The sequence below is a fragment of the Bufo gargarizans genome, chromosome 1 (genome assembly GCF_014858855.1).
Source record: "Bufo gargarizans isolate SCDJY-AF-19 chromosome 1, ASM1485885v1, whole genome shotgun sequence".
Taxonomy (NCBI): domain Eukaryota; kingdom Metazoa; phylum Chordata; class Amphibia; order Anura; family Bufonidae; genus Bufo; species Bufo gargarizans.
This window is the reverse complement of record NC_058080.1, coordinates 16,140,439-16,212,527: the sequence shown is the minus strand read 5'-3', so window position 1 is coordinate 16,212,527 and position 72,089 is coordinate 16,140,439. Positions and strand designations below refer to the sequence as shown.

At 45.5% G+C, this 72,089-nt stretch overlaps 1 protein-coding gene across 1 annotated transcript; it reads left to right on the top strand.

Annotated features, from left to right (window-relative positions):
* Positions 1-23,222: 23,222 nt before the first annotated feature.
* DDRGK1 (DDRGK domain containing 1) lies at positions 23,223-60,334 on the top strand. Its single transcript, XM_044294723.1, has 9 exons — positions 23,223-23,351; positions 26,278-26,430; positions 31,624-31,751; positions 33,048-33,149; positions 44,660-44,782; positions 53,584-53,622; positions 59,109-59,165; positions 59,859-59,907; positions 60,064-60,334. The coding sequence occupies exons 1-9, from the start codon at positions 23,264-23,266 to the stop codon at positions 60,234-60,236; spliced, it is 912 nt and encodes a 303-aa protein (XP_044150658.1). The 5' UTR covers positions 23,223-23,263; the 3' UTR covers positions 60,237-60,334.
* The last annotated feature ends 11,755 nt before the right edge of the window (positions 60,335-72,089 follow it).

Genomic DNA, 72,089 nt, shown 5'->3' with positions numbered 1-72,089 from the left:
ATCATCCTGGCTATATACAGGTGCCCTGACTATCACTGCCATCATCCTGCCTATATACAGGTGCCCTGACTATCACTGCCATCATCCTGCCTATATACAGGTGCCCTGACTATCACTACCATCATCCTGCCTATATACAGGTGCCCTGACTATCACTGCCATCATCCTGCCTATATACAGGTGCCCTGACTATCACTGCCATCATCCTGCCTATATACAGGTGCCCTATCGCTGTGTCCATCACCCTGCCATGTACATGTGCCCGATCGCTGTCCATCACCCTGCTATGTACATGTGCCCGATCGCTGTCCATCACCCTGCTATGTACATGTGCCCGATCGCTGTCCATCACCCTGCTATGTACATGTGCCCTGACTATCACTGCCATCATCCTGCCTATATACAGGTGCCCTGACTATCACTGCCATTATCCTGCCTATATACAGGTGCCCTGACTATCACTGCCATCATCCTCCTGCCTATATACAGGTGCCCTGACTATCACTGCCATCATCCTGCCTATATACAGGTGCCCTGATTATCACTGCCATCATCCTGCCTAAATACAGGTGCCCTGACTATCACTGCCATCATCCTGCCTATATACAGGTGCCCTGACTATCACTGCCATCATCCTGCCTATATACAGGTGCCCTGACTATCACTGCCCTCACCCTGCTATGTACATGTGCCCGATCGCTGTCCATCACCCTGCTATGTACATGTGCCCGATCGCTGTCCATCACCCTGCTATGTACATGTGCCCTGACTATCACTGCCATCATCCTGGCTATATACAGGTGCCCTGACTATCACTGCCATCGTCCTGCCTATCTGCCTCGTTACACACAGTCTTCAGCACTCAGTGGAACTGACGACTGAAGACAGACTCTCCTGAGTAACGCTAAGTGACAGCTCTGATAGAAGACGCTTTACACCGACAAGACAGTTACACTTTAAAATGAACAAATACATTTACAACAATATATGCTCCAGAGCTGCATTCACAATTCTGCTAATTGTGATTGGAAACCGACAACAAGCTGGGTCAGACACATTCACAATTATGTTGACTGAAGTAATGTAATGTATGGAAACAGTGACTCCACTCGATGTAACTCAGGATCAGTACAGGATTTGTGGCCATAGGACACTGCAGTTTGTGTGATTGACTGCAGTGTCCTATGGCCACAAACGCGCGTCAAAACGCCCCAAAGAAGCTCAAGAACTTGATTATGCGTCGGGCGTTTTACAGCGCGATCGTACGCGCTGTAAAACGCCCAGGTGAGAACCATTCCCATAGGGAAGCATTGGTTTTCATGTGTTGAGCGTTTTACAGCGCGTTTGAACGCGCTGTAAAACGCTCAGGTGTGAACTTAGGGTGAGGCTAGGTTCACACCTGAGCGTTTTACAGCACGTTCCTACACGCTGTAAAACGCTCAACAGGCAAAAACCAATGTTTCTCTATGGGCATGGTTCTCACCTGAGCGTTTTACAGTGTGTACGATCGCGCTGTAAAACGCCCTACGCCTCAAGAAGTACAGGAGCTTCTTTGGGGCCTATTGTCGCGCGTAACACCTCTGTTTTTCATTGTGGTCAATAGCAAGTAACTCAGGATCAGTAATGTAATGTATGTACACAGTGACTCCATCAGCAGAATAGTGAGTGCAGCTCTGGAGTATAATACAGGATGTAACTCAGGATCAGTACAGGATAACAGTGTGTCATCCACAGGTCCCCCATAACAGTGCGTCATCCACAGATCCCCCATAACAGTGCGTCATCCACAGATCCCCCATAACAGTGTGTCATCCACAGATTCCCCCATAACAGTGCGTCATCCACAGATCCCCCATAACAGTGCGTCATCCACAGATCCCCATAACAGTGCATCATCCACAGATCCCCCATAACAGTGCGTCACCCACAGATCCCCCATAACAGTGCATCATCCACAGATCCCCCATAACAGTGCGTCATCCACAGGTCCCCCATAACAGTGCGTCATCCACAGATCCCCCATAACAGTGTCATCCACAGATCCCCCATAACAGTGTGTCATCCACAGATTCCCCCATAACAGTGCGTCATCCACAGATCCCCCATAACAGTGCGTCATCCACAGATCCCCATAACAGTGCATCATCCACAGATCCCCCATAACAGTGCGTCACCCACAGATCCCCCATAACAGTGCATCATCCACAGATCCCCCATAACAGTGCGTCATCCACAGGTCCCCCATAACAGTGCGTCATCCACAGATCCCCCATAACAGTGCGTCATCCACAGATCCCCATAACAGTGCATCATCCACAGATCCCCCATAACAGTGTGTCATCCACAGATCCCCCATAACAGTGCATCATCCACAGATCCCCCATAACAGTGCGTCATCCACAGGTCCCCCATAACAGTGCGTCATCCACAGATCCCCCATAACAATGTGTCATCCACAGGTCCCCCATAACAGTGTCATCCACAGATCCCCCATAACAGTGTGTCATCCACAGATCCCCCATAACAGTGCGTCATCCACAGATCTCCATAACAGTGCGTCATCCACAGATCTCCATAACAGTGCGTCATCCACAGATCTCCATAACAATGTGTCATCCACAGATCCCCCATAACAGTGTCATCCACAGATCTCCCATAACACTGTGTCATCCACAGATCCCCCATAACAGTGCGTCATCCACAGGTCCCCCATAACAGTGTGTCATCCACAGATCCCCCATAACAGTGCGTCATCCACAGGTCCCCCATAACAGTGCGCCATCCACAGATCCCCCATAACAGTGCGTCATCCACAGATCCCCCATAACAGTGTGTCATCCACAGATCTCCCATAACAGTGCATCATCCACAGATCCCCCATAACAGTGCGTCATCCACAGGTCCCCCATAACAGTGCGTCATCCACAGATCCCCCATAACAGTGTGTCATCCACAGATCCCCCATAACCGTGTGTCACCCACAGATCCCCCATAACCGTGTGTCACCCACAGATCCCCCATAACAATGTGTCATCCACAGATCCCCATAACAGTGTGTCATCCACAGATCCCCCCTAACATTGTGTCACCCACAGATCCCCCATAACTGTGTCATCCACAGATCCCCATAACAGTGTGTCATCCACAGGTCCCCCATAACAGTGCGTCATCCACAGATCCCCCATAACAATGCGTCATCCACAGATCCCCCATAACAGTGCGTCATCCACAGATCCCCCATAACAGTGCATCATCCACAGATCCCCCATAACAGTGCGTCATCCACAGGTCCCCCATAACAGTGCGTCATCCACAGATCCCCCATAACAATGTGTCATCCACAGATCCCCCATAACAGTGCGTCATCCACAGATCCCCCATAACAATGTGTCATCCACAGGTCCCCCATAACAGTGCATCATCCACAGATCTCCATAACAGTGCGTCATCCACAGATCCCCCATAACAATGTGTCATCCACAGATCCCCCCATAACAGTGCGTCATCCACAGATCCCCCATAACAGTGCGTCATCCACAGATCCCCCATAACAGTGTCATCCACAGATCTCCCATAACACTGTGTCATCCACAGATCCCCCATAACAGTGCGTCATCCACAGGTCCCCCATAACAGTGTGTCATCCACAGATCCCCCATAACAATGTGTCATCCACAGGTCCCCCATAACAGTGTGTCATCCACAGGTCCCCCATAACAGTGCGCCATCCACAGATCCCCATAACAGTGCGTCATCCACAGATCCCCCATAACAGTGTGTCTTCCACAGATCCCCCATAACAGTGTCACCCACAGATCCCCATAACAGTGCGTCATCCACAGATCCCCCATAACAGTGGACCTGTCTCTAACAGAAACTGAAAGGAGGGGAAGATCCGCGGAAGCAAGCAGACGACTGGACAGCTTCTTTTGTAAGTAAATTATTTTATTATAGTGCTGAAACTGCTTTAAACTCTAAAGAAAAGTTTTGGAGAGTGTTTCTCTCTTTCTTAGGTCTGAAGCAATACCGAGGAAGAAAGGAAAACTCTTTAAAGCTTGTCTTTTAAGTATTAGGATAGTACAGTTGTGGCCAAAAGTTTTGAGAATTACATAAATATTGAGAATTGGAAAAGTTGCTGCTTAAGTTTTTATAATAGCAATTTGCATATACTCCAGAATGTTATGAAGAGGGATCAGATGAATTGCATAGTCCTTCTTTGCCATGAAAATTAACTTAATCCCCAAAAAACCTTTCCACTACATTTCATTGCTGTCATTAAAGGACCTGCTGAGATCATTTCAGTAATCGTCTTGTTAACTCAGGTGAGAATGTTGACGAGCACAAGGCTGGAGATCATTATGTCAGGCTGATAGGGTAAAATGGCAGACTTTACCTGTTAAAAGGAGGGTGATGCTTGAAATCATTGTTCTTCCATTGTTAACCATGGTGACCTGCAAAGAAACGCGTGCAGCCATCATTGCGTTGCATAAAAATGGCTTCACAGGCAAGGATATTGTGGCTACTAAGATTGCACCTCAATCAACAATTTTCTAGGATCATCAAGAACTTCAAGGAAAGAGGTTAAATTCTTGTTAAGAAGGCTTCAGGGCGTCCAAGAAAGTCCAGCAAGCGCCAGGATCGTCTCCTAAGAGGATTCAGCTGCGGGATCGGAGTGCCACCAGTGCAGAGCTTGCTCAGGAATGGCAGCAGGCAGGTGTGAGCGCATCTGCACGCAGTGAGGCGAAGACTTTTGGAAGATGGCCTGGTGTCAAGAAGGGCAGCAAAGAAGCCACTTCTCTCCAAAAAACCATCAGGGACAGATTGATCTTCTGCAGAAAATATGGTGAATGGACTGCTGAGGACTGGGGCAAAGTCATATTCTCCGATTGTTTGGGGCATCAGGAAAAAGGCTTGTACGGAGAAGAAAAGGTGAGCGCTACCATCAGTCCTGTCATGCCAACAGTAAAGCATCCTGAGACCATTCATGTGTGGGGTTGCTTCTCATCCAAGGGAGTGGGCTCACTCACAATTTTGCCCAAAAACACAGCCATGAATAAAGAATGGTACCAAAACACCCTCCAACAGCAACTTCTTCCAACAATCCAACAACAGTTTGGTGAAGAACAATGCATTTTCCAGCACGATGGAGCACCGTGCCATAAGGCAAAAGTGATAACTAAGTGGCTCGGGACCAAAACGTTGACATTTTGGGTCCATGGCCTGGAAACTTCCCAGATCTTAATCCCATTGAGAACTTGTGGTCAATCCTCAAGAGGCGGGTGGACAAACAAAAACCCACTAATTCTGACAAACTCCAAGAAGTGATTATGAAAGAATGGGTTGCTATCAGTCAGGAATTGGCCCAGAAGGTGATTGAGAGCATGCCCAGTCGAATGGCAGAGGTCCTGAAAAAGAAGGGCCAACACTGCAAATACTGACTCTTTGCATAAATGTCATGTAATTGTCGATAAAAGCCTTTGAAACGTATGAAGTGCGTGTAATTATATTTCACTACATCACAGAAACAACTGAAACAAAGGTCTAAAAGCAGTTTAGCAGCAAACTCTGTGAAAACTAACATTTGTGTCATTCTCAAAACTTTTGGCCACGACTGTACAATAAAAAGGTATCCCTGCATACCACAGTATTTTGTAATCTTATTTATATATACTTATTTCGGGTTTTTTCAGTAGTATGATTAAGTGGGGAAAATTATTAGTGCCCCCCCCCCTAGTGACTGTGATATCTTATGTGCCCCCCCCCCCCCCATATATTGTTCCTAGAGTCACCACTGCGCAGAGGCGGACTTACGGCAACGCTAGGGTGAGGCCCGGCCTGTGTGTGTATGTATATAATATACGGGCGTGTGTGTTTGTACTTTAGGGTGCACACCCTAATGCAATGGGCTGCGCACGCCTATGTCCGTTTCATAAATTTCTTGTTGACTACTGTTTCTTCTGGCTCTGATGAATTCCCCTTTGGGTATATTTCGAACTGTATGAATAGGGTGACACGATTTAGCGTGTAATAATGTATTGCCTGACGTCGGCTTCCTGTAGGTACTTGTGTATATGGAGGCTGCGGAGGAGTCCCCCCTCAAGCGGAGATCCAGAAAAACACTATATTGGTGGTATCATAGTGAACAGTAAACTGGATACTGTTCACACATGTGTTTAGATAATTAGAGAAAGAGGGTTTGGCCGCCACATCGCCGGACCATATAAGGATCAGGTCATCGATGTAACGGCCATACAATCTAATATTCTCTGCAATGAGGTTGGTGTCGATGAGGAGAAAGTTTCTCTCCCACCATGCCATAAAAATATTGGAGAGAACTTAGCCCCCATCGACACCCCCGATGTCTGAAGAAAAAACATCTCATCAAACATGATGGTGATGGATCATGTGACGGACCATGTGATGAGCGCAGTGATGTCATCAAAGGTCCTTTACCCAGGTCCTGAAGAAAGTAGAGAAGCCGGGCTGCGCGAACAAGTGGATTAAGGTGAGTTAAAAATGTTTTTATTTATTTTTTAACCCCTCCAGCCCTATTGTACTATGCATTCTGTATTAAGAATGCTATTATTTTCCCTTATAACCATGTTATAAGGGAAAATAATAATGATCGGGTCCCCATCCCGATCGTCTCCTAGCAACCGTGCGTGAATATCGCACCGCATCCGCACTTGCTTGTGATTTTCACGCAGCTCCATTCACTTCTATGGGGCCTGCGTTGCGTGAAAAACACACAAAATAGAGCATGCTGCGATTTTCACGCAACGCACAAGTGATGCGTGAAAATCACCTCTCATGTGCACAGTCCCATAGAAATGAATGGGTCCGGATTCAGTGCGGGTGCAATACGTCCACCTCACGCATTGCACCCGTGCGGAAATCTCGCCCCGTGTGAAAGGGGCCTTAGACTGCGGATGTCCACCTTACAGAATTCCTTCCCATGGTGTTCTGTGCTGGAATCCCCCCCCCTGATCATCTGTCATCTGCATTGGAATCTTGAAGCAAGTGCCTAATTCCCCATCAGCGCCACCACGGGGGAAATAAAGTATTACATGGTGCCTGTATAAATCAAGGAGCTGTCCTGTAATACAGGGATCAGCAACCTCCGGCGCTCCGGCTCTCCTGAAACTACATCTCCCAGAATCCTCCGTTCACTTCTATGGGAGTTACAAGAACAGCAGAGTAAGTGTGCATGCTGGGAATTGTAGTTTCAGAAATAGCTCAGTCCCATTCAAGTGATTGGAGCCGAGCTGCAATACCAAGCACAGCCACTATACAATGGACGGCGCTGTGTCTGGTAAGATGCGAGGAGGGTCACCAGGAGTCGGACCCCGGTCAATCAGATACTGATGAGCTATCCTGAGATCAGGTCATCAATGTCAGAATCTCAGAAAAACCCTTTAAGGATAGCCCCCTTGGTTCCCACCCATCACTGCTGGATATTTGGCGCCCCCATGAGGACATCTCTGTCCTGTTTTGTTTATGGATCACTTCTCTTCCAGCTACGAATACGTTCATCCCGTAAGTGTAGAAGTTGCCGTTCTGCAGAATATGCCATTTCTGGCCGATGATTAATGGCGGGTGGTGCGTCTCCCCTATAAAGTCTTAATGGCGGTACGCGAGCATAAACTGTTTACTGATGTAATGGCCGCAGCATGATAGAGCAATCTGACTCCATTCACCGCCGCCGAGATGACAGCCGCTAATACCAAATTGATATCATCGCAAATAGAGAGAGATGGAAAATCCATGGGCTGAAAGTAATGTCCGGCTGTGGGAGATATGGCGCTATCAGTATGCTTCTAATAAGACGGGGGATGGGGGGTACAGCTGTGTAATCGCCAGACCGGACACTATGATCCATGACGTATTAAAGGGGTATTCCCATCACATACAAGGGGGGAATATCGCTAGGATATGCCCCCATTGTCTGATAGGTGCGGGTCCCACCTCTGGGACCTGCACCTACAACGAGAACGGAGTGGAGAAATGAATAGAGGGCGCACTGCGCATGTGCGGCCGCCCTCTGTTCATTTCAATGGGGCCGCCTAAAATAGCTCGGCTATTTCTACCTGCCCCATAGAAAAGAACGGGAGCAGGGGCCGCGCGTGCGTGGTGCGCTCCTATTCAGGGCCATTTGAAGGAATTTGGGGGCCCCAAGCAAAATAGACATGGAGGCCCCCCCCCTCCACACCTTACACACGCAAAGCCTACAGGAACCACAGTATAGCCATACAGTTTAAGTTCCCCCACACTTTATATAAATAAAAAAGGAGGTTTACAGTGCAAATACTGCTGTTGCAGTTAATGTGCATGAAATTTGAACAGTGCCATCCACAGATCCCCCTCCCCTAAACAGTGCCATCCACAGATACCCCTCCCCTAAACAGTGCCATCCACAGATCCCCCTCCCCTAAACAGTGCCATCCACAGATACCCCTCCCCTAAACAGTGCCATCCACAGATCCCCCTACCCTAAACAGTGCCATCCACAGATCCCCCTCCCCTAAACAGTGCCATCCACAGATCCCTCCTCCCCTAAACAGTGCCATCCACAGATCCCCCTAAACAGTGCCATCCACAGATCCCCCCTCCCCTAAACAGTGCCATCCACAGATCCCCCTAAACAGTGCCATCCACAGATCCCCTCCCTAAACAGTGCCATCCACAGATCCCTCCTCCCCTAAACAGTGCCATCCACAGATCCCCCTAAACAGTGCCATCCACAGATCCCTCCTCCCCTAAACAGTGCCATCCACAGATCCCCCCCTCCCCTAAACAGTGCCATCCACAGATCCCCCTCCCCTAAACAGTGCCATCCACAGATCCCCCCTCCCCTAAACAGTGCCATCCACAGATCCCCCCTCCCCTAAACAGTGCCATCCACAGATCCCCCCTCCCCTAAACAGTGCCATCCACAGATCCCCCTAAACAGTGCCATCCACAGATCCCCCCTCCCCTAAACAGTGCCATCCACAGATCCCCCCTCCCCTAAACAGTGCCATCCACAGATCCCCCCTCCCCTAAACAGTGCCATCCACAGATCCCTCCTCCCCTAAACAGTGCCATCCACAGATCCCCCTAAACAGTGCCATCCACAGATCCCCCTCCCATAACAGTGCCATCCACAGATCCCCCCTCCCCTAAACAGTGCCATCCACAGATCCCCCCTCTTCTAAACAGTGCCATCCACAGATCCCCCCTCCCCTAAACAGTGCCATCCACAGATCCCTCCTCCCCTAAACAGTGCCATCCACAGATCCCCCTAAACAGTGCCATCCACAGATCCCTCCTCCCCTAAACAGTGCCATCCACAGATCCCTCCTCCCCTAAACAGTGCCATCCACAGATCCCCCCTAAACAGTGCCATCCACAGATTCCTTCCACAAACAGTGCCATCCACAGATCCCCCCTAAACAGTGCCATCCACAGATCCCCCCTAAACAGTGCCATCCACAGATCCCCCCTAAACAGTGCCATCCACAGATCCCCCCTAAACAGTGCCATCCACAGATCCCCCCTAAACAGTGCCATCCTGGCCACTAGATGGCGCTGTCTGTCACATGACCTATTTCTCATAACCAGGGTGCTATAGGGCAACACTATACATCTCACCCTACAGATGATAGGAGGGCGGTGATGTTTTCATTTACTTATGTGGAATGTATGAAGATGAAATGTCAGAGATTGTAGGCACTGCGATTACAACAGGGGCCACTAATAGCTGTAAAACATACATGACGGTGCATGGCAGGTGACTGGTGGCATGATGGGTTCCAAGGGGTGCACCAGATCACTCTGCCCCGCGGGGATATTGTAGGGTTAATGCAGTGAACTAAATATTTGCCTATGCAGAGGGCTACAGTATAAAGGTATTCTGTGCAGATACATTTTCTTTACCATAGGAGCCAATGGTGGATGTGTGCACTGTACGCCTATAGTTCAGGGGGGAGGCCATGCCACCGAGAAATGAGGTCGGAACAGATCCTGAGTAGTGTTGGGCGAGCATGCTCGGCCGAATTCTTTGTTGCTCGAGTCTCCTCCCCGCACGTTTGTTGGCTGCTACGCACTGACTGTAATGCAGTATATAGCACCCGATGGCACGTGGTCGGCTCAGTCTTAGTCAGAGAGAGCGCCAGCAGAAGGGACAGACAGTGTAGGGACAGGAATTGTTATTTTTTCAGGCAGGGTTTAGTGTTGAAAGGTGTTAGAGACCCAACAGTCCTTTTAAAGCGAACCTTTCACCTCATTTTCACTTTATAAACTAGCAACAGTACCTTATAGATTATCTTGAGTGTGTTGTTATCCATGTTAGTGCCGCTTTCCTGCGCTGTTTATTCATAAAAATATCGTCTTATAAAGTTCAAATTTCGTGCTCCAACAGTCAAGCAACAAGTCAAGGGGGTAGCCCTTCCCTCTCCTCTGGCCGTACCTCCCCTGCCCTAACGCCGCCTCTATGCGCTGTAATTGACAGCCGGCACAGCGCTTGTGAATCCTGAGCATGCGCCGTCCTCCTCCTCCGCTTGATCCAGTCTTTCTTTCGGACACAAGCGCGATCCTGTAACAGAATCGCGCATGCGCCGTCCGCAATCCCTGCCTGTCTGCTCTCCTGTCTGCGCAGACAGGAGAGCAGACAGGCAGGGATTGCGGACGGCGCATGCGCGATTCTGTTACAGGATCGCGCTTGTGTCCGAAAGAAAGACTGGATCAAGCGGAGGAGGAGGACGGCGCATGCTCAGGATTCACAAGCGCTGTGCCGGCTGTCAATTACAGCGCATAGAGGCGGCGTTAGGGCAGGGGAGGTACGGCCAGAGGAGAGGGAAGGGCTACCCCCTTGACTTGTTGCTTGACTGTTGGAGCACGAAATTTGAACTTTATAAGACGATATTTTTATGAATAAACAGCGCAGGAAAGCGGCACTAACATGGATAACAACACACTCAAGATAATCTATAAGGTACTGTTGCTAGTTTATAAAGTGAAAATGAGGTGAAAGGTTCGCTTTAAGGACTATTGTTTTATCCGGCTGCAATATATATTATTAGCGCAACCTGCACTAAATTGCGTGCAATTCTTTGGCCGCTGCTGACAGTGACACAACCTCTGCTACATCTGTTGTGTTGCATTTGCCCTGTGAAATTCAGCGCAATTTTTTCGCCGCTGGTGACAGCGACATTACCTGCACTGCATCTCCTGTATAACGTTTGCGCATCCTAAATATCTGTCACATTCAGTGTAATTTATTTGCGGATACAAAACCTGCGCTACTGTACGTGTGACATACTTACAAGCATATATACCATTTAATATGCAGAAGGCGAGCAGTAGGGGACGGGGAAGTGGCCGTGCTGCTGATGGTGCACGCAGAGGCCGTGGCCCTGGGTGCGGTAAAACTGTGCCTGCTGCCAGAGCACAAGAAACACATCCACGATCCCTAGCTTCATGTTCCAGTTTGCAAGGCGGCGCAGGACACCACTCTCGAAGTCACACCAGTGAGACCAGATGGTCGGTTGGATTGCAGCAGATAATGCTTCCAGTCGGTTAAGCACCACCCTGTCTTCCACAAAGTCCAGTCTCAGTAGCCAAGAGTCTGGTCAACAGAATTCTCACCCTGATCCTCCTTCCTCCCACCATGGAGAGTCTTGGCAAACAAGTGATCCCACACTCGGATATTCCGAGAAGCTCTTTTCATCGCCATTCCTTGATTTGGGCCTCTCGCCAAGCCCGCTTGAAGAGGGACATAAGGAGATCTTGTGCACTGATTACCAAACTCTTGAGCATCCACAGTCAGAAGAAGATGACAGTGGGGAATGGCAATTACTGTTTCATGAGGTGGATGATGATGAGACACGGTTGCCAATAAGTCAACCGCAATTAGTGTCTCAAGAGGTTGATGATGAGGATGAGACACAGTTGTCAATAGGTGAGGTTCTTGTTAGGTCAACAAGTCAGGAAGATGACTAGAGTGAGGAAGTGGAAGAGGTGGTGGATGATGAAATCACTGACCCAACCTGGGAAGGTGGCAAGCCGAGCGAGGACAGCAGTACGGAGGAGGAGGCATCCTCAGCACCGCAACAGGCTGGAAGAGGAGAAGGTGGGACACACCAAGCAGGCCCGCAACTGTTCCCCGGAGCACGCACTTGCAGCAATCTCCTTTGTCAAGGGGTAGGTGTTCCGCAGTCCCGCGCTTTTTTGAGGAAAGATAAAAGAATTGTCATGTGCAGCCTGCGTCGTACCAAAATGAGCAGGGGCATGAACACTAGCAATCTCACCACCACCAGCATGATCCGCCACATGGCATCAAAGCACACTAATAGGTGGGCTGAACACCTGGGTCCATAATCAGTGTCTGCGGGTCACACCACTGCCTCCTCTTCCCCTGTGTTACGTGCTGTCCAAGACGCAGGCCTGGATGCCTCCCGCCCTGCACCAGGACCTTCACAAGCACCATCAGCAACAACATCCACTTCTGTGTCCCAGCGCAGCGTACAGATGTCCATACCTCAGGCCTTTAAACGAAAGCGCAAATACCCAGACACCCACCCACAGGCCATAGAACTAAATGCGCACCTTTCCAAATTGCTGGCCCTGGAAATGTTGCCATTTAGGCTTGTGAACACTGAGGATTGCCTGATGGCGGCGGCCGTCCCTCGTTACTTAGTCCCCAGCCGCCACTATTTTTCCTGGTGTGCCGCCCCCGCCTTACACCAGCATGTGTCCCGTAACATCAACCGTGCCCTGACCAACACAGTTATTGGGAAGGTCCACTTAACGACTGACACATGGACAAGTGCTTGTGGCCAGGGACGCTACATTTCCCTGATGGCACACTGGGTGAACGTTGTGGAGGCCGGGAACGAGTTGTACCCTGGGATGGCACAGGTGCTACCGACGCCCAGGATTGCGGGCCCTACTTCCATCAGGATTTCTGCCACTACCTACATTAGTGGCTGCAACCCCCACCTCTCCTCCACCTACTCCTCCACCTCAGATTTCTCATCTTGCAGCACCAGTCAGCCATCAGTCAGTAGCTGGAAGCAGTGTAGCACTGCAGTGGGGAAGCGGCCACAGGCCGTGCTGAAACTAATTTTCTTAGATGACAAACAGCACACCGCCGCAGAGCTGTGGCAGAGTATAGGAGACCAGACTGAGCTGTGGCTCTCACCGCTCAACCTACAACCAGGCATGGTTGTGTCTGATAATGGCAGTAACTTGTTCAACTTAGTGGTTCAGCGGTTTCTCAAAACTTACCCCAATTTGCCTGAGCTACTGGTGAAGGTGCGCCACGTGTGTGCCCATTTCCGAAACTCATCTACAACTGCCGCCGGTCTGGCAATTGCCAACTCACCGACTGTTGTGCGACAGGAGCACGCGCTGGAACTCCACGTTCCACATGTTGGCCAGGCTATGTGAGCAGCAGAGGGCAGTAGTGGAATACTAGCTGCAATATGGTCGTCGCCTTTCCAGTCAGCTTCCGCTCTTCACAAGTGAGGAGTGGGCATGGATGTCTGACCTCTGTGAGGTTTTACGCAACTTTAAGGAATCAACACAGATGGTGAGCGACAATCCCGCCATTATCAGCGTAATCATCCCACTTCTGTGTCTACTCAAATGCTCAGTGCTCACAATGAAGACGGACGCTTTACATGTGGATCAGGTGGAAATGGGGGAAGACAGTACACAGGGTGATAGCCGGACCACCCTCAGTTCGTCTTCTCAGCGGGAATTGGATGATGATGATGAGGAGGAGCAGGAGACGTTTGCCTCTGCTACAGAGGGTAGTACCCATAGCAGGTTTATTCCATCTGTTCAGTGTGGACACTGGTGGCAGAGTCCGTAGTTCCTTGGCTAACCGAGGAGGGGAGATGAGGGGAACACACAGCAGTTCCAACAGAGGCAGGGCAACACTCTCCAAGGCCTGGGACAGTTTCATGACACCCCGCCAGCACCCTCACCCTGATGCGCGGCCTAGGGTCACAAGAAGGGAAACGTTTTGGAAGATAGTGAAGGAGTACAAAGCAGACCGTGTCAGCGTCCTCAGTGATCCCTCAGTGCCTTACAACTACTGGGTGTCCAAGCAGGACACGTGGCACGAACTGGCGCTCTACGCCTTGGAGGTGCTGGCCTGCCCTGCCGCCAGCGTTTTGTCTGAGCGGGTATTTAGTGCTGCTGGTGGCATAATAACTGATAAGCGCATCCGACTGTCAACTGAAAATGCTGACCGGTTGACTCTTATATAAATGAACAAGGCCTGGATTGCCCCTGACTTCTCTACTCCACCAGAGGAAAGCGGACGAGCATGAAGGCTCTTTAAATATGGCTTTTATGGTGTATTGAATACACTGTATTCCCATGCACCCCTTCCACCCCAAAAAAGGTATATGGTTCAATCTTCCTTTTCTTGTCCTCCTCCTCCATCATATCCACATGCTGATTAGGCTGCCCTCGCCCCTAATGTTTTAGAGGGTCAGCCCTGTCACTTAGTGCATAGGATTTATGAGTGTAGGAGTCCCACTACCTGAACAATTGTACCACAATGTGAATGAGCCCCTCCTTTATGTGATATACAGGTTGTATCGGAGAGACTCTTTCTTATAATTTTTGGCAGCACTTGCACTTCATATACAAGTAAATAATATACAGGAAAGAATGTTTCCTCTAAAATCTATTTTATCTTCGGTTTTGTGCGTATTATTGTCAGTCTGTAATAGTGGTGTACTACTCGGACAACATCGTTCCCAGCAGCGACCTGGGAGGCCGAGAGGCATCCAGACGTCCTCCCCATGCTGTTCCCGATCCATTTCAGTGTTTCCATCAATTTCTGACCTTTTCCTGTGAACCAGACACCCTCCCCTCCCCTCTTCAGAGCAGCGGGTGCAGGGTTTAACGCTCTGGTTCTCCCATTTACTTCCATTGGTGCTCGATCAACACTACTCCTGAGATGTGCGCTATTTTCTGCCAAATGTATGTAGTGATAAAGAATAAATACCAGCTTGTCAGTATTGTGAGGGAACTATATGGCAGTATTACTTAGTAACTGTATGTCAGTACTTTGTGGCCACTATATGGCAGTGTTAGGGCTCTTTCACACCTGCGTTCTTGTCTTCCGGCATAGAGTTCTGTCGTCGGGGCTCTATGCCGGAAGAATCCTGATCAGTTTTATCCTAATGCATTCTGAATGGAGTGAAATCCGTTCAGGATGCATCAGGATGTCTTCAGTTCCGGACCGGAACGTTTTTTTGGCCGGAGAAAATACAGCAGCATGCTGCGCTTTTTGCTCCGGCCACAAATCCTGAAGACTTGCCGCAAGAACGGATCCGGAATTAATGCCCATTGAAAGGCATTGATCCGGATCCGGCCTTAAGCTAAACGTTGTTTCGGCGCATTGCCGGATCCGACATTTAGCTTTTTCTGAATGGTTACCATGGCTGCCGGGACGCTAAAGTCCTGGCAGCCATGGTAAAGTGTAGTGGGGAGCGGGGGAGCAGCATACTTACCGTCCGTGCGGCTCCCGGGGCGCTCCAGAGTGACGTCAGGGCGCCCCACATGCATGGAACACGTCATCCATGCGCATGGGGCGCTCTGACGTCACTCTGGAGCGCCCCGGGAGCCGCACGGACGGTAAGTATACTGCTCCCCCGCTCCCCACTACTACTATGGCAACCAGGACTTTAATAGCGTCCTGGGTGCCATAGTAACACTGAACGCATTATGAAGACGGATCCGTCTTCAAATGCTTTCAGTAACTTGCGTTTTTCCAGATCCGGCGTCTAATTCCGGCAAATGGAGTACACGCCGGATCCGGACAACGCAAGTGTGAAAGAGGCCTAAAGTTAGTTACTGTATGGCAGTTTTGTGGGGGAGGCATATGACAATATTATTAAGGCACTGTATGGCAGTGTTGTGTGGGCGCTGTATGGCAGTATTAGTCACTGTATGTCGCCATTGTGTAGGCACTGTATGTTATTATTCTGTGCGCACTACATAGTATGAGTATTTAGCCACTGTGGGGCAATATTATGTGGATGTTATATGCAGTATTATTTAGATACTGTACGGCAGTATTGTTTGGGCACTATATAGTAAAAAATACAGCTAATGTAAGTCAGTAATGTGTCTGACGGCATGATATGACAGTATTATTTGGTACTGTATTTCAGTATTGTATGGATGGTATATAGCAGTATTATTTAGGCACTGTAGTATTTTGTGGGGGAACCAAATGGCAGCATTATTTAAGTACAGTATATCAATATTGTGTGGGGTCCTATATGACATGATTATTTAGGACCTATATGGCAGTATTATATAGATATGTTATGTCATAATGTGTTCACGCTATATGGCATTATTATACAGACACTGTATGTCAGTACTCAGTGGCCACTATATGGTAGTATTATTGAGGCACTGTATTGCAGTATTATTTTGGTGCTATGTTGCAATATTATTTAAGCAGTGTATATCAGTAATTCGGGAATGCTATATGGCAGAATTATTTAGCCACTGTATAGCAGCATTATATCGACACTATATGACAGTTTTATATAGGCACTCTATGTCAGTATTGTGTGAAACTATGATAGTATTATGAAAGCTCGTGTTGACACAAAATGATAGCATTATTCAGGAACTGTATGGCGGTATTATTTAGGTGCTGTATGTCAATATTGTGTGAGTGCTATATGATTGTATTGTTCAATCACTGTAGGTCAGAATTATGAGAACACAATATAGCAGTATTAGTTTGGCAGGGCATGTCAGTATTCTGAGGGTGGTATATGGCAGTATTATTTAGGCATGGTACGGCAGTATTTCATGGGCTCTATATGGTAGTATTATCAAAGCATTGTATATCAGTATTGAGTGAGCACTATATGGCAGGAATACTTAGTCACTGTATGACAGTATTATATAGGCACTGTATATCAGTATTGTGTGAGCACTTTCTGGCAGGATTATTTATGCACTGTATGGCCATATTGTATTTGCACTGCATGGCAGTATTATTTAGGCATTGTATGGCAGTATTGTATGAGCACTGTATGGCGGTATTATTTAGGCACTGTATGGCAGTATTATTTAGGCACTGTATGGCAGTATTATTAAGGCACTGTATGGCACTATTGTATGAGCACTGTATGGCAGTATTGTATGAGCACTGTATGGGGGTATTATTTAGGCACTGTACGGCAGTATTGTATGAACACTGTATGGGAGTATTATTTAGGCACTGTATGGCAGTATTGTATGAACACTGTATGACAGTATTCTATGAGCACTGTATGGCGGTATTATTTAGGCACTGTATGGCAGTATTGTATGAGCACTGTATGGCAGTATTCTATGAGCACTGTATGGCGGTATTATTTAGGCACTGTATGGCAGTATTGTATGAGCACTGTATGGCGGTATTATTTTGGTACTGTATGGCAGTATTCTATGAGCATTGTATGGCAGTATTATTTAGGCACTGTATGGCGGTATTATTCAGGCACTGTATGGCAGTATTATTTAGGCATGTATGGCAGTATTGTATGAGCACTGTATGGCAGTATTGTATGAGCACTGTATGGGGGTATTATTTAGGCACTGTACGGCAGTATTGTATGAACACTGTATGGGAGTATTATTTAGGCACTGTATGGCAGTATTGTATGAACACTGTATGACAGTATTCTATGAGCACTGTATGGCGGTATTATTTAGGCACTGTATGGCAGTATTGTATGAGCACTGTATGGCAGTATTCTATGAGCACTGTATGGCGGTATTATTTAGGCACTGTATGGCAGTATTCTATGAGCACTGTATGGCGGTATTATTTAGGCACTGTATGGCAGTATTGTATGAGCACTGTATGGCGGTATTATTTTGGTACTGTATGGCAGTATTCTATGAGCATTGTATGGCAGTATTATTTAGGCACTGTATGGCGGTATTATTCAGGCACTGTATGGCAGTATTATTTAGGCATGTATGGCAGTATTGTATGAGCACTGTATGGCAGTATTGTATTTGCACTGCATGGCAGTATTATTATAGGCACTGTATGGCAGTATTTTTTAGGCACTGTATGGCAGTATTGTATGAACACTGTATGGCAGTATTATTTAGGCACTGTATGGCGATATTATTTAGGCACTCTATGGCAGTATTATTTAGAAACTGTATGGCGGTATTTTGGCACTGTATTTCAGTATTGTATTAGCACTGTATGGCAGTATTGTATGAGCACTCTATGGCGGTATTATTTAGGCACTGTATGGCAGTATTGTATTAGCACTGTATGGCAGTAATGTATGAGCACTGTATGGCGGTATTATTTAGGCACTGTATGGCAGTATTGTATGAGCACTGTATGGCAGTATTGTATGAGCACTGTATGGCAGTATTATTAAGGCACTGTATGGCAGTATTGTATGAACACTGTATGGCAGTGTTCTATGAGCACTGTATGGCGGTATTATTTAGGCACTGTATGGCAGTATTATTTAGGCACTGTATGGCAGTATTATTAAGGCACTGTATGGCAGTATTGTATGAGCACTGTAGGGGAATATTATTTAGGCACTGTACGGCAGTATTGTATGAACACTGTATGGGAGTATTATTTAGGCACTGTATGGCAGTATTGTATGAGCACTGTATGGCAGTATTCTATGAACACTGTATGGCGGTATTATTTAGGCACTGTATGGCAGTATTCTATGAGCACTGTATGGCGGTATTATTTAGGCACTGTATGGCAGTATTGTATGAGCACTGTATGGCAGTATTATTTTGGTACTGTATGGCAGTATTCTATGAGCACTGTATGGCAGTATTATTTAGGCACTGTATGGCGGTATTATTCAGGCACTGTATGGCAGTATTATTTAGGCATGTATGGCAGTATTGTATGAGCACTGTATGGCAGTATTGTATTTGCACTGCATGGCAGTATTAATTTAGGCACTGTATGGCAGTATTTTTTAGGCACTGTATGGCAGTATTGTATGAACACTGTATGGCAGTATTATTTAAGCACTGTATGGCGATATTATTTAGGCACTCTATGGCAGTATTATTTAGAAACTGCATGTCGGTATTTTGGCACTGTATTTCAGTATTGTATTAGCACTGTATGGCAGTATTGTATGAGCACTCTATGGCGGTATTATTTAGGCACTGTATGGCAGTATTGTATTAGCACTGTATGGCAGTAATGTATGAGCACTGTATGGCGGTATTATTTAGGCACTGTATGGCAGTATTGTATGAGCACTCTATGGCGGTATTATTTAGGCACTGTATGGCAGTATTGTATTAGCACTGTATGGCAGTATTGTATGAGCACTGTATGGCAGTATTATTAAGGCACTGTATGGCGGTATTGTATGAGCACTGTATGGCAGTATTATTAAGGCACTGTATGGCAGTATTGTATGAACACTGTATGGGAGTATTATTTAGGCACTGTATGGCGGTATTGTATGAACACTGTATGACAGTATTATTTAGGCACTGTATGGCAGTATTGTATGAGCACTGTATGGCAGTATTCTATGAGCACTGTATGGGAGTATTATTTAGGCACTGTATGGCGGTATTATTTAGGCACTGTTTGGAAGTATTGTATGAACACTGTATGACAGTATTATTTAGGCACTGTATGGCGGTATTATTTAGGCACTGTATGGCGGTATTGTATGAGCACTGTATGGCAGTATTATTAAGGCACTGTATGGCAGTATTGTATGAACACTGTATGGGAGTATTATTTAGGCACTGTATGGCAGTATTGTATGAACACTGTATGGCGGTATTATTTTGGCACTGTATGGCCATATTGTATTTGCACTGCATGGCGGTATTATTTTGCCACTGTATGGAAGTATTATTTAGGCACTGTATGGCGGTATTGTATGAGCACTGTATGGCAGTATTATTTAGGCACTGTATGGCAGTATTATTTTGGCACTGTATGGCAGTATTGTATGAGCACTGTATGGCAGTATTATTTAGGCATTGTATGGCAGTATTATTTTGGCACTGTATGGCAGTATTGTATGAGCACTGTATGGCAGTATTATTTTGGCATTGTATGGCAGTATTATTTTGGCACTGTATGGCAGTATTGTATGAGCACTGTATGGCAGTATTATTTAGGCACTGTATGGCAGTATTCTATGAGCACTGTATGGCAGTATTATTTTGGCACTGTATGGCAGTATTGTATGAGCACTGTGTGGCAGTATTATGATGGCCCTCTATGGCAGGGTTATGCAGCATACAGCAGTATTATGCTGGCACAGTATGGCGGTATTATGTAAGCACAGTATGGCAGTATTATGCTGGCACAGTATGGTGGTATTGTATGGCAGTATTATTTAAGCACTGTATGGCAGCAGTATTATGCTGGCACAGTATGGCGGTATTATGTAAGCACAGTATGGCAGTATTATGCTGGCACAGTATGGCGGTATTATTTATGCACTGTATGGCAGCAGTATTATGCTGGCACAGTATGGTGGTATTATTTAAGCACTGTATGGCAGCAGTATTATGCTGGCACAGTATGGCGGTATTATGTAAGCACAGTATGGCAGTATTATGCTGGCACAGTATGGCGGTATTATGTAAGCACAGTATGGCAGCAGTATTATGCTGGCACAGCATGGCAGTATTATGCTGGCACAGTATGGCAGCAGTATTATGCTGGCACAGTATGGCGGTATTATTTATGCACTGTATGGCAGCAGTATTATGCTGGCACAGTATAGCAGCAGTATTATGCTGGCACAGTATGGCGGTATTATTTATGCAGTGTATGGCAGCAGTATTATGCTGGCACAGTATGGCGGTATTATTTATGCACTGTATGGCAGCAGTATTATGCTGGCACAGTATGGCAGTAATGTATGAGCACTGTATGGCGGTATTATTTAGGCACTGTATGGCAGTATTGTATGAGCACTCTATGGCGGTATTATTTAGGCACTGTATGGCAGTATTGTATTAGCACTGTATGGCAGTATTGTATGAGCACTGTATGGCAGTATTATTAAGGCACTGTATGGCGGTATTGTATGAGCACTGTATGGCAGTATTATTAAGGCACTGTATGGCAGTATTGTATGAACACTGTATGGGAGTATTATTTAGGCACTGTATGGCGGTATTGTATGAACACTGTATGACAGTATTATTTAGGCACTGTATGGCAGTATTGTATGAGCACTGTATGGCAGTATTCTATGAGCACTGTATGGGAGTATTATTTAGGCACTGTATGGCGGTATTTTTTAGGCACTGTTTGGAAGTATTGTATGAACACTGTATGACAGTATTATTTAGGCACTGTATGGCGGTATTATTTAGGCACTGTATGGCGGTATTGTATGAGCACTGTATGGCAGTATTATTAAGGCACTGTATGGCAGTATTGTATGAACACTGTATGGCGGTATTATTTTGGCACTTTATGGCCATATTGTATTTGCACTGCATGGCGGTATTATTTTGCCACTGTATGGAAGTATTATTTAGGCACTGTATGGCGGTATTGTATGAGCACTGTATGGCAGTATTATTTAGGCACTGTATGGCAGTATTATTTTGGCACTGTATGGCAGTATTGTATGAGCACTGTATGGCAGTATTATTTAGGCATTGTATGGCAGTATTATTTTGGCACTGTATGGCAGTATTGTATGAGCACTGTATGGCAGTATTATTTTGGCATTGTATGGCAGTATTATTTTGGCACTGTATGGCAGTATTGTATGAGCACTGTATGGCAGTATTATTTAGGCACTGTATGGCAGTATTGTATTAGCACTGTATGGCAGTATTCTATAAGCACTGTATGGCAGTATTATTTTGGCACTGTATGGCAGTATTGTATGAGCACTGTGTGGCAGTATTATGATGGCCCTCTATGGCAGGGTTATGCAGCATACAGCAGTATTATGCTGGCACAGTATGGCGGTATTATGTAAGCACAGTATGGCAGTATTATGCTGGCACAGTATGGTGGTATTGTATGGCAGTATTATTTAAGCACTGTATGGCAGCAGTATTATGCTGGCACAGTATGGCGGTATTATGTAAGCACAGTATGGCAGTATTATGCTGGCACAGTATGGCGGTATTATTTATGCACTGTATGGCAGCAGTATTATGCTGGCACAGTATGGTGGTATTATTTAAGCACTGTATGGCAGCAGTATTATGCTGGCACAGTATGGCGGTATTATGTAAGCACAGTATGGCAGTATTATGCTGGCACAGTATGGCGGTATTATGTAAGCACAGTATGGCAGCAGTATTATGCTGGCACAGCATGGCAGTATTATGCTGGCACAGTATGGCAGCAGTATTATGCTGGCACAGTATGGCGGTATTATTTATGCACTGTATGGCAGCAGTATTATGCTGGCACAGTATAGCAGCAGTATTATGCTGGCACAGTATGGCGGTATTATTTATGCAGTGTATGGCAGCAGTATTATGCTGGCACAGTATGGCGGTATTATTTATGCACTGTATGGCAGCAGTATTATGCTGGCACAGTATGGCAGTATTATGCTGGCACAGTATGGCAGTATTATGCTGGCACAGTATGGCAGTATTATGCTGGCACAGTATGGCAGTATTATGCTGGCACAGTATGGCAGTATTATGCTGGCACAGTATGGCAGTATTATGCTGGCACAGTATGGCAGTATTATGCTGGCACAGTATGGCACGCTGTGTTAGTATTTTTGTGAACTGCTAGACTCCAGCTAGCGGCTGATAACAGGGGATAGTCCCCGCGCCGCTCCCAGCAGGGCTGGATATTAGTCACCACGTGCCGTCACTTCTGCAGGAATAGGAGAAGCTGTGAGGGCTAGAAAAGACGAGCGCGCGTCACCTCTAACCAGCCCGTCCTCTCTCGCCCCTTCCTATTGTACTACACTCCGCTCCGAGCACCAGAAGATTAATGCTGGGAGCGACCAAGCAGGCTGTGCTGAGGGGGGGATTCCACAAGTAACGTCTAATCTTATTACTATAGTCATACAACGAGCACCGCGAACTACACGTCCCTTTTATTTATGTCAATTCATTCAAATCGTGTGGAGGGAATGCAATGCTGCACGCACCACACGCGTTGTTACGGAATTGTCCACCCCCGTAAACTGTCGTTGGTTGCGTCCACGCCGAGCGGCTAGTGACGGCTCGCGGTGTGTGGGCGGGGCTTAGTACAGTGACGTGTACGGTAAGAATGGACCCCGTGCTGTACGTTGTCGCCGCCGCGCTGCTGGCTGTGCTGCTCTTCTTTATTACCCGGATCAGAGGGCAGGCGGAGCAAGGTGAGCGGGGTCCTAATGCCCCCCTGCTGTGGTTTTAGGTGGGAGCAGACTCTCCCTTTAAGCTGTGCCATGCAGCCGGTGGTCGTGCCCACCTGTCAACTCCCCTCCCACTATTACTCTGCACTGTGGGGGATGCAAGTGTAACAAAGCCTCAGCTGTGTGCATATGGCGGCTGATGTTTGGGCACTGGTTAACCCCTTACTATCCGTATGTTTTATTTTACAGTTCATAATTAAAGGGGTCCTCTCATAGGATAGAGCAGGGACCAGCAACCTCCGGCGCTCCCTCCAGCTGTTCGGAAACTACAACTCTCAGAATCCTCCATTCATAGCTATGGGAGTTACAAGAACAGCCTAGTAAGTTTGCATGCTGGGAGTTGTAGTTTCACAGCAGCCGGAGTGCCGAAGGTTGCTGATTCCTGGGATAAGGAATTGGTGGGGACTACCGATCCTGTGAGCCGGGCCCCCCGAGTCCCCTGTGTGAGCGTACCCCCCATTAACATAGGAGAATCGGGGACCTCCGCTGTCATGATTGCTGGAGGGGCGGGGGTAACCATTGGACCCCCATCAACCATACATTTCTCATCCTTCCTGTGGGCCGAATCATTTAAGGGGTCTCGTACTACAGTGCGGTATTTTTATGGAAGGAAGCTGGGGGTCTGGTCATGTGACCCGGCCGAATCTTGGCGTTTTTTCCCCTGTGTCACCGGCGCTGGGTCTGTCACAGGATGGATGCCACCTGGGTGCCCCTGACGGACCCCGCAGATCTGCAGGAGAAAATCTCTGAAATAATCCAGTTCTAAAAGAAAGACGTAATAAAAGAAAAATAAAATCCCCAAAAATTATTAAAATCTGAATATATAGCCCCCCCCCCCCCCCCCCGACAATCCTATGTGAAGTCCTGCCCCCGGTACAGTCACCTGAATGAATTCATGTTTTATTTAAAAAAAATTGTGATTAAAAATTGAACTGTAAAAAATATCATATATTCAATTTATATTTTTTTTCTCAGAATCTCTCGGATCCATTATTTTTATTATTATTATTACTATATTTTTTTAATCCGATCACATAGACGTATGAGGGCTTGTTTCTTTGCGGGACAAGTTGGACTTTCTAGTGGCGCCATTTACTATTTCATCCAATGTAGTGGGAAACTGGAAAAAAAAAAAACAACGCTTTTTTGCCACAGTTTTATGGCCTTTGTTTGTACAGCGGTAAAAAGGGACCTGTTCGTCCTTCTCCCCGTCAGTGCGATTACAGCGACAGATCATGTGTGTCGGTTTTCTTGTGTTTTATTCTTTAAAAGAAAACTTAAAGCTTTAGAAAAAAAATGATATTTTTTTCTGTGCATCGCCATATTCTGACCCCCGGAACAGTTTTTTTTTATAGTTACGTCTACGTTTTTTATTGATACAGTGTTGGTGTGTGTGACTTTGTGATCAATTCGTATAAAAAAATTTGGCCAGGTGTGCTAAAAAGGAGCAATTTTTAATTTTTTTTATTCACTTTACGAGATAAATATTTTAATAGTACATGACCTTAAGTTTTTACATTTATTTATCTTTTTTAAAATGGGGCAATAAGGAATGATTTGAATTTTTAGATCCCCCCCCCCCCCAGGGACTTTAACATGCGATCATCTGATCGCTCTTCTCCCATAGACATCAGTGATTTAACATTGCAGTCTATGGGACATTCGCTACGTTCCTATGGTCTCCATAGAAACATCTCTGTGGTAGGCCTCGGACACTTCAGAGGGCCCTGGTCTGTAACAACAATTGAATGGCTACCCTGATCTCGGCTCGGGCGAGTCGCTTGTGTCCTGGGAGCGCAGTTGACCACGGCATCCGAAGGGTTGAATGCTCATGATTTGCGTTATTGCCAATGGCTGTCTGCCATCTTTAAAGTCGTTGCCCCCCCTTATACATGAATGGCAAAGGTCTGGAAGAGGTTAATATTTTCATGCAACAAAAAGCTAATATTCTTAAAGCAAAATGGTAGAAAAGTAACCCCCTATTGTCCCTTTGTCCCTGCTGGGGAAGCGTACTTACCTGCTAGCTGTCCGGCAGGTAGGGGGAAGAATCTAAAAGCCTATAAAAAGCTGGACTGCCCCTTTAAGTTTATAGCCATGTGGAAAGGAATAGCTGCAGATATTCTGCATGTGGTTTTGCCACAGAAAATCTGCAGTGTATCCGCCACATGTGAACATACCCTAATAATAAGGCCTCATGCACACAAACGTATTTTCTTTCTGTGTCCGTACCGTTTTTTTTTTTTTGCGGACCGTATCCGGAACTCTTCATTTTAGTGGGTCTGCAAAAAAACCTGAAGTTACTCCGTGTGCATTCCGCTTCCGTATGTCCGTATTTCCGTTCTGCCAAAAAATAGAACGTGTCCTATTATTGTCTGCATTATGGACAAGGATAGGACTGTTCTATGGGGGGCCAGCTGATCCGTTCCGCTAAATACGGAATGCACACGGACGTCATCTGTACTTTTTGCGCACCGCAAAGGCCTAATGATAATGTGTTTCAGTGCACTTATACACAGGCCTAAGGCCTTGTCCTAGCCTAGGAGGAAAATGCCCCTGTTTCCCATAGCAACCAATCACAGCGCAGCTTTCATTGTGCCACAGCTGGTTAAGAAATGAAAGCTGCGCTCTGATTGGTTGCTATGGGCAACAAGGCCTGTTCTTTCCTCCATGCATTGATGCCATGTTTCATTATTTATTTGATGCCCTTATGTAGCTCTACTATATTTCGCAGCGCTCTGCAGACATCAGCATCTATCTGTCCCCAATGGGGCTCACAATCTATGTTTCTGACATTTTGTGTTAGTTTTGGAGAGACCTTTTCTTTGTATAATCGTCCGGCGGATGTTGTAATTGATATTTCCTAATTATATTGCTTCTTTCTTGCTTGCAGCCGACCATGAGCACCAGCAAAATGTGGCGGTGGCAGCAGCAGTCAGACCGCGGCCTCACCCGGAGCAGCGTGCGGACGGGATGCCGAGGAGAAGGATGAACCGGAACATGCTGGCCCAGAGACGAGCGCAGCGCCTGGAAGAGGAGAGAGAAGGTAGCTAGCACCTGCGCATAAAGCTCCTGTCAGTGAATGGAAACATAAGGGGCTGGCATTTCAGACGTTGTGAAAGGTCCGGTGACTTGTTGTGTCTTAGGGCTGAGCCCGCTCCATACATGGCGAGTGTAATACAGCAGGCACCTGGCCGCAATGACCGGGATTGCGGTCAATAGCGATCACGGCTTGGTGGCCGGTGGGATGTATGATGGGAGTAACTAGCAAGTGTGGGACTGAGGACAGTAACGAGAACTGTTAGTCACCAGACCTGATTGAGCGGCACCTGCCGTCCTGTGGGCGATGCCTCTATTTTTGGATTTTCTAAATGTTTTTGGTAATGATGAACAGATTCCTCCTTCTAATTTTAAAAGTGTGAATGTGTATTTATAATAGATATATCTATCGCCCCCCCTTCCCCACAGTAGAGCATATTTTTGTTAACCCCTTAATGACCAGCCTGTTCTGGGTCTTACTGACCAAGCGATTTTCGTCGTCGTATTCCAAGAGCTATGACTCTTTTATGTAGCAGTGTGAGGGCTTGTTTTATTTAAAGGACAAGTTGTAGTTTTTAATGGTGCCATTTTGAGGTACGATACATTTTTATTAAGGGCTCATGCGCACAACTATGTGCCGGCCGTGCCCGTATTGCGGCCTGCAAACTGCGGGTCTGCAATATATGGGCACCGGCCGTGCGAATGCCGTATAACGGATGCGGATCCATTAACTTGAACGGGTCAACAGTCCGGATGATATGGTGCAGTGTGGAACGGAGGCACGAATCGGAAGCACTACAGAGTGCGTCTGTGGGTTTTCCGTCCGTGGCTCCGCACCTAAAAAAGTAGTGCATGCACTCCTTTTTTTTGCGATGCGGACCCCATTCAAGTGAATGGGTCTGCGTCCTTAGACGGCATGGACATGGTCGGTTCCCGTGCATTGGAAACCGCAATTTGCAGTCCGCAGCACGGGCACAGACACCACACATTTGTGTGCATGAGGCCTTACTCTGGCATCCATTCTGGCCTTTATTTTGTTGTATTTTTTCTTTGGTGTTCACCGTAGGGGATAATATACATGGTATTTGTTTAGTGCAGGTCGTTACAGACACCGAGATACCAAATATGATGAGATTTTATTTTTGCAATTTTTTTTTTTCCATTGAAAAGTATTTTTTCTATGGGAATTTTTTTTTTTTTAAATAGTAATTTTTTTTATTTAATACATTTTATTTAACTTTTTTTTTACTACTTAATGGTCCCACAAGGTGGCTATAATAAGCAATATGTTAATTGCTTCTAAAACACAATACACTATTCCTGTGGTGCAATGTATTTTAATGTCAGTGCTATACTGACATTGACCAGCAGGTTGCGCCAGAGAGGGAACCGCTGGAAGCAGGCCTCGGGCCTCCACTAGGCCCTGGCCTGTCTGCACTGACATAAGCACCTCATGATCTCATTTGCGAGGTGCCGATAGGAGACAGAAGCAGTCTGCTCCCTCTGTAACCACATACATGCCGTGGACGCCATTGCCCACAGCATGTAAGGGGTTAAATGGCCCGGATCGGCGCTCCTGCCGGTCTGGGCCGTTATAGCAAGAGAGCGTCTCTCATAGGTAATACGGGCCCCATAGACTATAAGGGGGTCCGTTAGGTTTCCACTCGGAGGAAGATTTATAAAGAGGAGACAAAATTAGTGCGCGCAGGGCTTTTGTCTCCGCTTCAAAAACCTTCCTCCGAGCGCAAACCTAACGGACCCCATTATAGTCTGTGGGGCCCATAGGCTCCGTCCGGCTCAAGTATGTGCCAAATCCGAACGGAGCAGGAGGACGGAAAGGACTGAACGCTGACGTGAACCCAGCCCTAACAGTTGAAGGATGGAACTGTGCATGTGTGTCCACCTCAACCGGGTCCGCAATCCCTCCATTCCGCGAAAAGATAGAGCATGTTCTATCTTTTTGCGGTGCGGAGGAACGTTACCCCAGAAAGCACTCCGTAGTGCTTCCGTAGTGTTCTGTTCCGCATCTCCGGGTTTGCGGACCCATTGAAATGAATGGAACGGTGCCCATGTATTACGGTTCCACAAATGCGGTCCGCAATACAGGCACGGGACTCCAATGGTTGTGTGAACAAGCCCTTACATACAGAGCACGTGCAGGAAACATTTCCAGCATGGAAGACGCTCCTGTACCCTGTTTGGACACATGAACATCATGGGGGGGGCCCCCCAGAATAGAAGACGGCGGTGCTGGATCCGATCCGTCCTTACGTTTGATTGGCTGCCATGTAATGCTGCGGTCTCCCTCCATCAGCCGACATGTGTCTGACCCCAGCTATTACAGCTGATCTATGGCGGTCAGAGAAGCCAGACCTCCGATGATCCTCCACTTAAAGGGAGTCTGTCACCACATTTGACCATATTAGACAGATCCTATAGCGTTATATGTGCCACCCAGCAGTTAAAAACGGTACCTTTGTTGCATATAACCGAGTCTTCTTTCTGCCAAAAATGAACTTTGAAGACTGTGTAAACGAGCCCTCTCAAGTGCCCAGGGCGGTGTCTCAATCTTCCGAGCCCAAGACCGGACCTCCCTAACGGCTCATAACCCTGCCCTCCTTGTGCCTGTGCCCGCCCGTTTACTCCCCTCCCCTCGCCTTTTCCATTGCGGCTGCGCGGACAAATTCGTAGCCGGCGCATGCGCAGTAGGTATTGCGATGCCCTGCCAGGACCGGGCATCGCATTGCGCATGCGCCAGCTACGAGACTCGTAGCTGGCGCATGCGCAATGCGATGCCCGGTCATGGCAGGGCATCGCAATACCTACTGCGCATGCGCCGGCTACGAATTTGTCCGCGCAGCCGCAATGGAAAAGGCGAGGGGAGGGGAGTAAACGGGCGGGCACAGGCACAAGGAGGGCAGGGTTATGAGCCGTTAGGGAGGTCCGGTCTTGGGCTCGGAAGATTGAGACACCGCCCTGGGCACTTGAGAGGGCTCGTTTACACAGTCTTCAAAGTTCATTTTTGGCAGAAAGAAGACTCGGTTATATGCAACAAAGGTACCGTTTTTAACTGCTGGGTGGCACATATAACGCTATAGGATCTGTCTAATATGGTCAAATGTGGTGACAGACTCCCTTTAAAGGAGGTTTCCAGGATCCAGATATTGATGACCAGTCCTCAGGATCTGACACCTGGCACCCCCACCAATCAGCTCTATTTAATTGTGAAAACCCCTGTACCCTGTGATGGCAGGGGGTCCCACTGGTCAGACCCCCACCCATCAGATGCTTATCCTGAGGATAGGGGTGACATTTCTATCTTGTCTTTTAAGGGAGAAATTATTTTCCTTGTACAGAAGGGACCAGGTCAGGTCATGAAGAAAGCGGTGGAGGTCCGCAGACCCGCTCTCTCTTCCTCTTTTTCATACGCGGCCGTTCGTTCGTCCAAGATCTTGTCGTCTCTGAGCATCAAAACATTTGTGAAGACAGACAGGGTGTGGGTGGCTCGAGCAAGTTCTCGCTTCCACCACACGTAGGAGGTCTTCTGGCTTGTGGAGCTTATCTCCTGCACTGCAGCAGCCGAGCAGAATCCCACTTCAGCCCTTGCTGGGCGACACTTCTCAACCGGTTTTCACTATTTTGCAGATAAAGATCACTTTTATGACTTTTTGGTTCTTTCTGGTTCATTTACAATAGTTAAGTAACCATGATGTGATGGACGTGACTAAGCGTGACCCGGTTCTCGCCCACATTCCTGCAGCGTAGAGCCCTTCTTCTCTTCACAGATGAGTTTATGTCGTTTGATCATCTAGAGCAGGGATGGCCAACCTGAGGCCCTCCAGCTGTTGCAGAACTACAACTCCCAGCATGCCCAGTCTGCCTACAGGAGGGAGTTGTAGTGTTACAACAGCTGGAGAGCCGCAGGTTGGCCATCCTTGATCCGTTAGAACCCATCCTAGTCTAAATCCAGATAAGGAAGAGTCTCCTACTTGATTTCTCCCTGGTTTTTAGCCCTTGAAATTCCAGATTAAACTGCGGTTCAGGTGATGGATTATCAGATTTGCTGGCATCTCTTTCTTTGTTTTCCGCCAGGTTTTACAAAATGTACTCGAGAAAACGGGCATAAATTTCGACATAAATCTGCTGCTGCTCCTGGCTTTGGCTTCTGTCGCACGGACATCAGAAGCGGTGACACATTTTTACGGAGACTGGCGCGTGCAGTGCCGGTCTTTAGTAAATGACCCCGGGAGGCCTGTCAGCTTTACACTGCAGTGTATAATATTAGAGATTGCTGCCGCCATCTTGATTGAAGATCTCGCACGAAATCCAGTGTGCGGTGATGTATGACGTCACCACACCAGGCGCCATGATGACGCCATCACAGGCTGCTCAAGATTTTGCTGTAGATCTTCAATCAAGGTGGTGGCGGCTGGCTCGTTGCGATCAAATAGATGAGGTAAGTTTAATAAAAAATGTTTTATTTTACACTTATTACTATTAGATGCCTCGATCAGCTATGAACGCGGCATCTGAGGGCGACAATGGCGGGGTGCGGTGCAATTGCCGTTCCCTGTCATTACGCCCACTACTTGCAAAGAAATGCGCTTCTCAACAAAGTAATTAGATGCGAAGAGAATTTGTTTTTGTGCAATTCAGTGAAGCAGCCGAATCGAATTTTCAAATATTTGGCTCATCACTAATAATATTTTTTTTAAAAGTCCATATAAGTGGTATTGCCACAACCATAACTGGCGTGTGCTATAGAAATGGCGGGTTTTGTTTTAAATAGCAGAGTAAGAAGTGATGAAAAAGTTGTATGCATCCCAGAGGGAAAAAGATAAAAAGTTCTGTTAAACACAAAAGTAATAGAACATATAAAATACCGTAAGTAAATTCTGACCTGCAGAATAAAATGTCCCCAAAAACAATAGTGTCATTTTATATTTTTTTTTTTAATTTTTTAATATGGTGCCATTAAAAATACGACTCCTCTTGGTAGAGAGAAAGAAAATTGAAGTGTTCTCAAAGGGGTTAGAACAATTTCGGCGTAACTGGGATATCGTAGAAAGACGAAAGGGGGATTTTTGATCACAAGAGTCCAGCCATACTTGATGGGGGAGGGGGATCGTGCATCCCCTTTACAGGTGGGAGGTATGGACTTTTTACCTGTATTCATCTCTCTCTTTTTGCCGTTTTTCAGCAGCGCTGGAGGAACCCCGCGATGACGACGATGATGAGGATAATCCGGCCGTTCAGGCTCCGGGGAAGATTGGTGCCAAAAAACAGAAGAAACTGGAGGAAAAGCAGGCGAGAAAAGCACAACGTGAGGTAAGAAGAGAGGCGTAAAGTTAAGGCGGAAATGTCTGCCTTTTTCTAGATCTCTGCTGGCTGTCAGGGAATGAAAACGATTTCTTTACATCCAGAGCCTAAAGGCCTCCTTTTACAGTTTATGGTATTGTCACAGTGGGCCAGCGATTTCTAGGAGTAAACCACTGCTGGCGGCCTGTCCGGAGAGGCTGTCCATATCCGATCGGTGGGGGTCGGGCTTCCGGCACCCTCCTGATCAGCTTTTTGAAGACGCTGAAGCGCCATGACCTCTTCCCAGGACAGTAACGTCCCAGTTATGGCCTATGCAGCTCAGTCCTAGTCAAGGACTGCAGTACCAAGCACATACACTATATGATATGTAGCCCTCTGCTTGGTATGTTGTGAGGAGACCCCCCCCCCCATTCAGATATTAGTTACCTTTCCTGAGGATAAGGCCTCATGCACACCGCCGTTGTTGTTCTGCCGTCCAGAAATTGTGGATCTGCAAAACACGGATGCGTTCTGTTAATTTGCCTTCCCCTAATAGAACAATCCTGTCCTTGTCCGTAATGCGGACAATAATTGGATATGTTCTATTTTTTTGCGGAACAGCCATACGGACACGGAATGCACACGGGGTCGTTTCCGTTTTTTGCAGCCTGTATGCGGAACCATCCACTTCAATGGGGTCGAAAAAAATAACTGAAACGACCCCGTGTGCATTCTGTGTCCGCATGGCTGTTCCGCAAAATAATAGAACATTAAACTGAATAAAACAGAACAAACATAAAAACGAATTATAATAACTTTGTGTGCATGAGCCCCAAGTCATCAGTAAAATCCCTGCAACATCTCTGCTGAGGGTTTGCTGCAGTGTATCAGGGCAGGTAAAAGGTCTGTCTGGATAGCAAAAAAAATTCTGTATTGCTGCTGTGTTTAACTTCAAGAACTACAGACCTTTTTTTTCCCATTCATTGACAGCAAGCAGACATATTTAAAAAGTGTCCAAGTACAAGGAAACAAAGTGGACTGATGCCATTTGATATGGAAAAGTCATTCCAGAGCGTTTTTTTCCATTTTACTCTAGTCACATCCAGAGCTGCATTCAGAATTCTGCTTGCTACCCCAGGCAAAATAGTGAGCTTCATTCTGATGAAACATCCGTGAAGGTTCAGTTACCTCTTGTATTAACAGTCACCCGATAAGCTGGGAACTAACAGGAGAACTAGCAGAGCTGTGCAGCTTTAGCTGCGACTGGAGTATGACATTAGCATTGTCCAGTGACCAGTGGTTTTTTCTTCTACCTTTCCTTAATAGGCTGAAGAAACTGAAAGAGAAGAACGCAAGAAGCAGGATATGAAACGGGAAGAGGAGAGACGCAAAGATGATGAGAGGATCAGGCAGGAGGAGGAAAAGCAGGTCAGTAATGAGGATTATTGGGATTGTGCTCCAGCGGCAGAACCAGCTCTTCCTCCTCACGTCTTCCTGTGTCTGGCAGTAAGACAACTGGCGGCAGAAGAGCCCCCTCCCCCCGCCGTCTCTGCAGAAGAGCCCCCTCCCCCCGCCGTCTCTGCAGTAGAGCCCCCCCCCCCCGCCGTCTCTGCTGAAGAGCCCCCCGCCGTCTCTGCAGCAGGACAAACATACATGTGTTTTAGGCTACATTCACACAGCCGGATCCATGTTGCGGTCTGAAAATCATGAATGCGCAAAGTAGGTTTGTGGTCCATGTGCATCCCGCACTTTTCACGGGCCCCATTGTAAAAATGACTTTTCTTGTCCACAAAAAGGACAACACATGGATGACATCCGTGTCCTGTCCACATATTTTGTGGACCCGTAGAAATGAATGGGTTCCCACGCAATCGGCAAAAAATACGGATAGAAGGCGGGCCGAAAATACGGTTGTGGGAACATAACCTTATTGTGAGATTTTCAGCAAATTTCCATAGACCATAAATAAGGCATTGTGGAGGTTCCCCTGAGACTGGCTGATCAGCGGGACAAAGGTGCCTGGTGCCGCTGCTCATCCCTGTTCATTTGACTATGGATGAGCTGAATGTACCACGCTGTGTCTGCCATCGCCGCTCCACCAGTGACATTGTCCCCACTGGATGGATCGTAGGGGACAACCCCTTTAACTTCATTGTACATAGACGAAGAGTAATACTATGTGCAGGGCAACCACCTCCATTATCCTCAGGCAGTCAGTATGTACACGAGGATTCATACTATGTGCAGGACAACCACCTCCATTATCCTCAGGCAGTCAGTATGTACATGAGGATTCATACTATGTGCAGGACAACCACCTCCATTATCCACAGGCAGTCAGTATGTACACGAGGATTCATACTATGTGCAGGACAACCACCTCCATTATCCTCAGGCAGCATGTGGATGTCCTGTGTCTTCTATGTGGAGCAGTGGCTGCTGAGAAGGTCCCCGATGCTGTAACCTGTGGCCTATTCCCCATAGACTGCAGGCCAGTGTGTGGCATCCGTCCCTCCATGTTGTCATGTACGTGCCTCTCATTTAGTAAATTATTGTTCTTCCCATAACCCCCCCCCCCCCCCCCAAACCCTATTCTGATGCATTTCTCCAAATCTACGTTCTGTTATTCCTACTAGAAACTAGTAGACAAACTGACAGCTGGGTGTTACCATTTGGGAGGGGTGTCCCTACACTGCCAGATTATGCAGGTACACCCCCCCTGTGACAGTGGGAATGGTACAACCCAGTTGTCAATGTCTTTCAGACATTTCTAAGAAGAATAACAGAGGAGCGTTCCGATGCAGAATTGTTATTTTCATGGGCAATAGAAGTATTTACTGACGCGGCCATGTCCGGAGAGTCGCTGCCTCTGGATTCTCATTACTGACGCGGCCATGTCCGGAGAGTCGCTGCCTCTGGATTCTCATTACTGACGCGGCCATGTCCGGAGAGTCGCTGCCTCTGGATTCTCATTACTGACGCGGCCATGTCCGGAGAGTCGCTGCCTCTGGATTCTCATTACTGGCGTGTGCAGTTATTACTCCGCTCGCATTCAAGAGTTAAAGGGATTGTTCCCCCAGGACAGGGAAGGTGTTTGATCGGCTGGGGCCCGAGTGATCTCAAGTGCAGGGGTCCGCAAGTACCGCTGAACTTCCCCATGAGGATGGAGCGGCGGTGTGCATGTCCGCTCATCGCTCGCAGCCGCCCCATAGGAGTGAATGGAGAAGAGGACACGTAAGCACAGCATCGCCCCTCCGCAGCGCGCAGAACCGCGGTCTTGTGATCGCTGGAGGTCGGACCCCCTAGATGAGTTCCCCTTTAACATAAAACTATCTACCATCAGTCTCTTGCCCTCCCAGATGCCGTTTAACTTGGACGATTTTTAGTATTAAAAATATTAACGTTTAGGTTTAATATCGAATATTATCTTTTTTCTTCATATTTGTGCTTTTTTTTTTTTTACTTTTCAAGCTGAATATTTTGTGGTATGTTTTTGGGTCTCGAGCAAAGTGACAGGAAAATAAAAGCGGAGCCTGCCCTCCTACACAGACGCCGAGGCTGACTCTGACCTTTAGGTAGAGATTCTCTGCTATGATTGAGCTTGGTCTTTTTACATTTCTTCATTTTTCAGCGTTTTTGTATTTTAGGGTAGATGTATGGTTTATTATCACATTATCTATAATAGATATATAGATATTTTGTTTGTGCTATTGTAAGATGCATCGTAGCATTTTGGTGGATTGGAGGGTTTAGTCTTTAGCTGTGAAGTTTGGAGGAAGAATTTTGGACTTTGTGTCTTTTTGTTTTTATGGCGCATTACTTTATATCACCTGCCATGTCAAAATAAACCGCCAGACCGGGCACTGGACAGGAGGTCCGTAACCATTACCTCCCATCATATCCGTGAACAGGTCGGTTTATGTGTCTGGTTCACCTCCAGGATAATTTTAGGTCTTCAGGACCAGACACCGTTTTGCACCTTTTTTTTTTCTTCTTTTACACGTTAGTATTACTTGTGCTAACGACAAGATGTTTTTTTATGAATAACGCAGCTTTCTTTAAATCTTCATTTTTTTTTTTTTTGTACAGATACCGGTAATTATTTTTTTTTTTCACGCTCATAAATGTTTTCAATTTTTTATTCTTTTAATATCTCACATTTTGTTTGCGTTTGTCATTTTGTGCCCTAAATTTTCATATATTAAATGTTTCATTTTGAGCAATATGGTCTCAACTATGACAGCAATTAGGGAAGGGTGCAGGTTTTTATTGTATACTCCAGCAAAGGTTAGAAAAGACCATTGGGGGTCTTTATTATTCAAACTATTACCGGTAATTTTTATTTTATTATTATTTCATTAGTATCATTGTTTTTATTATAACTATTATTATAATTAGCTTAATTCTTATTATTGTTTTATTATAATTTATAACTTTTTTTATTTCTTTTACAATTTTTTTATTTAATTTTCTACGCCCTGCTTTTCCATTGTATATGGGAGTGCACAGCAGGGGCAGGTACAAGGAACATCTGCCCAGTGGTGGGGACACCCAGGAGCAGCCGACTCCCAGTGACTGGTCACATGACCACCAGGACTGGTGCCGCCGCCTCAGTTCTGTGCACAGCAGGAGCCCTGACAGTCGGCTGTCCAATGTCTCAGGCGCCAGCTAAAGCCCATGCTGAAACTATACAATGATGCTGGCGTTAGGGATGTGGACCGCTTGTTGTACATGGCGGGTGGTCCTTAACCAATTACATTGCGGCGAAATAAAACAAAAACAAGACTAGGATCAGTTTCACACCAGCTTTTTTACAGCTGTAGATCTTGATCTGATGACAGGTCTGACCGCCCGTACTGACTGCACCAGCAGGACCTGCAGTCCTCATAGTTCCATAGCCCGGTGCACATACATAATACAGACAACTGCACGAAGCATGAAGAAGACTAGTTACAGACTGGTACAGAAGGAGAGAGGGCCCTGCCCGTGAGGGCTTACAATCTATATGGTATGGGAGAAGGACACAGTAGGCGCGGGTGAAGTTGGTCATGGCGGTATAGAGGCAGCAGGGTCACTGGTTGTAGGCTTGTCTGAAGAGGTGGGTTTTCAGGTTTCTCTTGAAGGATTCCACTGTAGGTGAGAGTCTGATGTGTTGGGGTAGCGAGTTCCAGAGTATGGGGGATGCGAGGGAGACATCTTGGAGTCGATTGTTGGAAGATGCGATAAGAGGAGAGGAGAGAAGGAGGTCTTGTGAGGATCGGAGAGTGCGTGTGGGGGTGTATCGGGAAAGTAGCTCAGAGATGTAGGGAGCGGACAGGTTATGGACGGCCTTGTATGTATTTGTTTGTACTTTGAAGTGAATTCGCTGGGCAATGGGAAGCCAGTGAAGGGATTGGCAGAGGGGAGAGGCAGAGGAGTAACAGGGTGAGAGGGTGGATTAGGTGGGCAGCAGAGTTGAGGATAGATTGGAGGGGTGCGAGACTGCTAGATGGAAGGCCACAGAGGAGAGTGTTGCAGTAGTCTAGGCGGGAGATGATGAGGGCATGTACAAGCATTTTCGCAGATTCAATGTTGAAGAAAGCACGGATGCGGGAGATGTTTTTGAGTTGGAGGCGGCAGGTGGTGGAAAGGGCTTGGATGTGCGGTCGGAAGGAGAAGGCAGAATCCAAGGTCACTCCAAGGCAGCGGACTTGGTTGACCGGGGAGAGTGTGCAGCCATTGATTGTGATAGATAGGTCTGTTGGGGGGGTTTAGCAAGATGGGGGAAAGATTAATAATTCTGTTTTATCCATGTTAAATTTTAGAAAGCGAAAGGAGAGGAAGGAGGATATGGAAGATAGACATTGTGGGATTCTGGATACTAAGGTGGTGATGTCTGGACCAGATTTTAATTTTTTTTGCTACTGTATGAACGGGTCCGCATCCATTCCGCAACTTTGCGGAACGGGTGCGGACCCATTCATTTAAATAGGGCAGCAAAAGATGCGGGCAGCACACCGTGTTCTGTACGCATCTGTTCTTCCATTCCGCTGCCCCGCAGTTGCAAGAATAGGCATTTTCTATCATAGTGCACGGCCATGTGTGGTCCGCAAAATGCGGAACGCACAAGGCCGGTATTCGTGATTTGTGGATCCGCAATTTGCGCACCGCAAAACGCTTACGGTCGGTACCTTTTTTTTTTTTACCATTGTAGGTTCAACCCTTTTGTTAACATTACTTTTCTCTTCAGTATGGAGAATACCTTTATTCATGATGATATTAGTTTTTTTTGCCTTTTTTATTCCTTTTTTACCAGATTTTTTCAAGAGGTTACTGATAATAAAGTTATTTTCAGCCTTTTTTTAATTATTCACTTTTTCTTAATTTTCTTTTTAAATACTTTCTAGGAGGGTTACCAGCAGGTAGTCTGTACAATAGTTGGAGCAGATGGAGATTTTTGGGCTGTGATGTGTTTTTTACCTCTTTTTTATATTTTTGCTGTGGCACGGCACTCTGGCGGGGAATTCCCTTTCGCCCCGTGGAGTTTTTCTGGTGAGGAAATGGTTTACCAACTGACACTTTATCACCGAGAGGACGCTTCCTCTTCATTGCAAAACAGTGCGCCTCGAAAAGATCAAAAGTCTGAGATCGGCGCGGCCCTTTCTTCCTGTGCACACACAGCAGTCAGGTTGTGCTGATTTTTTATTTTTATTTTATTCTATTTTTGCCATTTTAGTTACCGGTAAATTACTACTAATAATTATTATTATTATTATAATAATAAATCCAGGGATAGGAGTCCTTTTTATCTAGTTGCATAGACACACAGGGGTTCACCTGATTAAAACACAGTTTTTCTTTTGTTGATCTGAGGCTGAGTTATGACACTTTTTTTAATATGTAAATTCGACCTTTGGTGCAATTAGGGCGTCACCATTGCTCTTGTTGCACCCAAGCTCTGCTCCTTTTTGTGGCCAGCCCCTCCCTCGCTGTTTTGATTGACAGGGCAAGGCAGTGGCAAAGTAGAAAGGGAGGGGTTGGCCACAGAAAGGAGTGGAGTTTGGGTGCAACAAGAGCAATGGTGAAGCCCTCGTTGCACCAATGGCGGCCTAATTTGCATGTTAAAGGGGTTTTCCAAGTGTTTTTTTTTTTTCCTCCTGATGACAGATTGGTGAGGGTCTGACACCCTGAACCCCGCCAATCAGATGTTTGAGAAGGCATCGGAACTCCCACTGCCTCCTTACAGCTCACCGCCGTACATTGTATAGTGGCTGTGCTTGGTATTGCAGCTCAGCCCCATTCACTTCTATGCCTGCACTTAGGTCCCGCCCAGGTCCTCCGTCTAGCCCGCCCCGCTCCTCTTGAGTGACGTCCTAGTTAGCTGGATCGCTGAAGAAATCCAGCATCTGCGCCATCCACTTCCTTATTCGGCGCAGTGAGTGAATGACGCGCTCCTGGTGCCGGCTTCCTCGCTAAGACGTAGTAGGCGCAGGCGCAGTGAGGAAGCCGGCACCAGGAGCGCGTCCTTCACTCACTGCGCCTGCGCCGAATACAGAAGTGGACGTCGCAGGCGCGGGATTTTCGTCAGCGATGCTGCGAACTTGGACGTCACTCAAGAGGAGCGGGGCGGGCTAGACGGAGGACCTGGGCGGGATAAAGGGTGAGTGGACCGAGCCTCTAGGTGCTGAATCAACGCCCACATAGCACCTAGAGGTTCATTCATATTATAACAGTGTGTTTTTTAGGAGAACGGCCTCAGGGACAAATGTATAAAGAACACTGTTCTGTACGCTGACATTAGCACATTGCTGATGTCAGCTACATAACAGAAATTCTGATGGTAGACACCCTTTAAGAGAAAGTATTATAAGGACGAAGCCGAAGATCAACTGAAGAAAACTGCGTTTTAACCACTGAATTGCAGGGGGAGGGGTGCTGCATTAGGTGCTCATATCTCTGGATTGGTAGTAGCTACAGATATGGGCCTGGTCTTGTTTGAAAGCTGGCAAGAGAAATCACAGTTAGAAATCGAGTCGGGAATAAACACAGTAAAATCTGCATTTACTTTCACTTTCAACTGCATCCCGATTCCTAACAGCGATCTCTTTGAATGTAGTGAAGATAATGCTGTGATTCTGGTGTTGTTTGAAAGCTTGGAACGGCATCTTTCAAACAAGACCTATCTCTAGCTGCTACCAATCCAGAGATACGAGCAGCTAAAGCAGCTCTCCCCCTGCTGCCCGAGCGCTGGGGCAGAACTGTTAGGAGGTTAATCAGGCGATCTACAGCGATGTGTCTATGAAAAGGACTGGATAGGGAGGTTGCTGGCGACAGATTCCTTCCAAAGGCTATGCTCACCTATGGGCATTTTATCAATATTAATATTATTATTATATTCTCCTCAACTTGAGACCAAAAAAAAATTCTTATTTAAAATGCTCAACAGTTTTTCTTCTGCAGCTTTCAGTTTCAATGCATTTGTAGACCACTGCTCTGTTTCGTACTGAATCTGTCAGAGAACTGCCCTTCTAATTCCTTAACCCCTTCAGGACCCTGCCATTTTTCACCTTAAAGGGACACTGTCACCTGGATTTCACTTACTGAGCTATTAACATCACCACATCAGTCTCCACGATTTACATTAAAACATACTAGTATTACTGCCCTGTGTCTTATAATTTGTCTATAAAATCGCTTTTATTAATATGCTAATTACCTCAATAAGGAGCCCAAGGGGCTGTCCCCCTGGTCATTGGAGCACCGCCCTACTGCTTATTTATTCACTGCTCATCGCTGACGTAATGTGCATGCGCCGTGGATACTCATGTTAGCGCCCGCGCGGTGTCCTGGCATTGGCCTCACAGAATGAAGTGCGCATGCTCCAGCTTCGCTTAAAGCGGAAATGCGCGAGATTTCGGGAGCAACAAACAAATTACGTTGGCAATGAGCAGTGAATAAATTAGCAGTAAGGGGGTTCTGGGCTCCAAGATAATGGGCGCGGCTAGGCTCCAACGGACGGAGGGACAGCCCCTTGGGCTCCTTATTGAGGTAATTAGCATATTATAAACAAATTACAAGACACAGGGCAGTAATACTCGTATATTTTAATATAAATCCCGGAGACTGATGTGGTGATGTTAATAGCTCCGTAAGTGAATTCCAGGTGACAGTGTCCCTTTAAGGACCAGGCCTTTTTTTGCAAATCTGACCAGTGTCACTTTATGTGGTGATAACTTTAAAACGCTTTTACTTATCCAGGCCGTTCTGAGATTGTTTTCTGTTCACATATTGTACTTCATGACACTGCTAAATTTGAGTCTAAATATTTCATTTTTATTTATTAAAAAAATTCCTAATTTATCAAGAATTTTTAATTTCTCTGCTTTTAAAACAGATAGCGATACCTCCTAAAATAGTTATTACTTTACATTTCCCATATGTCTACTTCATGTTTGGATCATTTTGTAAATTACATTTTATTTTTTTGGGACGTTAGAAGGCTTAGAAGTTTAGAAGCAAATCTAAAAAAAAATGTAAGAAAATTTCCAAAACCCACTTTTTAAGGACCAGTTCAGGTCTGAAGTCACTTTGTGAGCCTTACATAATAGAAACCACCCATAAATAGCCCCATTTTAGAAACTACAGCCCTCAAGGTATTCAAAACTGATTTTACAAGCTTTGTAATTAAAGGAAAATGTAGATGGAATTTCAGAATTTCACTTTTTTGGCAGCTTTTCCATTTTAATCAATTTTTTCTAGTAACCAAGCAAGGGTTAACAGCCAAAGAAAACTCAATATTTATTGGAAGGCAGATTTCACTGGGATAATTTTTAAGTTGCCATATCACATTTGAAGACATCTCTGATGCACCCCTAGAGTAGAAACTCCCAAAAAATGACCCAATTTTGGAGACTACGTGATAAGGTGGCAGTTTTGTTGGTACCATTTTAGGTAACAAAAAATAGCTGTTTTGGCAGCGTTTTTATTTTTTGTTATTTACAGTGTTCATCTGACAGGTTAGATCATGTGGTATTTTTATAGAGCAGGTTGTTACGGACGCGACAATACCAAATATGTCTACTTTTTTGTTGTTGTTTGTTTAAGTTTTACATAATAAAGCATTTTTGAAAAATAGGTCTCCATATTCTGAGGACTATAGTTTTTTTTTGTTTAGTTTTTTTAGGCGATTGTCCTAGGTAGGGTCTCATTTTTTTCAAGATGAGATGACTGATTGGTATGATTTTGGGGTGCGTTTGTGATGTAAGGTGACAAAAAATGGCTTTTTTAACACCGTTTTTATTTTATTTATTTTAGGATGTTCACCTGAGGGGTTGGGTCATGTGATATTTTAATAGACCTGGTTGTTATGGATGCGGCGATACCTAATAATATATCTACTTTTTTTTTCACTTTTAACACAATAAAAGCATTTTTTTGAAAAAAAAATTCATATTTTATTGTCTCCATATTCTGAGAGCCATCGTTTTTATTTTTATTTTTTTTCCCTATTGTTTTACGTATGTAGGGGCTCATTTTTTGCGGGATGAGGTGACGGTTTGGTACTATTTTGGGTGGCGTACGCCTTTTTGATCGATTGGTGTTGCACTTTTTAGGATGTAAGGTGACAAAAAAAATGTTTTATCACAGTTTTTATTTTATTTTTTTCTACGGCGTTCAGGTGAGGGGGTGGATCATGTGATATTTTTTATAGAGCCAGCCTTTACGGATGCAGCAATACCCAATATGTTTGGTTTTCTTTTTTTCTTTTACAATTTTATGTGTTTTTATTTTGGGAAATGTAATTTTTTATTTAACTTTTTTTTATTATGAAAAACACTTTTTTTTTTTTTTTTTTTTTTTTACTCCTTTATTTTTTTCCCCCCACTCTGGGACTTCAACTTCTGGGGTCTGATCCCCTCCGCAATGCATTACAATACAACCTGCCTTTTTATGCTGACACCCTGCCTGTGAGACCTAGCCTAAAGGCTGGATCCCACAGACTTCCGTAGAAGGCAATCCCAGATCCCTATTGAAGGCACCAAGCTTGCCTTCTCTGCCATCGGGTCCACGCCACTGCAGCGTGGGACCTAATGGAGATGCGGAGGGCATCCGTTCCCTCCACACACTCTCTGCATGCCACGGTCAGCTTTGTTTTCACTGGTGCCGGCGTATGCAGCAGGGGCCCGGCTGTCAGTGACTGCCGGATCCGTACCGCTAATCAGGCGGGCGCAGCTCCTGCACCCCCCCGATCAGCCTGCTGTACATGTACGGCACTCGACCTTAAGTGACGTCCACCAGCGCCGTACATGTACGGCGGGGGTCCTTAAGGGGTTAAAGGGGTTGTCTCATCTCACCATTATAGATGTATTACACTATATTATGGTAACTATGTTTGGGTACAAAAAAATAATAATGATATAATCTGCACCCTGTGTATTATATGTGATGTGTGACTGTGATAATCTGCACCCCGTGTATTATATGTGATGTGTGACTGTGATAATCTGCACCCCGTGTATTATATGTGATGTGTGACTGTGATAATCTGCACCCCGTGTATTATATGTGATGTGTGACTGTGATAATCTGCACCCCGTGTATTATATGTGATGGTGTGACTGTGATAATCTGCACCCCGTGTATTATATGTGATGTGTGACTGTGATAATCTGCACCCCGTGTATTATATGTGATGTGTGACTGTGGTAATCTGCACCCTGTGTATTATATGTGATGTGTGACTGATAATCTGCACCCTGTGTATTATATGTGATGTGTGACTGTGGTAATCTGCACCCCGTGTATTATATGTGATGTGTGACTGTGATAATCTGCACCCCGTGTATTATATGTGATGTGTGACTGTGATAATCTGCACCCTGTGTATTATATGTGATGTGTGGCTGTGATAATCTGCACCCCGTGTATTATATGTGATGTGTGGCTGTGATAATCTGCACCCCGTGTATTATATGTGATGTGTGACTGTGATAATCTGCACCCTGTGTATTATATGTGATGTGTGGCTGTGATAATCTGCACCCCGTGTATTATATGTGATGTGTGACTGTGATAATCTGCACCCCGTGTATTATATGTGATGTGTGACTGTGATAATCTGCACCCTGTGTATTATATGTGATGTGTGACTGTGATAATCTGCACCCCGTGTATTATATGTGATGTGTGACTGTGATAATCTGCACCCCGTGTATTATATGTGATGTGTGACTGTGATAATCTGCACCCCGTGTATTATATGTGATGTGTGACTGTGATAATCTGCACCCTGTGTATTATATGTGATGTGTGGCTGTGATAATCTGCACCCCGTGTATTATATGTGATGGTGTGACTGTGATAATCTGCACCCTGTGTATTATATGTGATGTGTGACTGTGATAATCTGCACCCCGTGTATTATATGTGATGTGTGACTGTGATAATCTGCACCCCGTGTATTATATGTGATGTGTGACTGTGATAATCTGCACCCTGTGTATTATATGTGATGTGTGGCTGTGATAATCTGCACCCCGTGTATTATATGTGATGTGTGACTGTGATAATCTGCACCCCGTGTATTATATGTGATGTGTGACTGTGATAATCTGCACCCCGTGTATTATATGTGATGTGTGACTGTGATAATCTGCACCCCGTGTATTATATGTGATGTGTGACTGTGATAATCTGCACCCCGTGTATTATATGTGATGTGTGACTGTGATAATCTGCACCCTGTGTATTATATGTGATGTGTGACTGTGATAATCTGCACCCTGTACATTATGCGGTGGGTGTGGCTATGGTAATCTGCGCCCTGTGCATTATGCGGTGGGTGTGGCTATGGTAATCTGGGCTCCATATAGCCCACTGCAGGCTGTTTTCTCGGTAGTTGGAGAAGTGATGATGTGTTTGACATACAGCAGCCTCACCGTGTCTTATGTTCCTTATAGGAGGAAGAAAAGAGGAAAGCCAAGGAGGAGCAGGAGAAACGGGAGTACGAGGAGTACCTGAAGCTGAAGGAGAGCTTCGTGGTGGAGGAGGAAGGGGTGGGCGAGACCATGGACGAGGACCAGGTAACACACTCCGCTGATCCACTCAGCTCTGCTTCATCTCTGTCTATGTATTTTACTTACTACTAAATATATATATATTCCGCAGTGCCCTGCAGGTATGCAGACTGTATAGACACTAGATCTGTGGAGTTAGGTGCTCTAATCTTGGACGGACGCCCTCAATCGAATGGAGAAACTGAATAAAGAAATACGATTGGCACACTAATATCTGGAGGGAGCTGAATATATAAAATAATTGTTTAATAGGTACAGATAGATAAAAATGTGATAAAAAGATGTAAAATATGATAAAAAATGTGAAGGTAAAAGGAATGGATCTCCGATAGTGATCAAAAATAGTCCGAAGTCTTGTAGTTCCACAGGTACAATAAAGGTGGTTGTAATTGAAGGTCCTCAAATATGAAAAAATGGATGGCGAGTATAGTCCCCCAAAAAAGTGTAATGGTATATATGAAAAATAAATATAACGGATGAGGGTAGGTGATGGTTGATATAAATAGCAATAAGTAAGCCGTCTTTGGCCAATATGGATGACGCTGTAATGCTTATACTTGTGGTAATGTTAATGGTCAGAGATCTCATACACGCGTAGGTGTGTTAGCGGGCCGTTCATCTACCAGCAGTGGCGTCCCACTATGGCTGGGATGTGCTCCGCTAAAGTTACCTGTCTGGAGGATGCTCCTGAAGCTCCAGGCGGCCCGTGCGAAGATGCCCTTCTCGCGTAGCTTGGAGAGTCGGCGTCCCACGTGTTCTGTGCGCGGGAATTCAAGCGCGCACAGAACACGTGGGACGCCGACTCTCCAATTACAGCCACCTTTATTGTACCTGTGGAACTACAAGACTTCGGACTATTTTTGATCACTATCGGAGATCCATTCCTTTTACCTTTCTTTTTACCTTCACATTTTTTATCATATTTTACATATTTCTATCACATTTTTACCACATTATACATTTTTAACTATCTTTACCTATTAAACAATTTTTTTTATATATTCAGCTCCCTCCAGATATTAGTGTGCCAATCTTATTTCTTTATACAGACTGTATAGAGCCTACTGTATTATGTATAGTAACACAGGTGGAGGCTAAAAAAGGGTTAATAAAAGTAAGAAAGATGAATCATCCGTCTGCATATACTGCTAGAATGACACAGTCAGTGCTGGATTATCTGGAACGATCGCTCCCGGTACATGCTGAATTACACCTTGCAATAAAGCAATTCAAATAGTGTTTTATATCATGTTTTACTTTTCTTTTATCTGGTTTTATACCGTCCACCTGATCGGAATCTAGAAATGTGATTGGTCCATATCCCACCCCAGATCCGTCTTCTTTCACGCTGGAGTGGTGACTCCGTTACCCGTACAGAGGGCAAACACAAAATTGACGCGCTGAGCTTATCCGTTTTCATTTTCGCGGCGGGCGGATGAGATTTTGTAAGATCTTAACCATGTTCTGCAGATCGGCAGCGATTCAGCCTTGTGTGGACGTTCCCTTAAAGCTCCTCACACAACAGCGGGAAACTGAGTAAGATTGGCGTCAGACTGGTCTATGAAGCGCCAAAGTGCGCGTCAGATTTTGTAAAGTGGCGCACGCTTGGCACATCTTTGCTCGACTTTGTGCAAGGATTTGTAATCCACGCCTGCTGCAGATGTAGAAGTGTGGCGTCATTTACACCAGTAGTAAATCTGTCGCACCGGCGGAGGCCGCACAGTATCCTATCCAATATTCTCTTGTCTCCTTTGAAGAGTGGCGCAAGAATTAAAAAGTCAAACGTATGGCGAGCGCCAAGATGTGCGACGTGTGTACAATAGAAAACTGCCACTAATTGTTTAATCGGTCCGCCCGGGGCTGTTCTCTGGTGTTTTACAATTGCAGCGTTTTTTGTTTCTTTTTTATATGTGATGTGTTTAGTGTGGCTTTTTTACAGCATTTGGATTTTATATGTCCGTGTTTGTTTTTGGCATTTTCCAAGTCATGGAGACTAGTCGCCTATGGGAGAAATGGCAAAAAAAATACTGCAGTTTAAACTAAAACAAAGCACATTGTAGAATACGTTATAGTGTGTGTAGAGCCCGGTATAGTGTGTGTAGAGCCCGGTATAGTGTGTGTAGAGCCCGGTATAGTGTGTGTAGAGCCCGGTATAGTGTGTGTAGAGCCCGGTATATTGTGTGTAGAGCGCGGTATAGTGTGTGTAGAGCGCGGTATATTGTGTGTAGAGCGCGGTATAGTGTGTGTAGAGCGCGGTATATTGTGTGTAGAGCGCGGTATATTGTGTGTAGAGCGCGGTATATTGTGTGTAGAGCGCGGTATATTGTGTGTAGAGCGCGGTATATAGTGTGTGTAGAGCGCGGTATATAGTGTGTAGAGCGCGGTATATAGTGTGTAGAGCGCGGTATATAGTGTGTAGAGCGCGGTATATAGTGTGTAGAGCGCGGTATATAGTGTGTAGAGCGCGGTATATAGTGTGTAGAGCGCGGTATATAGTGTGTGTAGAGCGCGGTATATAGTGTGTGTAGAGCGCGGTATATAGTGTGTGTAGAGCGCGGTTTATATGTCCGTGTTTGTTTTTGGCATTTTCCAAGTCATGGAGACTAGTCGCCTATGGGAGAAATGGCAAAAAAAATACTGCAGTTTAAACTAAAACAAAGCACATTGTAGAATACGTTATAGTGTGTGTAGAGCGCGGTATATTGTGTGTAGAGCGCGGTATATTGTGTGTAGAGCGCGGTATAGTGTGTGTAGAGCGCGGTATAGTGTGTGTAGAGCGCGGTATATAGTGTGTGTAGAGCGCGGTATATAGTGTGTGTAGAGCGCGGTATATAGTGTGTGTAGAGCGCGGTATATAGTGTGTGTAGAGCGCGGTATATAGTGTGTGTAGAGCGCGGTATATAGTGTGTGTAGAGCGCGGTATATAGTGTGTGTAGAGCGCGGTATATAGTGTGTGTGGAGCGCGGTATATAGTGTGTGTGGAGCGCGGTATATAGTGTGTGTAGAGCGCGGTATATAGTGTGTGTGGAGCGCGGTATATAGTGTGTGTGGAGCGCGGTATATAGTGTGTGTGGAGCGCGGTATATAGTGTGTGTAGAGCGCGGTATATTGTGTGTATCATGTACTGATGCAGCAATCTTTATATCGACTCTTAATGTGTTTAATAAGCAGTGACAGCAAAACCTAAGGCTACTTTCACACTAGCGTTCGGGCGGATCCGTTCTGAACGGATCCGCTCATATTAATGCAGACGGAGGCTCCGTTCAGTACGGATCCGTCTGCATTAATAACTTTAAAAAAATTCGCAAGTGCGCAAGTGCGAAAGTAGCCTGCGCGGATCCGTTCAGACTTTCAATGTAAAGTCAATGGGGGACGGATCCGCTTGAAGATTGAGCCACATTGTGGCATCTTCAAACGGATCCGTCCCCATTGACTTACATTAAAAGTCTGGACGGATCCGCACGCCTCCGCACGGCCAGGCGGACACCCGAACGCTGCAAGCAGCGTTCAGCTGTCCGCCTGTCCGTGCGGAGGCGAGCGGAGCGGAGGCTGAACGCCGCCAGACTGATGCAGTCTGAGCGGATCCGCCTCCATTCAGACTGCATCAGGGCTGGACGGCTGCGTTCGGGTCCGCTCGTGAGCTCCTTCAAACGGAGCTCACGAACGGAAACCCGAACGCTAGTGTGAAAGTAGCCTAAACCCTGACTGTAAAAAAAAAAAAAAAAAAAAAAAAAAAAAGTTGTTTTGTGAAATCCACCTCCCCCGATCTATTAGCATATGGCTAGAATGTAAAACTGAAAAAATGCATAAAATCAGTTTTTTCCGCCTCATGCATAATTAGAGTATCTATCTATCTCCTATCTATCTATCTATCTATCTATCTCATATCTATCTATCTCCTATCTATCTATCTATCTATCTATCTATCTATCTTCTATCTATCTCCTATCTATCTATTATCTATCTATCTCCTATCTATCTATTATCTATCTATCTCCTATCTATCTATCTTCTATCTATCTCCTATCTATCTATCTTCTATCTATCTCCTATCTATCTATTATCTATCTATCTCCTATCTATCTATCTTCTATCTATCTCCTATCTATCTATCTCCTATCTATCTATCTATCTCCTATCTATCTATCTCCTATCTATCTATCTATCTATCTATCTTCTATCTATCTCCTATCTATCTATCTATTATCTCTCTATCTATCTATCTATCTCCTATCTATCTATCTATCTATCTATCTATCTATCTCCTATCTATCTATCTATCTATCTATCTATCTATCTATTATCTATCTCCTATCTATCTATCTATCTATTATCTATCTCCTATCTATCTATCTATCTTGTATCTATCTATCTATCTATCTATTATCTATCTCCTATCTATTATCTATCTATCTATTATCTATCTATCTATCTATCTATTATCTATCTATCTATCTATCTATCTATCCATCCATCCATCCATCCATCCATCCATCCATCCATCTCATTAGTTCGCACCTTCCTCTGCTTATACCGGTTGGTGCTTCGTTTCCTCAGTCATCTACCGTTTGTCCTTTTACCGTTTGTCCTTTTAGCGCCGTCTTCATTCATACTTTCCTTGTTCGGGGGAGGAGGTTGTTACGAAGCCGTTCAGTTCCCCGGTGACACCAGAGGACTTTCCCGTTCCCCCTGATCGGCTACAAAATCCCACCAAATATCTAAAACTATTAAATAATTTAAAAAACCTGTTTTAGGTTTAACACAGTGCTCGGGTGATGACCCCTTGACATGATGGGTCAGGCTGGAGTTCCGCATTTGTAGTTATTTAGAGAAATAATACACCGGTGTCCTCGCCGTAAAGAGGTCCCTGTTTACACAAACAAAAAAAATAGACTTTTCTTTGCATCGTCATGTTCTGACACCCGTGAATAGCTGTGCGAGGGCTTGTTTTTTGCGTGGCGAATATGACTTTTTGAGGCTCCTTTATGGATATGCTTTGCGTGCACATCGGAAACTAACTTGATGTGAACAGAACCTAATCTAGAGGAGCCCAGAATTTCCTGACCACTGAGAATTTTTGTTTTTGGCTTCGGCAAGGTGGGCGCATCACCAGCGATTCGGCTGATTGCGGCTTTCTCCACACATGCTGAATATTATATATTTTTTTTATATTTCAAAAATATTTTAACTGTCACTTTCAGTTCCCATAGACTATATCCTAGATTGCATAGACTGGTTGACTCCACTTGTACAGGATGGCCCTTCCAGCACTGTTCTACAGTTAATGGTAAAGGTGATGCTGCCTGCCATACGTCTGAGCAGCCTGACAGGTTCATTGTGTTGTGAGGCCTCCTCACCCTCCTAGGCAGTTCTGTAAGTGGAGGCAACCAGTCCTGCTCACATTCTAGGACAGGTTTCTGGTGGCCATGTTAAAACACTCACAGAGGACCCCTTTAGGGCTTCCATATGCATTCAATTCAGACTGTCTCCCGACTCCCCCATACACATACATGTCCGGTTTGGCCAAACCGGACATGTATGTGTATTCAGTGGCGAGTCGGGAGACGGCCTGGTGGCCGCTTATCTCCTGGGAGAACAAAAGGATTGGGCAGAAATCTTCACTTCACCCAATCCTTCTCTCCTCCATCTGTCGGGGGAGAGTCCAGAGCTCCCCATACACATTACACTGTCTGCCATACCCGCTGCTGTCAGTCTGGTCAGCGATACGCTGATGTGCATGGGGGCCACTTGGAGCTGTATTATTGACCGTGTCCGGCACCAGCATTATTGTTGTATCGGTCGGAGGACTAGAAATAAGCACAGGACTCTTTAGCGAGGGTAAAAGGGTTATTGCGACCTCTTCCGCTGATCCTCCAGGAATCCCAGAAGTGGAAAAAATAAGATATTTTTTTTTTAGAAAGTGCCAGAAAATTCTCAGTGGTCAGGAAATTCTGGGCTCCTCTAGATTAGGTTCTGTTCACATCAAGTTCGTTTCCGATGTGCACGCAAAGCATATCCATAAAGGAGCCTTTCCCCCAGTGCAGGCCAGAAGAATGTCCTTTTCCACTTGACCTGCTTAATGCACCATGTGGAGAAGGAACTTGGGGAATTAAACTTTTTTTGGGGGGAAATTTTTATATTTGAAACTTAATTAATGTCCGTGTACTGTAAAAACAAAGCTATGCCATGTGTGAGCTGACGTACAGTAGACTTGTGCAATAATTTCTGGCAGTTTCTGAAGTAAATTATAGCAAGTCGGTCGACGTGTTGGAGGCCCAAAAAGGTTAGAGTGGGGTAAAAAAAAAAATATTTAAGTCTCTTTTGCGCAACAGTGCTACTTGCACATTTTCAACTTTTGTACAGAATACTGGAGCGTTTTCATTTTTTTTGATCTGGTCTTCTGGCTTTGGATGGATCTTCATTAATCCTTTTGATCTTCACGGATCCTCCTCACCCAACAGTCATTCATAATCTTTTCTTACTTTTCACTGTTGATTTTATGTTATTTTTATACTTTTTTTTTTTTTTTTTTTTTTGTGTGAAGTTTATGAATCCAGTACGTAGTGGGCGTCTTGGCGGCCCCCGTAGATCTCACCAGCAAAAGTAAAGATCTGAATGTTCAGAGGTTGTGCAACTTCTGGTTTCTCAAGTGCAGATGGTGATATGTTTGAAAACCTATGACTCCATGTCGCTGACCTTCACACTCCATGCTTGCACCGAACACTTGTGAAGCCCACGCCAAGGCGTTTGTGACCACATCTGAACACCATAGTGGAGGAATCGTGGTTAACCCATTCATTGCTCAAGCCTCTTAGATGGCAAGGTTGGGCATACAAAAAAAAAATATGTTCTCAAGTACAACATCAACCCAAATGTAGATGTTTAGATTTCAGTACAGTTGGGGCCAAGATACCAGGTTCAGTCCTGGTCCTTTTGTTCCTTGATCAATTTCGTAGGAGCTCTGCAGAATCAAGGAACCAAAAAGGGATCCTGACGAGCCTATTGCTATGTCTGCAGGCACAAGGTCTCTCAATCAGCTCTGGAACCTGTCTGTGACCTCAGCTAATGAGCTCCAACTAATCCGGCTTCTTAGGGCTCCTTGGGTAATTTGAAGTGAGATAGAGATTGTACTCAAGGCTCCGATTTTGGCAAAAATTTCTAAACTAAAAAACAAGGGAATTGTAAAACTGAGGTCCTGTTCACAGCAGGAACATCGTATCCATCTATGACACATGCCTGGTTCTTCATAGGATGGATAACGCCACCACCCCGAACCGATTCCCATTGACTTACAACGGGTTGCTTTTGCTCTATAGAGGAAAATATAGCGCTGCAGGCTGTGTTTTTCTCATTAAAATGATGCTGTCAACAGTGGAGGCTCCTGAGGTATCCATCGATACACGTGAACACAGCCTAAAACTGCAAGAACAGAACTATTAATACTTTCCTGACCAAACAGTTCTCTCCTGTCATGTTCTGAAGATCCAGGACGTCTCTCATGTCTTATTTTAATCAATCGAACAGTGTAAGGTAGAACTATGAAATTTTGACCTTTCCTTCTTTACTGGGGCGTCGTTAGGTCAAAACAATCAGGGCTGAAGCCCCGGATGTTTTGTCCAGTGCCCCGAATGCAGGGCCCTCGCCACCCATAAGCAAGGTACGCCACCGCGTAGAGCACACCCTTGCTGGAGGCGGTGCCGCCTCCTAGCTAATTTACTCACTTCACTTGCCTCTGTGTAATCTTGCACAGGCGCACTGGCAGAGGCATCGTCGAGCGAAGTGCGCATGCGCCGTCTTCCAGCGCGCCTCGTTTGACGATGCCTCTTCCAGTGCGCCTGTATGAGATTAAGGCGCTTCTCTGCAATTACACAGAGGCAAGTGAAGTGAATAAATTAGCAAGGAGGCGGCGCTGGGTGGGGAGGGGGTCTGTGGATGACACTTGGGGGGGGGGGGGGGGGGCGGCGCAGGCGCGTGACGTCAGTTAGTGAGCACTGCCGCCCGCCCTGCCTGTTACTGTCTGGAGCTGAGTGTAAGGTAGATAGAGATGAGCACTGATTTAAAGTTACTGCAGGATACGGATTACAGTTTATAAATGTATACTCCTGTGAGCGGCGGGGAGGGGGATCTGTGGATGACACTGTTATGGATGATCTGTGAGGTTGCCCAGACGGCTAGGCCCTTCCCTCTATTTATTAACCCTATTCAGCAGTCCCCCATTCACTGAAGGGAGGACTGCTGAAAGGGGTTAATAACTACTGTGAAGGATGAGGGCGTGGCTTCATGGGGTGGGGGCTCGTGCCCCGGATCTCTTAAGACTCTAGCGACGCCCCTGCTTCTTTAGCCCCTTAAAGGAATTATGATGTCATGATGACAACCCCTCTTAAGTCATATGGACATCCTAGTGGGTGGTCCTATACTCAGGATCACCTTCCTATCAGCTGGGATGTGGGCCCTTCTGGCAGACCCCTTGTATTACTTGTAATTATGAAAAGGGTTGTCAGCTCCTCTAATCGGGTTGTCCATCTACTTAACCCCCCCCCCCCCATAAAGCAATTGTGATACAATAATGTATACTCTCCCATTTCACGCCCCGCCACATCCAGTGACGCCGCTCCGATCCTCCCCTCCTCGTCTGCTTTGGCTCCATTCAAAGTGATAGTTCTTGTAGCTGCAAAGAACAGTTGCTTGGTGGAGGTGTCTGACCTGGACAACCCCTTCGAGAATGATGGACGGTAGGACCGTCATACGATGACTAGTGACTGTACCATCTGCCATGTTTGTAACCCTTTTTTTTTTCTTCCTTCCAGACCCGCAGTTTTCTCACAGAGTTCATTAACTACATTAAGGTAAGTGGCTGATTACATATGGCTGTAATACTGTCTCCTTGCAGGCCTCAAATTCTCTTCCAGTTTCTAAATGTATCTTGATTTCCATTGCAGTAGGTCTGTTTTTCTGATACTGAACTCCAAATCCCCTGCACAGGCAAGAACTACCAGCAGGGGGCGTGTACTGCATGCTGATTTATGAACAGTATGCAGAAAGCTTCTAGGCGCCCTCTAGTGGCGGTCAAAGATAACCAGAATTTTAACATTTAAAGGGCTTATCTGGGAATTTTATCCGGGATAGGTCATCATTATCAGATTGGCCGGGGTCCGATACTAGGAACCCCCACCAACCGGCTGTACGAAGAAGCCTGGGGGCTCTGTGAGTGCTTAGGCCTCTTCCTAGGCAAATGATGTCACGTACATCAGTCACATGACCTAGAGGCAGGTCCGTTCCATTGAAGTGATTGGGGCTGAGCTGCAATACCAGGCCCAGCCACTATGCAATGTACGGTGCTGTGCTTGGTGAGCTGTGAGGAGGCCGATCAGCATTTGGACACTTACCAATCAGGAATGAATGACCTATCCTGAGAATAGGACATCAATATGAAAATCCCTGTGTCTGTGCAGGGAATTTGAAGCTGTACATTGGGAAAGAAACATTAGCTATCAAAATAGATGTAAAAATTATTCTATACTTATATTTAAAAAAAAAATCTTGTTCAAGCATGGGCATTCACATCAAAGCTAAAGAGCGAATGTCTTGCATGTTTGACCGCTCCAGGTCTTACCATGATCTCAGCACCAGCTCCTGGTGAAAACCTTTTATCCACTCGTCAATTATTTTTGATATAAAAATTTCCCTTGTCTTTTGTGTCCACTGCTTGTACCCGGTAGGTTCCTAGGGCTGGTCTCAGCTGAGAAGACGGAGATGATTGATGGCAGGTCCAAGCCCTGAGAACTGAATTCCATGGACTGTTCCAGTACAGTACCTGCAGCCCATGGAGTCCAGTCCTTCAGCTCGGCTGCCCATAACGTCAGTGCCAATAATGTCACGCCGACCTCATCTTACCACCTTTCTTCACTAATTTCATGTTTCTCCATTATTTTCCAATCACTTGATCCATACAAGACCTATCTAAGCGACCGTGATGCAGATGTCAGTCCATACCTGTATGGCACCGCGTCGGAGATCCCCTTGCTCTCCTCTACTAGCCTGCAGCTGAAGCCTGTGCTGACCCTGGCAGGAGTCACCTGCTGGGTGGTTGGTCATTGGCAGTGCTGCCTGGTTGTCGTGGTCGGCACAGCCTTCAGATGGAGCATATTCGGTGGAGGATCTCTGAAAGGGTGCCATTCAGGTAGGTAAAACTTTGGGGAATTCTTGCACTCCACGGGACCAAAAAAATATAAAAAGCAATAAAAAAATCAGTCTTGTGCACAGGCCTGTACTCAGTGCTCTGTGTCATCAGAACATTACCTATTTAAATCACATTTTTATGTTAAACATTATTTAATTTTTTTTTATATTTTTGTGTTTTTTTATTTATTTTTTCAATGTCATTATATAAAACAAAATGTGTAAAAATTGTATATAATCTTGCAGTTTTTATATTGGCCTCTAGGCATAAAATCTAGTAAATGTAAAATTAATGTAATACATCAAAATGATCCCTCATATAGTAGATGACAATCTCTTTCTACCAAAGCCAGAACCAGCCCTGCACCTCACATGGATCCACTGATCTCTACATTCATTGCTCTGCTAGATTTATATCAAGCTGGAAGCTCAGGGGCGTGTCCTTTCTTATGCAGCTCAGGAGGCGTGCCCATGCTCTCCCTATCACAGCTCAGGAGGCGTGTCAATGTTCTCCCTATCACATCTCAGGGGGCGTGTCCGTGTTCTCCCTATCACATCTCAGGGGCGTGTCCGTGTTCTCCCTATCACATCTCGGGGGCGTGTCCGTGTTCTCCCTATCACAGCTCAGGAGGCAGTTGAAGGATGAAACTGAGCATGTGTGGACTTCTCGGAGCAGGACAAAGAAAAAAAAAAAAACAGCAGGTGGCGCTATACAGATACATTTTATTGAACAATTCACTGACTATACTCAATTACATACAATTACAAAAGCATTCAGATCTAGGTGCTGGATTAAAAACTGAAGAATATTTTTTTGTGGGACAACCCTTTTAAAACTTCCTGTCATTTTGAGAGCATCTCCATGGGCCATAGACACAATGGAAAGGAGCGGACACCATTGACTTCTATGGGAGAGTTTTGTAGGCGGGGTCAGGAGGGAGCAGATAAGCTATGATATCACCTATTGTGAATGGTGGATCCTGTCTTATCTGTATACGGAAGTTACTTGTCATTGTACTCCAGCCTGTGGTGATAATGTGATGGCTACCGAAAAAGTACCTGTACACAACAGGAAATCATGACCTGTTATTAGGCCTAGTGTCCAGTGTGGAAATTGCAGGATTATATCTAAAAAAATAAAATATAGTGACATGAATTTTTTTCTTATAAAACTCACCAAAAATTCTAAAAAAAGATGTGAACGGGGCCTAGCACCAAAATAAGTGAGCACCCTGTAATTCTTATCTTCTCCTGCGGAGGCGCTGCAGGGAAAGGCAGCAGTTCCCTTTCACAGCATATTTCAGGGTGTCCAGTGAGTGAGACCCCAGTGATCAGCATGATTCAGAGGGACCTGCGTCAAAAAGTGGTCTACTAAAAGTGACAGCCCAGAGATGTTTGCTCAGTGGGAGCTGGACCCCTGGGCCCCTCACCAGTCAGCACAATGAAGGCAGATATGGCTACGAACATGAGCCTGCTACAGATCAGCCGCTGTGCCTGTGTAACCAGTGAAGAGAACCCGCCGCTCCTTATCCCTGGGGGCTCCCGGGGTCCACCAATGTCAAATTCCCAGGAAAATCCCTTTAATCCTAGGAGCAGAACGTCTGCTCAGGATCATGTAAAGCTGGGTGACCGGGCAGAGTCCCCCCGAGGATGACATACAGTGTAATGACTGCAGTCCTCCTGTACATACGTTATCATGTAGCGCCATCTGCTGGCTCCTGTAGGTTACTACACTTCAATATGTGCTGTGGAGTAGATGTGTATCCTCATTGTATTAACTCCTGACTGTCCATATGCTTCTATAGGTTCTCTGCCCTGTACACCCCCCCCCCCCCCCCCATCTATGAGCTAGACCTGAGATCCACGCACAGGAGCTGCTCTCACCCTGGAGGACAGGCCATAACAGCCATGTATCACATGGTAGCCATGTTATGCTGACAGAGCCCCCCAGGAATCAGCTCTCCCTTGGGGCGCACAGTATTACACAGCAGGATTATATTCACACGCGGCAGATTTGTTACAGAAACTTCTGCAACTGCAAATCCATTTCATAGATATAAATGCGGGGTGTGCGGCAGGGGCATGGATTTCTGCAAGGGTTTCCAGATCACCCTTGCTGCAGACAAGGAGCTGGTGGCCTGGGTTGACCCCATAGGAGCCGGTAGCCCGGGGTTGACCCCATAGGAGCCGGTAGCCCGGGGTTGACCCCATAGGAGCCGGTAGCCCGGGGTTGACCCCATAGGAGCCTGTAGCCTGGGTTGACCCCATAGGAGCCGGTAGCCCGGGGTTGACCCCATAGGAGCCTGTAGCCGGGGTTGACCCCATAGGAGCCGGAAGCCCGGGGTTGACCCCATAGGAGCCGGTAGCCCGGGGTTGACCCCATAGGAGCCGGTAGCCCGGGGTTGACCCCATAGGAGCCGGTAGCCCGGGGTTGACCCCATAGGAGCCGGTAGCCCGGGGTTGACCCCATAGGAGCCGGTAGCCCGGGGTTGACCCCATAGGAGCCGGTAGCCCGGGGTTGACCCCATAGGAGCCGGTAGCCCGGGGTTGACCCCATAGGAGCCGGTAGCCCGGGGTTGACCCCATAGGAGCCGGTAGCCCGGGATGACCCCATAGGAGCCGGTAGCCTGGGATGACCCCATAGGAGCCGGTAGCCTGGGATGACCCCATAGGAGCCTGTAGCCTGGGGATGACCCCATAGGAGCCGGTAGCCCGGGGATGACCCCATAGGAGCCGGTAGCCCGGGGATGACCCCATAGGAGCCGGTAGCCCGGGGATGACCCCATAGGAGCCTGTAGCCCGGGGATGACCCCATAGGAGCCGGTAGCCCGGGGATGACCCCATAGGAGCCGGTAGCCCGGGGATGACCCCATAGGAGCCTGTAGCCCGGGGATGACCCCATAGGAGCCTGTAGCCCGGGGATGACCCCATAGGAGCCGGTAGCCCGGGGATGACCCCATAGGAGCCGGTAGCCCGGGGATGACCCCATAGGAGCCGGTAGCCCGGGGATGACCCCATAGGAGCCGGTAGCCCGGGGATGACCCCATAGGAGCCTGTAGCCCGGGGATGACCCCATAGGAGCCTGTAGCCCGGGGATGACCCCATAGGAGCCGGTAGCCCGGGGATGACCCCATAGGAGCCGGTAGCCCGGGGATGACCCCATATGGAGCCGGTAGCCCGGGGATGACCCCATATGGAGCCGGTAGCCCGGGGATGACCCCATATGGAGCCGGTAGCCCGGGGATGACTCCATATGGAGCCGGTAGCCCGGGGAGGACTCCATATGGAGCCGGTAGCCCGGGGGTGACTCATTGACTTCTATGGGAGTTTGTTGTGGTCATGCTCTGTGACCTATGCAGAGGTCATTGTGCAGGGATGGGGAGTAGATTAGCTGTGACATCACCTATTGTGAATGGGGGATCCTGTGTTATCTATATATGTGTAGCCTGTCATTGTAATCCTTCTGGGGATTATAATGAGATGACTGCTGAGAAATGATCTCTAGAAGGGAAATGTCAGTCCATTATGAGGCTCAGTTTGAAAACTGCAACATTTCAGGATTAGATGATAAAACAAATACTGCATTCTTTTTAAGAGCTCATTCACATGAACGTAAGGCCCCTGTGCCCGTATTGCAGACACTGACGTGAATGGGTGCGCGATCCGCCAGATACAGCCAAATGGAGGACATGTCCTATTGTTTGACGTATCTTGCGGCATTCAAGTCAGTGGGTCCGTACCGCAGCGCGGAGTTCACATGGCTGGTGTCCATGTATTGTGGACTGCTGTTTGTGGTCCGCAGCACGGGCACTGCAACCATGCGGTCGTGTGAATGAGCCCTAAGGCAGGCCTTTGTTTTCCAGTCATCTCATTTGCAGGTGAATGGGAGGCAGTATGCTTCGGAACGACAATTAAAGGGGTTCTCCGTTTAGTTTTAGTTTTTTGTGTGTAATGAAACATTTGTGCTGCTGATGTGTTCCAGCCTCTGGGTGTGAAAGCAAATGCTCTCATTCACTGACAGCAAGCAGAGATCCTGGAAAATAGGAAGGAATTGTACCTTAGCTGTAGAACCTTTATGTTAGACCTCAGCGCACATGACAAGTAGCGCGCTGCATGACTGTTGTGTTTTTCTCTTTTTCTCTTTTTTTTTTAGGCTTCCAAGGTGGTGATTCTTGAAGATCTGGGGGCACATTTCGGACTCCGAGCTCAGGTAAGCGATATTAGAGGGAATCGCCAGGACCCTTCCGTTTAGGACTAAGGCCTGGTTCACACGTCCGTTATTGGGAGCCAATACCAGAAGTGGAGGCTACAGAGAGACCAGGTGTGATGGATCTGCTCCTGTTCTGTCTAGGGCCTCTTTCACACGACCGGTTTTCTTTTCCGTTTACGGGCGGTTTTTTGCGTTCTGTATACGGTCCATATACGGAACCATTCATTTCAATGGCTCTGCAATAAAAAAAATAAAAAACGGAATAGTACTCGTATGCATTCTGTTTCCGTTTTTCCGTTCTGTTGAAAGATAGAACATGTTCTATTATTGCCCGCAAATCACTGTTCCGTGGCTCCATTCAAGTCAATGGGTCCGCAAAAAAAAACGGAGCACATACGGAATGTACTCTGTATGTCTTCCGTATCCGTTCCGTTTTTTGCAGAACCATCTATTGAAAATGTTATGTCCAGCCCAATTTTTTCTATGTAATTACTGTATAGTGTATATGCCATACGGAAAAAACGGAAACAAAAAACGGAACCGTCCTGCAAGGAGAACGCTGCAGATTTCCCTGTAGCCCTGTGTAATCCACACATAGCGTTGTCCGACCACTGTGCCACATGACAAACTCTGCTCTGCTGCGTCTGTATTTCCCCAGTAACTGCGAGCTCTCTTCTGCTCTCTCGTGAACAGGACGCCATCAGCAGGATACAGGACTTACTGGCCGACGGCTCCATTACTGGTAAGGTGATGTCTCAACCCCCTGTTCACACCTATGGGGGGGTTATACCAGTCTTCAGAAACCAGTAAATACCATAACGTAGCAGGGAGTGTGAGTTCCTGCAGCTTGGGGTGTGACTAGAGTATAAGTCATGCTGACCTGTGGTCCTTCTGTCAGGTGTGATTGACGACAGGGGGAAGTTCATCTACATCACGGAGGAGGAGTTGGCGGCGGTGGCGCAGTTCATCCGTCAGAGGGGGCGCGTCTCCATCTCCGAGCTCGCACAGGCCACAAACAAGCTGATCAACCTGAACCCCGAGGCCTGTCCGGCTCCACTGGGAGTGGCTTAAGTCCCGGCATTTTCTTAAGGACTGCGGTGTGTGTGGAGTAGACTGACCTGGTACCTGTTCATGTGAGGGATCACCAGCATTAAAAGACTCCAATCATCCCCTGTGCTGTGAGATCTTATTTCACCTTCTTAAAGGGATAGTTATGGGAGACACCGACTAACTGGTAAGATGCCATTGGAATTCCTAGAAGTGTGTGTTCCCTTTAATTGTAAAGCCGCCGTTTCATATTGCATAACCTTTGCTGTACTATACTCTAATTACATCCAGAGCTGCATTCACAGCTATCCATACTACATGACCTGGAGTTACAATCATTTTTATACTCCAGTCACTTCCAGAGCTGTATGCACAATTATCCATACTACATGACTTGGAGTTACAATTCTTCTTAAACTCCAGTCACTTCCAGAGCTGTACTTAGCTATCCATACTACATGATCTGAGTACTCCAGTCACACCTAGAGCTGCATTCACAACTATCCATACTACATAACCTAGAGCTGCAGTCATTTTTATACTCCAATCACTTCCAGAGCTGTATTAACAATTATCCATACTACATGACCTGGAGTTACAATCATTTTTATACTCCAGTCACTTCCAGAGCTGTATTCACAATTATCCATACTACATGATCTGGAGTTACAATCATTCTTATACTCCAGTCACTTCCAGAGCTGTACTTGGCTATCCATACTACATGATCTGAGTTAAAACTATTCTTATACTCCAGTCACACCTAGAGCTACATTCACAACTATCCATACTACATAACCTGGAGCTGCAGTCATTCTTATACTCCAGTCACTTCCAGAGCTGAATTCGCAGCTATCCATACTACATGACCTGGAGTTACAATCATTTTTATACTCCAATCACTTCCAGAGCTGTATTAACAATTATCCATACTACATGACCTGGAGTTACAATCATTCTTATACTCCAGTCACTTCCAGAGCTGTACTTGGCTATCCATACTACATGATCTGAGTTAAAACTATTCTTATACTCCAGTCACACCTAGAGCTGCATTTAAAACTATCCATACTACATGACCTGGAGCTGCAGTCATTCTTATACTCCAGTCACTTCCACTATGTGATCTGGAGTAACAATCATTCTTATACTCCAGTCACATCTGGAGCTGCATACAGAACTATTCATAGTACATGATCTGGAGTTAAAACTATTTCTAATCTCCATTCACATCCAGAGCTGCATTTGCAGCTACCCATATTACATGACCTGGAGTTGCAATCATTCTTATACTCCAGTCAAATCCGGAGCTGTATTCACAATTATCCATACTATGTGATCTGGAGTTACAATGATTCTTATACTCCATTCACATCCAGAGCTGCATACACAACTATCCATAGTACATGATGTTGAGTTAAAACTATTTCTATTCTCCAGTCACATCCAGAGCTGCATTCACAGCTAACCTTATTACATGACCTGGAGTTACAATCATTCTTATACTCTAGTCACATCCGGAGCTGTATTCACAATTATCCATACTACAGGATCTGAGTTACAACCATTCTTATTCTCCAGTCACATCTAGAGCTGCATTCACAACTATCCATATTACATGATCTGGAGTTACAACTGCCACCTGTTGTGAAGCTACAACTCCCAGTATGCTGGCACCTGAATGCTGGGAGTTGTAGTTTGTCCTGATGGTGCTTGTTTTATGAGTTCAGCATGAGATGTGGAAGCACAGGCTGCCTCCTGACAGAAGTACAACACTGACACCCAGTGGCCACTGATGGTATAGCCTTCACATCAAGCTCTGCTGGAAATGAACACAGAAAACTTACAGTTCAGGATTTGCTGCTGTGGAAATATTTTTTTTTAGGGGATTGTACTACAAGCAATTGTCTTATATGTCTTCATTGCCTGAATCGCACAAGAAGAAGCAATACGAGAAATAGAAGGGATGTGAAAGTGGCCTGTATTCTGCCAATGCAGAGAGTGGGGGGCCTCTATTCACCCCCCCCCCCCCTATTACCAGAATTGCCCCCCACCAGTGATTTGGGTAATAAAATTGTATTAGACAACTGCTCATAGTGCAATTCCCTGATATTCAGTGTCGGTTTTCTTGATTATAATGGAGGAAACTGCATTAATTGATCGCTAATGGTGCAAGTTTATGACTCCGGGTCAAAATTTGGTTTCACCTTTGGGTCCTATGAGAGGCTGTGGATTGGGACAGATTTTTTAGGCCCCCTGCACACGATCAGGATTGCGTGCGGATTTTGCGCGCGGATTTGCTTGCGAAAATTCCGCACCGTAGGTCATGTACATGGTATTCTATGAGAATTAGAAATTCTCTGTAGATAATTTACCTGTACAGTCTGCTGGAGCCGCGTTACCTGGTACAATGCTGACACCTAGTGGCCATTTTGTAGAATGACGATTAGTCTCAAGCAGAGAGAGACAGGGCGAAATTTATCAAAACTGAAGGGAAACTCATAGTAACCAATCAGCTCCTCCCCCACAGCGTTCCCCGGCCTGACCTTGTTTTTTTTTGGGCAGAGGGGTTGGGCTGTTCTCTCCTGCAGTGACGTGAGTGCGGACAGGGCTGCCTGTGATGGTGGCAGGGCCATGTATTTAGATCGCTGTTTGCACCCTTGCTCCTTGTACAGTGACGTCATTTTGGGCTTCATACCGTATGAGAAGTTAATATGTTGTTTTTTTTTTTGTTGTTTTTTAATGGTGGAAAGCAAATGTGTGAATGTTTAATAAATTTGGGATCTTAATAAAAAAAAATTTTTATATAATAATTTTATTTTCATGATTTTATTGTGTCGCCTCATTAGGGTCCTCCAGTATGCAGTAGATGTATATGTACCGCCATATATATTACTGTAATGTACTGTCATCCGCTCTGCATTGGACAGACAATCTGCTAGAACAGGGATCAGCAACCTCCCGCACTCTGAGACTACAACTCCCAGAATCCTCTGTTCACTTCTATGGCAGTTACAAGAATAGCGGAGCAAGTGTGCATGCTGGGAGTTGTAGTTTCACAGCAGCTGGAGTGCCAAAGATATGTAGGTATGCAGGCCGGATCCGGGGGCCATTGTCACAGCCGGCAGTAGCAAGTCCAGGTATGCCAAGGTGGCGGTACTATTCAAAGGGTGCCCCCTCTCTTTTACACCTCTTTGATTCTTGCCAATTGCAGTGCTGAAGGAGTTAACTCCGATCCCAGTTGTTTTGGAAGAGGGGATGCTGGGTGCAGCATAAGGCCGCCATCACATACATGTCCAGTACATGGGGGTGCGGTAACTTATTGCCGCCTCCAAGATGCAGGAAGGGGTTAAAGGCTTTGGACCCGTTCAGGGGCATTGATTTCTGTTTGCATTTGAGTCATTTTGAACAAAAAATCGTTTTTGTCAATCGGTCTTTATTAAAAATGTTCAGCTGTTTCTGAGTTACAGGGGTTAAAAATCAGTCTGCAGGCTGTCAGTCTTATTTAACCCTTTGGTGGTGGATTAACGTTCCATTTTTACTCCCTGCCTTCTTAGAGCCATATCCTTTATCAAGTAGAAGTGGCTTAGTTACCCATAGCAACCAATCAGATTCCACCTTTCATTTTTGACAGGACCTTTGGAAAATGAAAAGAGGAATCTGATTGGTTGCTAGGGGCTCCTAAGCCACTTCTACTTTACACCAGTTTGATAAATGACCCCGATATTTTTTTATGAGGACTTGTTTTTTGCAGGACAATTGTACTTTCTAGTGGCATCGTTTAATACCGCCTAGGATGCTGGAGGAAAATGGAAAAAAAAAATCCAAACTGGGTGGAATTGAAAAGAAAAAGTCCACCGCAGTTTTATGGGTTTTGTTTTTACAGCGTTTACTGTGCCGTAAAAATGACTTGTGCGCCTCATATTCGCGGTCAGTACGATTACGGCGATACCACACTTATATAGTTTTTCTGGTGTTTTAATACAGGGAAAAAAACTATGGAAAAAAAAAATTTTTGTTTTTTTTCATTAACATATTCTGAGCCCCCATAACATCTACAGAGCGGTGTGAGGGCTCACGATCGGTAGCTTTTACTGTCACTCTTTTCGGGTGTGTGACTTTTTGATCACTTTTATAGCATTTTTTGGGGGGAGGTGAAGTGATGAAAAACTGCAATTTGGCCATTGATTATTTTTTTCCCATTAGACCATTCACCGTATGGGATATGTTTTTTTTATATTTTAATATTATGAAGGTTTTCGGTTGCGGCATTGCCTTTTGATGTTTTTTTATTTTTTTTTGTTTATTTTGATTTCGGGGGAAGGGGGGTGATTTTAATTTATTATTCTTTTAAAAAAAAAAGTTTTTTTCTTTTTTAACTTTTAGGCCCCCAAGTGGACCCCAACATGCAATCATTAGATTGTAATTTGTTTAACCCCTTCCCGACTGCCTAATGATTGCTTGCTGGAGTTCCCTAGGCAAACTATAAAAAAAGTGTAAAAAATAAAAACAAGTTTTTAAAAATGTAAAGAAAAATATACGAAATTTAAAACGGCCCCTTTCCCCAAAATTAAAAGTAGATAAACAATTAAAAAATAAAAAAACATCATGGGTAACGCTGCGTGCGGAGACGCCTGTAATTGAAATATAAAAATATTTATCCCAAACGCCGAAATGGAAAAAAAGTCAAAATGCCTGATTTGCAGTTTTTTGGTCGCTTCAGCTCCAACAGAAATTTTTCTGAAAAGTCATACACACCCCAAAATGGTATCAACGAAAAGTACAGATCACCCCGCAAAAAGAGACCCCTCAAAAGCTCCGTACACACAAAAATAAAAATGTTATGGGGGTAAGAATATGGCGACGCAAGAAAAAAGTTGTTTTTTTCTTCAGTATTAAAACACAAGAAAAACTATACATGTGGGATATCGTTGTAATCGTACTAACCCAGAGAATGAAAGTAACAGGTCAGTTTTACCTCATAGGAAACACTAAAAAAAAACCAACCATTGTGTGTCTTTTTTATTTTATTTTTATAATTCTACCCCATTTGGAATTTTTTCCCCGCTTCCCACTACTTTGTATGCAACCGTAAATGATGCCATTAGAAAGTACAACTTGTCCTGTAAAAAACAAGTCGCCATACGGTTGTGGGAGTAAAATGCAAAAATGGAACATTTCCCGGTCATTAAGGGGTTAAAGCAATGGAATTATATCCATTGCCGTATAGGAAGATCAGTACATTACATCTCAGTGCTGCCACCTGCTGGTCTGAACTGTAGTATACAGGTAGTAAGCCTAGAAGCTAGTAAGGGCTCGTTCACATTTCCGTGTCACGTCCGTGAAAAAAGCGTATGTGTTTCATCCGTGAAGGATCCGTGGTTGGTCCGTGTGTCCGTTTTTACCATCCATATCTCATCCATAATGCTCAGCTGAAAATTAATTGCTAAACAATCTCCTGTTAGTCAGGAGATCAGAGATAAGAGCTACACATGAGCTGTCAGATGACTGGATTCTAAGAAAACAGACAGCTTGCAAACAGACTGATTTTTAACCCTTGTAATAAAAAATTGCCCGGAAGGTGTCGACAGATCACCAGTATCGAAGTCACCGAGGGAACGTCCACGCCGGGTGTGTTTTGTTGCCAATTGTGCCACCGAGCTGCTGTAAAATTTGATGAATCCACGTGAAAATCAGCAGGTGGTGGCATGCAGATCCCGGTTTTGGCTACTGATTTGCTGTGGATTTCATCCTGTACGTTGCAGTAGGTGAAATCTGCCACATGAAGGTCTGTTCGGCATCGCAGAAATTTCGGCACGTGTTCTATGCCAAAATCCACACCCCTCATGGACACTCACATTCCACATGCTGCCCCCCAGCCATTGTAGATGCACAGCAGGAACTGTTGGTGATGTGAGCTACTAGGATATTCCAGAGAATGATGTCACAGAACACTCGCCCTTGGATTGTTTGCCTATGTATTTCTTTTCTGGACGCAGTACCTAGTAATGGCCTGCAGATGGCAGTGCTGCGCCGTTTCTGGGATAGCATTGAGGAATACAATCAATCTTTAATGTTCTAGTTTTACATCTATGTAGATTCCGGCCTGTGCAGGCTAACCTTGAATACCCCATTAAAGGGGTTGTCTCAATTCAGCAAATGGCATTAGGTAGAGGACGTTAAAACCATCCACTTACTAATGTATTGTGATTCTCCATATTGCTTCCTTTGCTGGCTGGATTCATTTTTCCATCACATTATACACTCCTCGTTTCCATGGTTACGACCACCCTACAATCCAGCAGTGGTGGGTCGTGCTTGTACACTATAGGAAATGGCATCGGTCTGTGTGTGCTACTACAGTCCTGGCCACCAGAGGGATCAGTGCTTTTCCGTATAGTTTGCAAGCACGACCACCAGTGATGGATTGCAGGGTGGTCGTAACCATGTATGTGATGGAAAAAATGAATCTAGCCAGAAAAGGAGGCAATATGGACAATCACAATACATTAGTATTAACTTTCTCTACATGATAAATCCCACTTGCAATGGGATATTGGGCAGAGATCGCCCCCTATAGACCAACGTCCATGTCTGCTGAAGAACAGGGGTCTGATGACTACACCAGGGAGACGCGGGTGGCGGTCCCTTCCCCTCCCCCACGTCTCTAGTTCCAGTACCTCAGCATTACCGGTTTATTGCGGTCCAGGGACAGTAACCCCTTCACCACTAGAGCTGCATCTGCCATAGATCATTTACATCATAAACTATGGCTGGAGGGATATGGCGGCATTACCGGAACCCACGTTGTTACGTCTATGTGGACATGTTGACCCTGTGATCCGGTGCGGCGCCATTTTTGCAATCCCCCCCCCTGGAGTAACTTTAATGCGCCAGCTCTAGTGGCGGGGGATGCTGCTGATTCACATAGAAAATCTCACACTTTTTTTTACGTATATGAAGCGATTCCAGATCCAATGCCGGACCTGGGACTCGGAGGGTTAACCCATCCAGGTGGTGATCTGGTGCCGGTGTGATGTGTCCTGTGCTATTATGGGATGGTGGCTGGTCTGTGAAGTGCCCGTGGGCATCAGAAATCTGACAAAAGCGACTTCCACACCCGCAGTATATGCAAAACGTAAAGAGAATAAAGATATAGAGATTTTACTGTTATGCAATTTCTATTATATTTTATAAGGAATAAAAATATTTTAACAAAAATGTTATTGTAGTTGTACATTTTTAGTGATTGTTATATTTATCATAGTTTTAAGACTTTATTATGAATGTATCCTGATTGTTACAGTGAGAATTATTTTATTAAAAGCTACTTTTATTTTTTCTAAGTCTTTTTCATGAGGATGACAATTTTTAGAGTATTTTTAATATAGTTTTTCAGGAGGAGGATTATTAGTTTTTCATTACGGTTTTAGGCCGCATGCTCACCGCCCTGTCCGTATTTCTGTCCGCAATGAACCGATCTACAAAAACGGACGCCTTCCGTTTGCGTCCTGTATTTTTCTCACTGTCGTCATTAGAAAGGGTTTTGCTCAATGTGGACAAAAATCGGATCTGCAAAAAAAAATAAAAAAAAGTCCGATGTGTTTACGGTCTAATGCAAATGTACGGGTCAGTGTGCTGCCCACAAACATGCAGATAAGGCTACTTTCACACCTGCGTTCGATGCGGATCCGTCTTGTATCTGCACAGACGGATCCGCACCGATGATGCAAACGCTTGTATCCGTTTGCATTATTCTTTTTAAAAAGAGTCTAAGGGAAAAAACGGATCCGTTTTCAATTGCACCATATTGTAAGTCAGGACGGATCCGTTTGCCTCCGCATCACCAGGCGGACACCAAAACGCTGCAAGCTGCGTTTTGTTATCCGCCTCCAGAGCGGAATGGAGGCTGAACGGAGGCAAACTGATGCATTCGGAGAGGATCCTTATCCATTCAGAATGCATTAGGGCAAAACGGATCCGTTTGGGGCCGCGTGTGAGAGCCCTGAAAAGGATCTCACAGGCAGACCCAGAAACGCCAGTGCGAAAGTAGCCTAACCCTGGGTTCACACCTAAGTGTTCCTCAAACGCGCGTTTTACGCGCGTTTTTGTCGCGCGTTTTTATGCGCGTTTTTTGTAATAGTAAACGCGCGTTTGACGCGCGTTTGTGTCATTGACTGCAGTGTCCTATGGCCACAAACGCGCGTCAAAACGCCCCAAAGAAGCTCAAGTACTTGTTTGAGCGTCGGGCGTTTTACAGCTCGTTCGTACGCGCTGTAAAAACGCCCAGATGTGAACCATTCCCATAGGGAAGCATTGGATTTCATGTCTTGAGCGTTTTACAGCGCGTTTGAACGCGCTGTAAAACGCTCAGGTGTGAACCCAGGGTAACATGGCGGATGTGTCCATGGCCATTTTTAATAATTATAATGCTGTATTGTTTTTATATTATACTTTTTATTTATTTGTATTATTTTTTATTGTTTTTTATTTTTATGATTATGATGATGATCTTTGTTATATGGTTATTATAATGTATTACTGTTTTTACTGTGACAGTTTTTATTAGATTTTTATTTTTCTCTATTATTATTATTACGTTGTATTACTGCTTTTATACAGATGAAGATAATTATTTCTTTTTTCGATCATTATTGGAAATTTCTACTGTTTTAGAAAAATGTTTGTTATTTACATTTCTATTATTGTTTTTATACAGTTTGTGGTTTTTGTTATTTTTTCTCTTTTTTTTTTTTCTTCTCTTCTTGGTCATCATTAGGGATGAACGAATTTCATATTTTGAAGTTCGTGTGCGGGTTTGTGTTGTGGTATAATGTGAATTGCGTTATGGATTCCGTTACCGCGGACCATAACGCAATTCCACGACGGAATGCCTTTAGAGGCATTCCCGTTATTCATTCCGTCATAATAGAAGTCTATGGACTGCAGCATAACCTAAACGGGACGGATCCGTTTTTCAGGCCATAGACTTCTATTATAAAGGCATTCCGTCATAGAATTGCGTTATGGTCCGTGGTAACGGAATCCATAACGCATTTCACCTTTTACCAATAAACTAAGTGTGAACGAATTTCATAAGCGGAATTTCGCATATATCTAATTAGAAAATTTGATTTGGCTGCTTCTCCGAATTTTACAAAAAAATTAGCTTCATGACAAATATAATTCGTCACAAAGGGCATTTCTTTGTAAGCAGCGGTTACGATGACGGAGTGCGGCTATTGCGCCGCATACCCCCCTCCCCCCGTCATTGTACCCCTCAGATGCCGCGTTCATAGCTGATTGCAGAATTTGACATTAATATTACAGTGTAAAATGAAAAAAAAAGTGAATACAGCCATTTGATTGTGACCAGCCGGCTGCCACCATCTTGATTGAAGATCTAGCGCAAAATCTTGCGCGGCCCGTGATGACGTCATACATCATTGTGCACGGGATTTTGTGCAAGATGTTCAATCAAGATGGCGGCAGCCGGCTCATCGCGATCAAATGGATGAGGTTATTCGAATTGCTACCGTGAAGCACGTGGAAATTTGGCTTTGCAGCAAACCGAATTTTCCCTGAAATCCGGATCAAAGTCCATTCGCTCAACGCTAATTTTTATCATCATTTTTGTATTATTGTTTTTATATTGTTTTGGTGATTTTATTATTTTCATCAGTCTTAGGGCTCATGCACATATTTTCTTTCCGCTTCCATTCCGTTTTTTTTTTTTTTGCGCACTTCAATGGGGCTGTAGAAAATACAGAAGTCACTCTCCGTGTGCATTCCGTTTCCATTTGTCCACATTGCCGTTCCGCCAAAAAGTAGTGCATGTCCTATTATTGTGTGCAAATCACGGTCCGAGGCACCATTTAAGTCAATGGGTCCGCAAAAAATACGGAACGCGCACAGAACACGTCCATATGTCATTCGTATTTTGCAGAGCCATACTGTAGAGCTATGCTCAACCCATATTGCTCACGTGTTTGGTGATTAATAAGTTACTGTTTCTGTATACGATCTGCAAAAAACGGATCAAATATGGAAACCATACGGATATGTTTTGTGCAATAATGGAACTAAATCAAAGAAAAAAAAAACCTCAGATACGGAACAACGGATCAGTGAAAAACGGACCGCAAAACAAGAACGGTCGTGTGCATGAGCCCTTAGGCTACATTTACACGACTGTATGTGTTTTACGATCCGCCAAAAAAAAGGATGACGTCCGTTTTTTTGGTGGATCCATTGTAACAATGTCTATCCTTGTCCGCAGAAAAGAACAGGACATGTTCTATTTTTTTTGTGGGGCTACGGAACGGACATACAGATGCGGACAGCACACGGTGCGGACCCATTGAAATTAACGGGCCTGCATCCTATCCGCAAAAAAACAAAACGGAACTGACACGGAAATACGTTTGTGTGAATGGAGACTTATTGTTGATGTTATTGATATTATAAATTATTGCCATGTTGTTTTTATTATGAAATATTTCCACGTATTCTCTTCATTTTGTATTATTGTTTTAGAGAAATTATTTTTATTATTGATATTTGTTTTTAAAAAGTTGCTGATTTTCTTTTTTTTATATTCATTTGTTCATCATCATCCTCATTATTATTATTATTTAGTATTGCTCTTATAAGGATGATGATTATTTCTAGTATTTTTGTGGTGACATGTATTTTTATTATTTTATTCGCCTTGTATGACGGCGCTGTGAGTTTCTATTGTTGCAGGATTCGTGCGTGCTCCGTCACATCACTTTCCCGTCCTCAGTCTTCAGGGTTAATTCTGCTGTGGAAAGTCTTTGTCAGACGTCTGTGTGACTGAGCGGCGGCTATTGCTGGCAGAACCTCCCGCCAGACTTTCCTCTTAGAATATCCACCGACTCGCTGATGTCCCGGCGGGCGTGATGTCATGAACGGCAAGAGCTGGCGCGATTCCCCGGGGGTTCCCACCTCGTTCACACCTCTCGTCCCTCCTCCGTCTCTTTTAGAACATTCAGCCTGACGATAATTACTGGTTCTGATTATTTTTTTCATTGATCTTTTTTAACACTCGATCAGGGAATACCGCAAGAGGCTTATTTTTCCTGGGAAAAGTTTTGCAAGAGTCAATTATCAACTTAGATTTATACAGAAGGAAATAAGCCTTTCCCGTGGAGGTTATGAAGGCCGGATTCGGCCCGTCGGAGTATATCTCCGCAGCCAGCTGCTTACTTTGGCTTCAACACAAAACTTTTCCTTTTGTTCTTTCAGACAAGTGACATTCAATACCGTAAACTTCCTCCATTCATTCCAGACCTATTGTGATGTCCTATACCCAGCGTCGCCACTCGCGGTGTACACAGAGATGTGCGCAGCTCTCCACAGGTGCCCCGGGTGGGGAACTGCAGTTTTTGTGCGATTATCAGACATATATATGTATTTTACAATAACCAATAAACTTTATTTAGGATTAGTTCAATGGCACATGAAATATGTAACACGGGAGATGTATAGCTGAATCCGCTTTGTTTTTGCGCCGTTTTCGGTACACTTTCCCAAATATGTATATGACGTGCTTGTTTTTTTTTTAGCATGTCAGCACATTAGGGTACATTTTAATAAGCGAAATATTCCAGAATTTTGGCATAATGTGCATCAAAACCTGGCTTTGCACCACATCTGTCACGTGGTGTAGTGGAAAGGGGCTCTCACTAGAATATGCCACCAATGTCAGATAGCTGCGGGTCCAACCTCTGAGACCTGCACCTATCTCCAGAACGGGCCCCCAAAATAAAAGAGCGCACCGTGCTCTCCTTTCACTTCTATGGGTGGCTCCGAACGGGACCCCCCAAAATGAGCGGAGAGCAGCCGTCCTCCATT

Bases quoted from the DNA above. Each gene is read 5' to 3' on its own strand.
- DDRGK1 (XM_044294723.1), top strand. From the start codon at position 23,264: ATGGACCCCGTGCTGTACGTTGTCGCCGCCGCGCTGCTGGCTGTGCTG. The intron at 44,783-53,583 runs GTAACACACTCC...TCTTCCTTCCAG, and splicing joins AGACCATGGACGAGGACCAG to ACCCGCAGTTTTCTCACAGA. The intron at 59,908-60,063 runs GTAAGGTGATGT...TCCTTCTGTCAG, and splicing joins GGCCGACGGCTCCATTACTG to GTGTGATTGACGACAGGGGG.